The 58509-nt window shown below is 42.0% G+C and overlaps 1 protein-coding gene and 1 long non-coding RNA gene across 4 annotated transcripts in view; one reads left to right on the forward strand and one right to left on the reverse strand.

Moving 5' to 3' along the window:
- Nucleotides 1-1559, reverse strand: part of CTDSPL (CTD small phosphatase like) — a 49302-nt gene extending 47743 nt beyond the window's left edge. For all 3 annotated transcript variants that reach the window (XM_075827776.1, XM_075827777.1, XM_075827775.1), the window contains exon 1: nt 1230-1559. In XM_075827776.1, the coding sequence (XP_075683891.1) occupies nt 1230-1305 (76 nt within the window). In that variant the 5' untranslated portion in view covers nt 1306-1559. The remainder of the gene's footprint in view (nt 1-1229) is intronic.
- Nucleotides 1560-12767: 11208 nt separating this feature from the next.
- On the forward strand, nt 12768-49956 carry LOC142653077 (uncharacterized). Its single transcript, XR_012848042.1, has 3 exons — nt 12768-12975; nt 27240-27419; nt 49843-49956. It is a non-coding gene; the product is annotated as an uncharacterized LOC142653077 (long non-coding RNA).
- Nucleotides 49957-58509: the final 8553 nt, after the last annotated feature.

Raw genomic sequence — 58509 nt, forward strand, 5'->3', positions numbered from 1 at the left:
CAATTATCCCCCATCCTTGGGCACAGTACCGAGCCTCCAGACTGGCACCACGCCCAGAAGGCCAACTACGTCGCCAACCACAAAGATCGGAGCCACGGCCGAAAGTCAAAACCACCTTCTAGGCACCATACAGAACCTTCTAATGCCACAATACAGGACGCCATGTTCTCAGCCCGGGTACCCGCCATAACCCCAACCAGTCACCGGAAGAGAAGATCCGTTACCCAAATCAACCATGCCCCCAAGAACCCCCACCTTAGTATTATGTCCCCACTTCACAGCAAACTAGACCCCATCTCTGGGCACAGGGTACACGTTCTGCCCAGTCTACCAGATTGGAATTGCACCAGTCATTGGGCACCATAGAGAATCCAACCATCGTATCAGTCCATGACCGGTAGGTGCCGCCTCCTCCTGGGCACGCTCAGAGTTACTCACCCTAAGGATCTCAGCCTTGTCCTGGACGACCAGTTCTGTACGCCCGCTCCATGTACAGTAAAACCCCCTCCTCTATTACTGGATATGTCACAGTTACCGAAGAAAATCCAACCTTATGTAGGACCCCAATCATCTGGGCACCCACTGGATTGGCCTACCAGGGCACCTCACCCCTCTCCTGTGCATAATATAAACTCTCCTCTGGATGTTATCCTGGCACAAGTCCTCTATTCTGGGCATCAAATCTTTCCCCCGACACAGGCTAGCGCCCGATCATTAGTGGCATCACCCAACATTACCCAGAATCCCAGAGCTTCAACTAGGCACATTATACCTTGTTCCAGCTCTGGCCTGTCCCCCACCCTCAGGTACCTCACCCTGGCACTGCCCCTTCCCAGGAAACGACACCCCCCTGGGCACCTCACACTGGCACTGCCCCTTACACAGGAACCTCACCCTGGCACTGCCCCTTCCCAGGAAACGACACCCCCCTGGGCACCTCACACTGCCCCTTACACAGGAACCTCACCCTGGCACTGCCCCTTCCCAGGCAACGACACCTCCCTGGGCACCTCACCCTGGCACTGCCCCCTTAGACAGGCACCTGCTCCTGCCCTCTGACACCTCACATTGGCACTGCCTCCTTCCCTGGACACCTCATCCTGCCCCGACACTGCCACCTCACTGGGCACCTCACCCTGGGACTGCCCCACTACACAGGCACATCACTGTGGCAATCCCCTCCTCCCCCGGGCACCGTCCCCCTCTCAGCAGCCTCCACGGGCACTCACCCTTCTCCTGGGCGCAGGACAGGATGGCCTCCTCCTTCGGGTTGCTGAGCTGGGTGATGATGGACGTGTTGTCCATGGACTCGACCGAGCTCTTGCTCTCCTCTCTATCGTCCGCTGCTATTACCCGGCCGCCAGCTCCCCGCTCGGCTCGCTTAGACTACCACGGGTGTCCGCGGCCGGGTCGGCTCCCTGGCTCGGCTTTCTCCTCCTCAGCATGAAGTCAAGGCGGGGGAGAAGGGGCCGCTAACCCGGGGTTGACGGAGTCCGCGGCGGGTCCCTGTTTTCCCTCAGGAGGGGGCGGTATGACAGCTTGTGCTCCTCCCCTTCTTTCTCTACTGACCTTCCCAACATGGCAGCGGCCGACGGACGCGCACCTCTCCGACATAAACAAGGGGCGTGGCCTGAAATTAACTAGTTCACAGTCAAAAATCTGCTAGTGATAACAACTTATTCCTTTAGCTTCCGGCATTGAAGTAGTTAAATTTATTGTAATGGGCGTAGCGACACGCAGGGGGCGCGGTCAAATGGCAGGGCGGGAAACGCTGCTTTCTAATTGGCGGATATAGGTGTTCATGACAGGCGGCGTGAGAAATGGGAGGAGCTTGCGGTATTTATAAAAGGCACTGCGCACTCGCTCTACACTAGTGTAACGAGGAGTGGATGGGTGTGAGGAGAAGGCGCAAAAAATATCTGATGTCTTGATGGCGTTCACACTTGGAGGGTTTTTACATGAAAATATTTTACAAAACTGTAATCATTAGTTATAACTCCTAGTGTAATGTGTGTGGCCAGTAGACTAATGCCTCACGCAACATGGAGAGCTGAGCGCAATGTGGACGTAAATGTGGGAGATACGATCCGTATTTTGCGTCTTTTTTAGCTTTATATATTCACCGTCATTCAATACGATCAAATATATGTTAAAACTGGGGCAAAGGACAAGTGAAGTAGTTGCCCACGGCAACCAATCAGATTGCGCCTCATTTTTCAGAGGCCTTTTGGAGAATGAAAGCATCGACCTGATTGGTTGCCGCGGGCAATTCCACTATCCCTTGGCAGCAGTTTTGATGGATCACCTCCAGTTTGTTTCCTAGGACCGTTGTTACCATGGAAACCCCAGAGCAAGCAAAATATTGAATCCGTCTTTGTCCTACGTTTGAATTATACGCTGGGAAAGGCTCCTGATGTGTACGATAAACTGAGGTGACGACGGATGCTTAATAGGGGCGTCCATCACCATAAACTAATATGGGATTCATTTCATTGATACGTTATGACCTTTTCGTGACGTATACGTTAAACAGACACCAATATAGCCTAGAAAAGCCTGGAGAAAAGGATAATAATCATCTATAAATACATAGGGGGAAGTTATCAACCATTCTACGACAATTTTCTGCCGTAAAAAAGGCACAAAAAAAACTGGCGTAAATTATAGCGGAAATCTCACGTTGTTGGGTGTAGTAATGTACAGGACTGTACCGGGCCCCCCAAATCCGACTGCCGCCATCAGACTACCCCCTCTACTGCACAAAAAAACTATCCTCACCTCAGTGCTCTTCCTCTCCCCCCGGGTCCCCTTAGGGCATGGCCACACGTAGCGGAATTGCTCTGGAAATCCGCAGCGGAGCCGTTTCTCCATTGCCTTCCACAGCTTTTTAGTAGTGTTCGTTTACACTTTGCGGACAATTCTGCTGCGGAGCATTGGCTGCGGTGTGGAATTTGGTGCCCGCAGCATACAATAGTTGTTGTAGACGTGTAGCGGACTGGTTACGGACTCATTGCGGAAGTTCTCCATTGACTTCAATGGAGATTCTAAATTCCGCAATGAAGTCCGCAGATATTATGCACATGTTATGTAGATGTTATGTGTGCTGCGGAGCGTATTGTTTTTTTTAACATGATATTTCTTCATTCTGGCTGGACCTATGTATTTCTAGGTCTACAGCCAGACTGAGGAAGTCAATGGGGCTCCCGTAATTATCTATCTATCTATCTATCTATCTATCTATCTATCTATCTATCTATCTCGTATCTATCTATCTATCTCGTATCTATCTATCTATCTCGTATCTATCTATCTATCTATCTATCTATCTATCTATCTATCTATCTATCTATCTATCTATCTATCTCTATCTATCTATCTCATATCTATCTATCTCATCTCATCTCATCTCTCTCTCTCTCCTTTCTAAAGACATGAATGAGGCCTCTGACTAATAATACAAAAAGTTAATATAAATCACACAATATTACAATAAAAAAAATAAGCGGCGCCATATGCCGGCACATAACAGATTCTGTATAATTGTCCTCCGCTCAGGATCTTACGCCCCGTGGGGCGGACTTTTTCCTTTAATCAAGAATCATAAATTACAGTTTGAAGCAATTTAATCGTCACCTGCCTGAGCCGCGCTTTCCTGAAATTACATGGATCCGACATGAGGCTAAATGAATCATCACATTAGATAGCGCAATTTATGTGACGAGTCTATAATAATTAATTTCAGAAGTGAAACATCTTGACAGATAATTATTTTGTTGTGATAACGGGGTCGGCAGGCGGCCCGATGTTCAGATTTCAAGCTGAAACTTTAACCATCTTCTAAAGCCTTTCTGATCGCACATACGTGTAATTAATATTATTTCACTGGCTGACAAATTGCGCAGTCATTGAGAACAGTGCCATAACTGTCAGGGGTGCAGAGGTTACGGCCCTGGAGTTTGCGGGTGCCCAAAAAGTTCCTTACTCCCATATGAGGAGACCAGTGAAATAAACAGATTTGCCAAGTCTCCCGAAATGTCGAAACATACTCACTCCTACAATTCTGAACAGCATTTTATAGAATTATATATATTGATCCGGAGTAACATCCTGAATTATATTCCAGAGCTGCACTCACTATTCTGCTGGTGGAGTCACTGTGTACATACATTACATTACTTATCCTGTACTGATCCTGAGTTACATCCTGTATTATACTCCAGAGCTGCAGTCACTATTCTGCTGGTAGAGTCACTGTGTACATACATTACATTACTTATCCTGTACTGATTCTGAGTTACATCCTGTATTATACTCCAGAGCTGCACTCACTATTCTGCTGGTGGAGTCACTGTGTACATACATTACATTACTTATCCTGTACTGATCTTGAGTTACATCCTGTATTATACTCCAGAGCTGCACTCACTATTCTGCTGGTGGAGTCACTGTGTACATACATTACATTACTTATCCTGTACTGATCCTGAGTTACATGCTGTATTATACTCCAGAGCTGCACTCACTATTCTGCTGGTGGAGTCACTGTGTACATACATTACATTACTTATCCTGTACTGATCTTGAGTTACATCCTGTATTATACTCCAGAGCTGCACTCACTATTCTGCTGGTGGAGTCACTGTGTACATGCATTACATTACTTATCCTGTACTGATCCTGAGTTACATCCTGTATTATACTCCAGACCTGCACTCACTATTCTGCTTGTGGAGTCATTGTGTACATACATTACATTACTTATCCTGTACTGATCCTGAGTTACATCCTGTATTATACCCCAGAGCTGCACTCACTATTCTGCTGGTGGAGTCACTGTGTACATACATTACATTACTTATCCTGTACTGATCCTGAGTTACATCCTGTATTATACTCCAGAGCTGCACTCACTATTCTGCTGGTGGAGTCACTGTGTACATACATTACATTACTTATCCTGTACTGATCCTGAGTTACATCCTGTATTATACTCCAGAGCTGCACTCACTATTCTGCTGGTGGAGTCACTGTGTACATACATTACATTACTTATCCTGTACTGATCCGGCGTAACATCCTGAATTATACTCCAGAGCTGCACTCACTATTCTGCTGGTGGAGTCACTGTATACATACATTACTTATCTGATCCTGAGTTATATCCTGTATTATACTCCAGAGCTGCACTCACTATTCTGCTGGTGGAGTCTGTAAAGGATCTGCCAGACACAGCTTCTGTGTCGACGCCCGTGGTTAGTCAGTCTGCACCTGCTCCTAAGTCTGATCGAGTGACCCCTCCTTCTACCAATCAGGCTGGGAGGCTGATGAGTGGGAGAGCCTATCACAGCCTAGCCAGACGGAGCTGAGCTAGCTCCCGCCCTCTGTCTATTTATACCTTCACTTCCTGCTCCTCCTTTGCCTGTGATTCTGTCGGTTTCTTGGCTCTGCTGCTTGTACTTTTGTCCTCTGCTCCATATAGACACTGGCTTACGGACTACTCTCCTGCTCTGCGTTTGGTACCTCGTACACTCCTGATTTGACTCGGCTCGTTCACTACTCTTGTTGCTCACGGTGTTGCCGTGGGCAACTGCCCCGTTCCCCTAGCTTCTGTGTACCTGTAATGTCGGGGTGGGGAGACAGACAGGTGAGCCCTAATCTACCCGCCACTCAGTTCCTGCCTACTTGCAACGACCCGCCCTAGGCAACGGGGTACAACTGGGCGACGGTCCCTACACTCAATAGGTGCACGACAGACAAACAGACAAGGGTACAAAGAAGCCGGGGAAATGGGGAAGTTGCCCACGGGAACACCGTGAGCAACAGCGAGGTGAACGAGCCGAGTCAAACCAGGAGATGAGCGAGGTACAAAAACGCAGAGCAGAAGAGTGGTCAGTAAAGCCAAGGTAAATAACAAGCAGAGGGTCAGTAGTTCAAGAAGCTGCAGCAGGGCCAGGAAACCAGCAGAGAAGAATCACAAGCAAAGGAGGAACAGGAAAGGCAGGTATAAATAGACAGAGGGCGGGAGCTAGCTCCGTCTGGCCAGGCTGTGATAGGCTCTCCCACTCCTAAGCCTGCCATCCTGAGTGGTGGAAGATGGAGTCAGTCTCACAGACATAGAAGCAGGTGCAGACTGATTACCTATGGGCGTTGACACAGAAGCTGTGTCTGGCAGATCCTTTACAGTACCCCCCCTTTTATGAGGGGCCACCGGACCCTTTCTAGGTGGACCTGGTTTATTGGGGAAACGAAGGTGGAACCTCCTGACCAATACCCCAGCGTGAACATCCCGGACGGGTACCCAAGTCCTCTCCTCAGGCCCGTATCCTCTCCAATGGACCAGGTACTGGAGGGAGCCTTGGACCATCCTGCTGTCCACAATATTGGCCACCTCGAATTCTACCCCCTCAAGGGTGAGAACAGGGACTGGAGGTTTCCTCGAGGGAGCCAAGGACGGGGAGCAGCGTTTAAGGAGGGAGGCATGAAACACGTCGTGTACTCGAAAAGACGGGGGCAACTCCAGTCGGAAGGAGACAGGGTTGAGGACTTCAATGACCTTGTACGGCCCTATAAACCGGGGAGCAAACTTCTTGGACGGGACTTTAAGGCGCAAATTTTTTGACGATAGCCACACCAGATCCCCGACCATAAACAAGGGGTTAGCAGAACGTCTTCTATCTGCCTGAGTCTTTTGTATGCTCTGGGACGCCTCTAGGTTATTCTGAACCTGGGCCCAGACTGTGCACAGTTCCCGATGAACGACCTCTACCTCGGGATTGTTGGAACTACCAGGTGAAACGGAGGAGAACCGTGGATTAAACCCAAAATTACAGAAAAATGGGGAGACCCCTGACGAGTTACTGACCCGGTTATTAAGGGAAAATTCGGCGAAGGGAATGAATGAGACCCAATCATATTGACAGTCAGAGATAAAACACCTTAAATATTGTTCTAGAGACTGATTAGTCCTCTCAGTTTGGCCATTAGTTTCAGGATGGAAGGCAGAGGAGAAGGACAGATCAATCTCCAACTTTTTACAGAAGGCTCTCCAAAACAATGAAACAAATTGTACCCCTCTGTCAGAAACAATATTGGAAGGGACCCCATGGAGACGCAGGATGTGTATGACAAACAAGGTAGCTAACGTCTTAGCATTGGGTAGTTTCTTGAGGGGCACAAAGTGGCACATCTTACTGAAGCGGTCTACTACAACCCACACCACCGACTTGCCTTGAGATGGAGGCAAATCGGTGATAAAATCCATGGAGATATGGGTCCAAGGTCTCTGGGGAATGGGCAAAGAACATAGTAAGCCCGCTGGTCGGGACCTGGGAGTCTTGGACCTAGCACAAACTTCACAAGCGGCGACGTAGGCCTTAACGTCTTTAGGCAACCCAGGCCACCAATAGTTTCTGGCAATGAGGTGCTTGGTACCCAGGATGCCTGGATGGCCAGATAGTGCAGAGTCATGATTTTCCCTAAGTACCCTTAGCCGGAATTGCAGGGGAACAAACAGCTTGTTCTCAGGAAGGTTCCCGGGAGCTGAACCTTGATCAGCCGCAATTTCAGAGACTAAATCAGAATCAATAGAGGAAATGATTATACCTGGAGGCAAAACACAAGCAGGATCTTCCTCCGAAGGAGGGCTGGCCATGAAGCTACGCGACAGTGCATCAGCCTTAATATTTTTAGACCCAGCCCTATAGGTGACCAAAAAGTTGAATCTGGTAAAAAATAACGCCCATCGAGCTTGTCTCGGGTTTAGCCTCCGGGCAGATTCTAGGAAAACCAGATTCTTGTGGTCGGTAAGGACCGTTACCTGGTGCCTAGACCCCTCCAGGAAGTGGCGCCACTCTTCAAATGCCCATTTAATGGCTAAGAGTTCGCGGTTGCCAATATCATAGTTACTCTCAGTGGGCGAAAACTTCCTGGAGAAGTAGGCACAGGGACAGAGATGGGTGAGGGACCTGGTACCCTGGGACAAGACAGCCCCCACTCCCACCTCGGACGCGTCAACCTCCACGATAAATGGCTCCATTTGGTTGGGCTGAACCAGCACAGGGGCCGAGATAAAGCACTTCTTAAGGACCTCAAAAGCCTGGACAGCCTCAGGAGGGCAGTGGAGGAGATCAGCACCTTTGCGAGTGAGATCCGTAAGAGGCTTAGTGATGACCGAGAAGTTAGCAATAAATCTCCTGTAATAATTAGCGAACCCCAGGAAGCACTGTAACGTCTTCAGGGAGGCAGGTTCAACCCATTCCGCTACAGCCTGGACCTTGGCGGGGTCCATGCGGAATTCATGAGGAGTGAGGATTTGACCCAAAAATGGTATCTCCTGCACCCCAAACATACATTTTTCGGTCTTAGCAAATAGTTTGTTTTCCCGAAGGGCCTGGAGCACCTTCCTGACGTGCTCAATGTGGGAGCACCAGTCCTTGGAAAACACAAGTATGTCATCAAGGTACACTGCAAGAAATACCCCCAGGTAGTCTCTTAAAATCTCATTTATGAAATTCTGGAAGACCGCGGGAGCATTACACAACCCAAAGGGCATGACGAGGTATTCGAAATGACCTTCGTGCGTGTTAAACGCAGTCTTCCACTCATCCCCCTCTTTGATGCGGATAAGGTTATAAGCCCCCCGTAGATCAAACTTAGAGAACCATTGGGCCCCCTGAACCTGATTGAAGAGATCAGGAATCAAAGGAAGGGGATACTGGTTCCTTACAGTGACCTTATTCAAGTTTCGGTAGTCAATGCATGGCCTAAGACCACCATCCTTCTTCCCTACGAAGAAGAAGCCAGCACCTACCGGAGAAGTAGAGGGGCGAATGTAACCCTTGGCCAGGCATTCCTGGATATACTCCCTCATGGCTTCACGTTCGGGACAAGAGAGATTAAATATCCTACCCTTAGGGAGCTTAGCTCCTGGTACCAAATCAATTGCGCAATCGTATTCTCTATGATGAGGTAACACTTCGGAGGCCTCCTTATAGAAAACATCAGCAAAGTCCTGAACAAACTCAGGTAGCGTGTTCACCTCCTCAGGGGGAGAAATAGAATTAACAGAAAAACATGACGTCATGCATTCATTACCCCATTTGGTAAGATCCCCAGTATTCCAGTCAAACGTAGGATTATGTAACTGCAACCAGGGAAGGCCTAAAACCAAATCGGACGATAATCCCTGCATCACCAGTACAGAGCACTGCTCCAAATGCATGGAGCCAACAAGGAGTTCAAAAACAGGGGTATGCTGTGTAAAATAACCATTAGCAAGAGGAGTGGAGTCGATACCCACTACCGGGACAGGTTTAGGCAAATCAATCAATGGCATAGCTAGAGACATAGCAAATTCCACAGACATAATATTAGCAGAAGACCCTGAATCCACGAAGGCACTGCCGGTAGCAGACCTACCACCAAAAGAGACCTGAAAGGGAAGCAAGATTTTATTACGTTTCATATTTACGGGAAATACCTGTGCACCCAAGTGACCTCCCCGATGGTCACTTAGGCGCGGAAGTTCCTCCGACTGCTTATTCTTACGCCTACGACATTTGTTCACTTGATGCTTGTTATCCCCACAGTAGAAGCAGAGACCATTCTTCCTGCGGAACTCTCTTCGTTGTTGGGGGGACACGGAGGCCCCGAGTTGCAGAGGTACCTCCGAGTCTTCCGTGGAAGAACGAAGCAACGGAACCTCGGGAGGTATCATGGGGGAGTCAGAGGAGAAAACACAAAAACGTTCAAGTCGTCGTTCCCTGAGACGTCGGTCAAGTCGTACCGCTAAAGCCATAACCTGATCTAGGGAGTCAGAAGAGGGATAGCTAACTAGCAGGTCTTTCAGGGCGTTCGACAGACCCAATCTAAACTGGCACCTTAAGGCAGGGTCATTTCACCGAGAAGCTACACACCACTTCCTAAAGTCAGAACAATACTCCTCAACGGGTCTCTCACCCTGACGTAAGGTCACCAGCTGACTCTCGGCAAAGGCAGTCTTGTCAGTCTCGTCATAAATGAGCCCGAGAGCAGAAAAGAAAAGATCAACGGAGGAAAGTTCAGGGGTGTCAGGAGCCAAGGAGAAGGCCCATTCTTGGGGCCTGTCCTGGAGCCGGGACATAATTATACCCACCCGCTGGCTCTCAGAACCAGAAGAGTGGGGCTTTAAGCGAAAATAGAGCCTACAACTCTCCCGAAAGGAGAAAAAAGTCTCCCAGTCCCCTGAGAACCGGTCAGGCAACTTGAGGTGGGGTTCAAGAGGTGAGGGGCACTACCAGGGTAGCATCAGGCTGGTTGTCCCTCTGAGCCAGGGCCTGGACCTGTAGGGAGAGGCCCTGCATTTGCTGAGCCAGGGTCTCAAGGGGGTCCATAGTAGTGTCAGGGACCAGGGTAGACTAGGTATATGGGCTTGTGATTATGTAATGTCGGGGTGGGGAGACAGACAGGTGAGCCCTAATCTACCCGCCACTCAGTTCCTGCCTACTTGCAACGACCCGCCCTAGGCGACGGGCTACAACTGGGTGACGGTCTCTACACTCAATAGGTGCACGACAGAAAAACAGACAAGGGTACAAAGAAGCCGGGGAAATGGGGAAGTTGCCCACGGGAACACCGTGAGCAACAGCGAGGTGAACGAGCCGAGTCAAACCAGGAGATGAGCGAGGTACAAAAACGCAGAGCAGAAGAGTGGTCAGTAAAGCCAAGGTAAATAACAAGCAGAGGGTCAGTAGTTCAAGAAGCTGCAGCAGGGCCAGGAAACCAGCAGAGAAGAATCACAAGCAAAGGAGGAACAGGAAAGGCAGGTATAAATAGACAGAGGGCGGGAGCTAGCTCCGTCTGGCCAGTATGTGATAGGCTCTCCTACTCCTAAGCCTGCCATCCTGAGTGGTGGAAGATGGAGTCAGTCTCACAGACAAAGAAGCAGGTGCAGACTGATTACCTATGGGCGTTGACACAGAAGCTGTGTCTGGCAGATCCTTTACAGTACCCTTGTCTGTTTGTCTGTCGTGCACATAGTGAGCGTAGGGACCGTCGCCCAGTTGTACGCCGTCGCCTAGGACGGGCCGTTGCAAGTAGGCAGGGACTGAGTGGCAGGTAGATTAGGGCTCACCTGTCTGTCTCCCTACCCCGGCAATACATAGTCACTGTGTACATACATTACATTACTTATCCTGTACTGATCCTAAATTACATCCTGTATTATACTCCAGAGCTGCACTCACTATTCTGCTGGTGGAGTCACTGTGTACATACATTACATTACTTATCCTGTACTGATCCTAAGTTACATCCTGTATTATACTCCAGAGCTGCACTCACTATTCTGCTGATGGAATCACTGTGTACATACATTACATTACTTATCCTGTACTTATCCGGCGTAACATCCTGAATTATACTCCAAAGCTGCACTCACTATTCTGCTGGTGGAGTCACTGTGTACATACATTACATTACTTATCCTGTACTGATCCTGAGTTACATCCTGTATTATACTCCGGAGCTGCACTCACTATTCTGCTGGTGGAGTCACTGTGTACATACATTACATTACTTATCCTGTACTGATCCGGCGTAACATCCTGAATTATACTCCAGAGCTGCACTCACTATTCTGCTGGTGGAGTCACTGTATACATACATTACATTACTTATCCTGTACTGATCCTGAGTTACATCCTGTATTATACTGCAGAGCTGCACTCACTATTCTGCTGGTGGAGTCACTGTGTACATACATTACATTACTTATCTGATCCTGAGTTATATCCTGTATTATACTGCAGAGCTGCACTCACTATTCTGCTGGTGGAGTCACTGTGTACATACATTACATTACTTATCTGATCCTGAGTTATATCCTGTATTATACTCCAGAGCTGCACTCACTATTCTGCTGCTGGAGTCACTGTGTACATACATTATATTACATAAAAAAAATGTAAATAAAGAGTTAATCAAAAAGTTGCACGTATCCCAAAATGGGAAAAACAACATCTCGCCCCTCAAAAAGAACCCTCACAACGCTCAATCGACGTAAAAATAAAAAAGTTCTTGCTCCCATATAATGGCGGCACAATTAGTACTGGTATTTTCTTTGTCAAAAGTAGTAAAACATAAAAAAAACTATAGAAATTTGTTATGTCCGTAATCGTATTGAACCGCAGAATAAAGTTGACATGTCGTTTTTACCACACGGTGAACGTTGTAAACACAATTCCACCCCATAAAGAATTTTTCTCCAGTTTCCCAGTGCATTATATTGTTCAATAAGTGGTTCAGCTAAAAACTACAATTTGTCCTGCAAAATCCAACCCTTATCTAACTGTATGACGGAAAAATAAAGAAGTTATGGCTTTTGGAATGTTGGAGGAAAAAATGAAAATGAAATGCAGAAAAATGGCCATGGTGGCAAAGGGTGAAGATCTATTGCCCTACTGTTATGTGTTGTTATTGCGGCTGTGTTCTTATTCGCTCCACTGGGTGGCGCTTGTGCAGTAATGAAATAGGCTACTGTCTGGCAATATATGGTAGAATATTTGGTTGAGAAAGAGGTTGGTTGATCTGGTCACCGAAGACGTCGTGAACTTATTGCATCCTGTTTCATTTATTGACTATTTTACAAGGTAAGGCGAGGTGCTTGGCTTGACACGGTCTAATGATGTGATGTCCGTAGTGAGCATGACCACGGTATTGTGAGGTTGCGTCCACAGGGCCGTGCCATATTTGGATGCGGCGGTGCCCTAATTGGCTGTTAGGATCACATGACGTCATATTCTTAATAACGTCACATCACTCCACAGCGTTCTAAACAGTGTCCCAAATTCTACACCAGTCAAGAAGGTTTTCTGTTCTAATACAAGACATCCAAAGTCTTCAACCCCCAATATCATATCCAGTAATGGTGTGGTCATCAACAATCGAGAGAAATGAGCAGACATGACTATCATAGGATAACTTCATTCACCGCTAAAAGTAACAGCCATAGTGCAGAGATCATAAAAGACATTTAAAAATGGGCTCTGCTTAATATCTTTATATTCTAAATGTCAGTCCTGATAAATCCTCAAAATAGTGCACAGATGCTCTTATGCTCAGTGTTGCCATATGCCCCATGTATGAAATGCCAAGAACAGTGGGGAAAGGGAGGTGAAGACCAACATTAGCTCTGCATCCTATGTAATAACATATAACTGCTGTAATACCGCCCTCTATGTACAAGAATATCACTACTATAATACTGCCCCCTATATACAAGAATATAACTACTATAATACTGCCCCTATATGCAAGAATATAACTACTATAATACTGCTCCCTATATACAAGAATATAACTACTATAATACTGCCCCCTATATACAAGAATATAACTACTATAATACTGCCCCCTATATACAAGAATATAACTACTATAATACTGCCCCCTATATACAAGAATATAACTACTGTAATACTGCCCCCTATATACAAGAATATAACTACTATAATACTGCACCTATTTACAAGACTATAACTACTATATACTGCCCCCTATATACAAGAATATAACTACTATAATACTGCTCCTATATACAAGAATATAACTACTATAATACTGCCCCCTACATACAAGAATATAACTACTATAATACTGCCTCTATATACAAGAATATAACTACTATAATACTGCTCCTATATACAAGAATATAACTACTATAATACTGCTCCTATATACAAGAATATAACTACTATGATACTGCCCCCTATATACAAGAATATAACTACTATAATACTGCTCCCTATATACAAGAATATAACTACTATAATACTGCTCCTATATACAAGAATATAACTACTATAATACTGCCCCCTACATACAAGAATATAACTACTATAATACTGCCTCTATATACAAGAATATAACTACTATAATACTGCTCCTATATACAAGAATATAACTACTATAATACTGCTCCTATATACAAGAATATAACTACTATAATACTGCCTCCTATATACAAGAATATAACTACTATAATACTGCCCCTATATACAAGAATATAACTACTATAATACTGCCTCCTATATACAAGAATATAACTACTATAATACTGTCCCTATATACAAGAATATAACTACTATAATACTGCCACCAATATACAAGAATATAACTACTATAATACTGCCCGTATATACAAGAATATAACTACTATAATACTGCCCCTATATACAAGAATATAACTACTATAATACTGCCGCTATATACAAGAATATAACTACTATAATACTGCCCCTATATACAAGAATATAACTACTATAATACTGCTCCTATATACAAGAACATAACTACTATAATACTGCCCCCTATATACAAGAATATAACTACTATAATACTGCCCCTATATACAAGAATATAACTACTATAATACTGCCCCCTATATACAAGAATATAACTACTATAATACTGCCCCCTATATGCAAGACTATAACTACTATAATACTGCCTCCTATATACAAGAATATAACTACTATAATACTGACCCCTATATACAATAATATAACTACTATAATACTGCTCCTATATACAAGAATATAACTACTATAATACTGCCCCTATATACAAGAATATAAGTACTATAATGCTGCCCACTATGTACAAGAATATAACTACTATAATACTGCCCCTATATACAAGAATATAACTACTATAATACTGCCCCTATGTACAAGAATATAACTACTATAATACTGCCTCCTATATACAAGAATATAACTAATACAATACTGCTTCTATATACAAGAATATAACTACTATAATACTGCACTCTATATCTCTATATATAGTACTAACTACTATAATACTGCCCCCTATGTACAAGAATATAACTACTGTAATACTCCTATATACAAGAATATAACTACTATAATACTGCCCCCTATATACAAGAATATAGCTATAACTACTATAACACTGCCCACTATATACAAGAATATAACTACTATAATACTGCCCCTATATACAAGAATATAACTACTATAATACTGCCCCATATATACAAGAATATAACTACTATAATACTGCCCCCTATATACAAGAATATAACTACTATAATACTGCCTCTATATACAAGAATATAACTACTATAATACTGCCCCTATATACAATAATATAACTACTATAATACTGCTCCTATTGTAATGATGGGGGTAGGGAAACAGACAAATGAGCCCTAATCTACCCGCCACTCAGTCCCTGCCTACTTGCAACGACCCGCCCTAGGCGACGGGGTACAACTGGGCGACGGTCCCTACGCTCAGTAAGTGCACGACAGACAAGCAGGCAAGGGTACAAAAAGCTAAGGGAAATGGGGAGTTGCCCACGGCAACACCATGAGCAACAAGAGTGGTGAACTAGCCGAGTCAAACCAGGAGTGTACGAGGTAACAAACGCAGAGCAGGAGAGTAGTCAGTAAGCCAGTGTCAGTATGAAGCAGGGTCAAATAGTTTTAGAAGCTGCAGCAGGGCCAGGAAACCAAACGAGAAGAATCACAAGCAAGGAGGAACAGGAAAGGCAGGTATAAATAGACAGAGGGCGGGAGCTAGCTCCGTCTGGCCAGGCTGTGATAGGCTCTCCCACTCCTAAGCCTGCCATCCTGAGTGGTGGAAGATGGAGTCAGTCTCACAGACACAGAAGCAGGTGCAGACTGATTACCTATGGGCGTTGACACAGAAGCTGTGCCTGGCAGATCCTTTACAGTATATACAAGAATATAACTACTATAATACTGCTCCTATATACAAGAATATAACTACTATAATACCACCCCCTATGTACAAGAATATAACTACTATAATACTGCTCCTATATACAAGAATATAACTACTATAATACTGCCCCTATATACAAGAATATAACTACTATAATACTGCTCCCTATATACAAGAATATAACTACTATAATACTGCCCCTATATACAAGAATATAACTACTATAATACTGCCCCTATATACAAGAATATAACTACTATAATACTGCCCCCTATATACAAGAATATAACTACTATATTACTGCCCCTATATACAAGAATATAACTACTATAAGGGGGATTCACACGAGCGTGTATTCGGTCCGTGCGGGCCGCGTGGTTTTCACGCGGCACGCATGGACCAATACAAGTCTATGGGGCAGTACAGACAGTCCGTGCTTTTTGCGCAGCGTTTGTCTGCTGCGCAAAAAGCGCGACAGGTTCAATAACTCTGCGTATTTCGCACATCACGCACCCATTGAAGTCAATGGGTGCGTGAAAACCACGCAGGTTGCACGGAAGCACTTCCGTGCGAACCGACTGAAACAGCGCACCAGCTGTCAAAAGGATGAATGTAAACAGAAAAGCACCACGTGCTTTTCTGTTTCCGAACATCCAAACGGAGTGTCTTTGCGATGAGCGAAGCCGGACAAGCGAACCGAAATTCACCGGGTTCGGCCGAACTCGTTTTGGCCGAACCCGGCAAAAAATTATCGGTACGCGACGTCAGGAGATAGTCACTGTCCATGGTGCTGAAAGAGTTAAACTGTTTCAGCACCATGGACAGTGACTTCCGATCCCAATATACATGAACCTGTAGAAAAAAAAAACGAAGTTATGACTTACCGATAACTCCCGGCGTCTTCCTCCAGTCTGACCTCCCGGGATGACAATTCAGTCCAGGTGACAGCTCCAGCCAATCACAGGCCAAGCACAGGCTGTAGCGGTCACATGGACTGGCGCGTCATCCAGGGAGGTGGGGCCCGATGTCGAGAGGCACGTCACCAAGGACGCGTCACCAAGGACGCGTCACCAAGGACGCGTCACCAAGCCAACGGCCGGGAAGTTCTCGGTAAGTACGAACTTTTTCTTTTTTTTCAACAGGTTTTTCGATAGGATGTGTTCGGCATTCACTGTCGAGGGTGCTGAAAGAGTTAGCTCTTTCAGCACCTTGGACAGTGACGGCCGTCGACTAGCCTCATCTCTATCGCAATAATATATCTGCTATAATACTGCCCCTATATACAAGAATATAACTACTATAATACCGCCCCTATATACAAGAATATAACTACTATAATACTGCCCCTATATACAAGAATATAACTACTATAATACTGCCCCATATATACAAGAATATAAGTACTATAATACTGCCCCTATATACAAGAATATAACTACTATAATACTGCTCCCTATGTACAAGAATATAACTAATATAATACTGCCCCCTATATACAAGAATATAACTACTATAATACTGCCCCTATATACAAGAATATAACTACAATACTACTGCCCCCTATATACAAGAATATAACTACTATAATACTGCTCCTGTATACAAGAATATAACTACTATAATACTTCCCCCTATATACAAGAATATAACTACTATAATATTGCTCCCTATGTACAAGAATATAACTACTATAATACTGCCCCCTATGTACAAGAATATAACTACTATAATACTGCCCTCTATATACAAGAATATAACTACTATAATACTGCTCCTATATACAAGACTATAACTACTATAATACTGCCCCTATATACAAGAATATAACTACTATAATACTGCCCCTATATACAAGAATATAACTACTATAATAATGCCCCCTATATACAAGAATATAACTACTATAATAATGCCCCCTATATACAAGAATATAACTACTATAATACTGCCCCCTATGTACAAGAATATAACTACTATAATACAGCCGCTATATACAAGAATATAACTACTATAATACTGCTCCTATATACAAGAATATAACTACTATAATACTGCCCCTATATACAACAATATAACTACTATAATACTGCCTCCTATATGCAAGAATATAACTACTATAATACTGCCCCTATATACAAGAATATAACTACTATAATACTGTCCCCAATATACAAGAATATAACTACTATAATACTGCCCCCTATATACAAGAATATAACTACTATAATACTGTCCCCTATATACAAGAATATAACCACTATAATACTGCCTCCTATATACAAGAATATAACTACTATAATACTGCTCCTATATATAAGAATATAACTAGTATAATACTGCCCATATATACAAGAATATAACTACTATAATACTGCTCCTATATACAAGAATATAACTACTATAATACTGTCCCCTATATACAAGAATATAACTACTATACTACTGCCCCTATATACAAGAATATAACTACTATAATACTGCTCCTATATGCAAGAATATAACTACTATAATACTGTCCCCTATATACAAGAATATAACTACTATAATACTGCTCTCTATGGACAACAATATGGATCTGAACAGGAATTATAGGGGTTTTTCACGTTCTGACAACTGATGACTTATCCACCGGATCGGTCATAAGTATATGATCGCTGCGGGTCTGACACCCGGACCCCGCACATATCAGCTGATCAGGCTGCCTCCGGGCATCGGTTGTTTGGCTCTGATCACTGAATAGCGGCCATTCGGCAGAACTGCGGCTCTGCTCCTATCCACTTGAGTATCGCAGCTCAGCCGCTATTTTGTGATCGGAGCTTTCTGCTTCTGGCAATATCATCTGATGCCCGGTGGCAGCCGCAGCAGCTGATAGGTACGGTGTCCGGGTGTCGGACCTGCACCGATCATATACTGATGACCTATCCGGTGGATTGGTCATCAGTTGTCAAAACGTGGAAAACCCCTTTAAAATGTTTATATCCCAATGAGGATACTTTATATCAGACAGAATGAGGACGTTCATGTGTCTCCTATATTTGGGTTATATTGTATTATATTATACTGCTGTAACCTCTTTCTGTTGGACATGTTATAACCTGGAGACTCCTGGGAGTTTCGTTTTGGCTTCCGGCCACGCTGCCGGTTGCATAAGATTTGTCTATATTTTTTTTGGAGGGGTTGTGGCTGTTGCTATTACATTGGTGACTGGATTTTTGCCCGGAATGATGTGACAACAACATAATTCAAAATGTATCAACATTTAAGTCGCTGTAATTCAGACACCGCGGCTGCAGCAGCTCCACACGTTCATCATTATTTACTTGGCTTTAAAATCAGCAAATCTCTAGAACTGAAATAGCTATATAGGTATATAGGAAATATATCTGATATCTCTATACATTTGTCATTGTATATATTACAGGGACCATATTCAGGTAATTCTTGTTCTCGAAACAATATATTGTCAGTCATAAGATTCACTGCGTAGCAAGGGCAATACTGCAGCAGCTACGGGGCCAGCATCAAGTGGGGGCCCCAGCTTGGGTTGTCCTCAGTCACATTCCCCATTGTCAGTGAATCTACTGTATATAGGGTACCCCCTCTACCTATAACAACAGTAAAAGCACCCCTATTAACAGTGCCAGGATTCCTCTTTTGACAGTCAGACTGCCCCCCTATAAACAGTGCCTCTCAGAGAGTGTCCCCACAGAGAGTGCTTAAATCAGCAATGACAGAGTTCCCCTATAAACAGTGCCAGTCAGAAAGTGCCCTTTTAGCAATGCTAGAATTACCTTATAAACAGTGCCTGTCAGAGAATGCCCCCCACAAATATCACCAGCCAGAGAGTGCCCACATTAGCAATGACAGAGTTCTCCTATAAACAGTGCCAGAAAGAAAGTGTCCCATTAGCAATGCTAGAATTACCCTATAAACAGTGCCTGTCAGAGAATGCCCCTACAAACAGTGCCAGTCAGAGCGTTCCCCTTTAAAAACAGTGCCAGCCAGAGAGTGCCAAATTAGCAATGAAAGAGTGCCCCTATAAACAGTGCCATACAAAAAGTACCCCCAAAAACAATACTAGAGTTACCTTATAAACAGTTCCTGTCAGAGAGTGCCCCCATAAAAAGCACCAGCCAAAGAATGCCACCATTAGACATGACAGAGTACCCTATAAATAGTGCCAGAGAGTGCCCCCAATAGCAATACCAGAGTGTCCCTCCAAAATGCGTCAGACAGAGAGTGCTACTATTAACAATGCCAGGCTGAGAGAGGAGCGTGGCCTGGACGCTGGTGGGAGCAGACGTTCAGTAGGAAACCTCCGCCAGCGCCTGACACAATTGACCGCCATCCTCCCTTGAGCCGTCTATTTCCTACGGGGTGGATACACACATTGGTGATCCCCGGCTGTGTTGCTACCCTCTGATGGCTTTCTGGCACCATTCGGTGGCCCTATAGTGACGGGACCTATAACTATGTATAGGTACATACACTATAGCCTTCATACATCTACTGTGCTTTTCTTTTTGGTAGTACCCATGTCATGATTCTTGCGTTCTCAATAAATTTTACCTTTAAAAAAGAAAACAATGCCAGGCTGAGAGTGCCCCCATAAGTGACTGACCACTACTACCAAATTCTACTTTGCAGTGGACTCATCTGCCCTGCCAATCCGGGAGGGTCAGCAAACGAGCTCTATAGGCAGTGCCAATGGGGAAGGGAGATGGACAGGTCTGAGGGTCACTCCACTCTCCGCTCCTATAAGGGTAGGGGCAGTGGGGTATATAAGTGGCATGCCCTTCGACCCCACGTTGTAGGTAGCGGTGACATGAATTAACTCCAGGAGAAGGGCTCCCTTTTGCAATGGGGTCCCCTGTTCTGTATGCCCCACTAGTGAACTGGTGTAGCCTAAAGCTCTTGGGCCCCAATGTAATATGTTTACCGGGGCCCTCTGTTGACATTTATAGTGTTGCTCTCGTCTAATTCAACAGAGGGGCCTCTGGGTACCAGGACCCTCTGCACCCCCCATAGCGCCATTACTAGGCATCGCAGTCTATGAGTGGGATACAGTTAATGTACGTGAATTACTGGCCAGGCTATATTTACCCCGCGCTGCCAGCGGGCATCTATCACATGACATTACATGATAATCCCGGAGCGGCCATGTTTTTATTTTAATGAACAGTGACACGGATCATCCAGACTAATGTGCTCTTCTCACATTGCAAAATCTATTTTAACATTTGTAGGACGACTTGTGAGCGCAAGGTCAACGCAGGAGAGAGAAGGCAAACGTGAGAAATACACACGGGGGAGTAAAGTGCTACATTGTATCAGGGACGTCAACAATGTACAGATAAATGTATAGTTCTCAGTTAATGCAGGAAAATTCCGATAATCTGGCACCTGTTTATCAGCACTATGGCCCAGTATCTGAGGTTAATAGTCCCACCTGATATCATAGTCCGGAATCCACTTGATAATCCGGCATTCATAGAGGGAATTGCCTAGACAAGGCATCAGTGTCTGTGATGAGACAGGAGGCGGATTCCAGACTACCTCAGACTCCAACAGACAACGCAGCTAAACTGGAGTCGCAGATCATAGTGGTGTCCTAATGTAGCAGTGCTGATAACATACCTCCAAAATGTCCCAGATCCAGCGGGACTATCCCGAATTCCGGGCTATGTCCCACTGTCCCGGGAAGCAGGTGCATGTCCTGGTTCCAACTGTATCTGGGGGCATTATACTGTAAGAGGGGGGGCACTATGGGGGCATAATAATGTGTGTGGGGCACTATGGGGGGCATAATACTGTGTGTGTGCAGGGCACTATGGGGGCATAAAACTGTGTGTGTGGCACTATGTGGGCATAATACTGTGTGTGTGGGGGCTGGGGCACTATGGGGGCATAATACTGTGGGGGGGCACTGTGGGGGCACTGCGGGGACATTATACTGTGTGAGGGGGGCACTATGGAGGTTTCATACTGTGTAGGGACACGATGGGAGGCATGATATGGTGTGGGGGGCACAAAATAGTGTAGAGGCACTTTGGGGAATTGATAATGTGTGGGGGCACTAACAATAGCAGCTCTGCTACATCAAAATTTACCATTGTGTTATTGACATAGATGGAAAATGTTCTTCCGTAAATTCATGTTTAATATTCAGAATTTCCTGGCCTTTAGATATTGCTATATATTCTTTATATGAAAGATGTAGGAGAGTTGAATTTGTCCTATGGCTCAATGCAGAATTGCAGGTAAACTTGCATTATTATCTTATCAGATGCACAAAAGAAACCGACATGCCTAATTCAGCTCTGCTACATAAAAAAAACCTGTAACTAGGTGTAAGTCTGAGCCTTATCCATAAATACAGACACCCAATATCGACATATTTGTGTACCGTACATTGCAATCCTTATATTGCAGATGTATTAGAGCTGAGTTTTTATTTTGGCCTTCTGTATTATCTGGAGCTTTACACAGGACTGCAGGTAAACCTTATCTATTACTGGGTGCACAAATTCGGCTCTGCTGCATCATAAATGACCGTTGTGTCATTTATGTAGGTAGAAGATGGGTTGAAGTGCCTTTTAAATTCATGCTTCATACTCATAATTACCAGTCATCTGATACATTCTTATATGATAGATGTAGCAGAGCTGAGTTTGTCATCTGGCACTATATGTTAATCTGGGCGCAAATGTCATAATTAGTCCTAACAGTTATTGTCTTTGCATTGATCCAATTTTGGGCTTCGTGCTCTGCGGCCGGCTCTCATCTGACTGCAGATTTATGTGATAATTTGCATTCTATATATAATGGCGCACAATGGCGGCTCCGATAAGAAAAGAATGCGAGAGCAGTCGTAGGAGTTTCTTTGTGTTGCCAAGGCAAACAACATGCAGCGCGGGGATGGAGCCGCATTTACCGGCGGCTTTTCTGATGTGCAGCCATTTATTTCTCCATCAGACAATACCGGGGCAGAATCACAAGAAGGAGGAAAACCCTCAACATTCACACGGTGACAGCACAATCTCTGCTGGAGCCGCAGCTTTCATCTCCGCCACGTACAAAATGCACAAAAACACATTCCAGGCTTATCGTGAAGGTTACCAGCCGTGGTCGCGGTCAATTCTGATACGGGCGCGGAATATTTTTAATAATTTACCCATATAAACTATGCTGGGTGTTGTTTTGTGGAGTTCTTAAAGGGCACTTGCTTCTAAAACCCCTGAGTCCGATTTGCCATTCTACAATGTGGGAAAGCTGGGTGACAACCAATATGGCTACCGCTGCATCGTCTACCCAGGGTAATAGCTCCGTCTACTCCACCCCTTATCACTCTATAACTAGACACATTAAGTCAGAAGTCTGGGAAAGTTGTGTGAACTGGAGTCACAGCCATTGTGGTTGTCAACCAGCTTTCTAAGACTACCGAATGTCAAATCTGTGCAGTTGTTTGGGATTACGGGTGTAGTCCTGCATACAAAGGTATAACTTGAAGCTCCTTTGCCGTTGCAAAATCTATACCAGGGCCCGCCATTGTAGTACTAGGTCTTCTTATGTAGCAGAGTGGCCATTGGGCCCCATCAGGCTCCAAGGCCCCAGTGCGACTGCAACCCTATGGTTATACCCCTGCCTGTATTACTACACAGACCTGCCATTCAATGGTCTGGGAAAGATGGGTGACAAAATTGTTGAACGCTGCAGTAGTAGTCATATTGGTGGTCACTCAGCTTTCCCAAACTCCTGATTGGCCAATCTACTTCTATCTATGACACATTTTCCCATTGTGCGCTTCTATCTGTGCGTTTTGATCTGAAACTTTACCATATAATTCGTACATATATACCTAGAGGAGGCCAAATAGCAGAGGCAGCCATATAGATGTGCCCAAACAGTAGTGTCACCCACATAGCAGTGCCGAAACAGTGGATATATATATATATACATATATATATATATATATATATATATAGCAGTGCGCATAGGTCATAGACTAGTGTTAGTGACCATACCAAATAAGCATCTTAGCCACAACTTCAAGGTCAGACTGCTTCTTTAATGTCTATCTTCACCTCTAAACACCAGTTTATATATTTAAAGTCACTGTGTACATACTTTACATTACTTATCCTGTACTGATCCTGAGTTACATCCTGTATTATACTCCAGAGCTGCACTCACTATTCTGCTGGTGGAGTCACTGTGTACATACTTTACATTACTTATCCTGTACTGATCCTGAGTTACATCCTGTATTATACTCCAGAGCTGCACTCACTATTCTGCTGGTGAAGTCACTGTGTACATACTTTACATTACTTATCCTGTACTGATCCTGAGTTACAGCCTGTATTATACTCCAGAGCTGCACTCACTATTCTGCTGGTGGAGTCACTGTGTACATACATTACTTATCCTGTACTGATCCTGAGTTATATCCTGTATTATACTCCAGAGCTGCACTCACTATTCTGCTGGTGGAGACACTGTACATACATTACTTATCCTGTACTGATCCGGAGTTACATCCTGTATTATACTCCAGAGCTGCACTCACTATTCTGCTGGTGGAGTCACTGTGTACATACATTACATTACTTATCCTGTACTGATCCTGAGTTATATCCTGTATTATACTCCAGAGCTGCACTCACTATTCTGCTGGTGGAGTCACTGTGTACATACATTACATTACTTATCCTGTACTGATCCTGAGTTATATCCTGTATTATACTCCAGAGCTGCACTCACTATTCTGCTGGTGGAGTCACTGTGTACATACATTACATTACTTATCCTGTACTGATCCTGAGTTATATCCTGTATTATACTCCAGAGCTGCACTCACTATTCTGCTGGTGGAGTCACTGTGTACATACATGACATTACTTATCCTGTACTGATCCTGAGTTATACCCTGTATTATACTCCAGAGCTGCACTCACTATTCTGCTGGTGGAGTCACTGTACATACATTACATTACTTATCCTGTACTGATCCTGAGTTGCATCCTGTATTATACTCCAGAGCTGCACTCACTATTCTGCTGGTGGAGTCACTGTGTACATACTTTACATTACTTATCCTGTACTGATCCTAAGATACATCCTGTATTATACTCCAGAGCTGCACTCACTATTCTGCTGGTGGAGTCATTGTGTACATACATTACATTAGTTATCCTGTACTGATCCTGAGTTATATCCTGTATTATACTCCAGAGCTGCACTCCCTATTCTGCTGGTGTAGTCACTGTGTACATACATTACTTATCCTGTACTGATCCTGAGTTACATCCTGTATTATACTCCAGAGCTGCACTCACTATTCTGCTGGTGGAGTCACTGTGTACATACATTACATTACTTATCCTGTACTGATCCTGAGTTATATCCTGTATTATACTCCAGAGCTGCACTCACTATTCTGCTGGTGCAGTCACTGTGTACATACATTACATTACTTATCCTGTACTGATCCTGAGTTACATCCTGTATTATACTCCAGAGCTGTACTCACTATTCTGCTGGTGGAGTCACTGTGTACATACATTACATTACTTATCCTGTACTGATCCTGAGTTACATCCTGTATTATACTTCAGAGCTGCAGTCACTATTCTGCTGGTGCAGTCACTGTGTACATACATTACATTACTTATCCTGTACTGATCCTGAGTTACATCCTGTATTATACTCCAGAGCTGCACTCACTATTCTGCTGGTGGAGTCACTGTGTACATACATTACATTACTTATCCTGTACTGATCCTAAGATACATCCTGTATTATACTCCAGCGCTGCAGTCACTATTCTGCTGGTGGAATCACTGTGTACATACATTACTTCTCCTGTACTGATCCTGAGTTACATCCTGTATTATACTCCAGAGCTGCAGTCACTATTCTGCTGGTGGAGTCACTGTGTACATACATTACATTACTTATCCTGTACTGATCCTGAGTTATACCCTGTATTATACTCCAGAGCTGCACTCACTATTCTGCTGGTGGAGTCACTGTGTACATACATTACATTACTTATCCTGTACTGATCCTAAGATACATCCTGTATTATACTCCAGCGCTGCAGTCACTATTCTGCTGGTGGAATCACTGTGTACATACATTACTTCTCCTGTACTGATCCTGAGTTACATCCTGTATTATACTCCAGAGCTGCAGTCACTATTCTGCTGGTGGAGTCACTGTGTACATACATTACATTACTTATCCTGTACTGATCCTGAGTTACATCCTGTATTATACTCCAGAGCTGCACTCACTATTCTGCTGGTGGAGTCACTGTGTACATACATTACATTACTTATCCTGTACTGATCCTGAGTTATACCCTGTATTATACTCCAGAGCTGTACTCACTATTCTGCTGGTGGAGTCACTGTCTACATACATTACATTACTTATCCTGTATTATTCTACTGGTTGTTATTGGAAACAGTTTGTGAACAGATGCCTCTCACAATCTGGATGGATATGACTGTGTATCCTCAGTGGCAGTGAGATGTTCTGAGTGACAGATGCTGCGCTCGCTGCTTTACATATCTGGCTGTAAGATAAAGTCTTGTATCCAAGTTCTGCCGCTATAAAGCAGATTTTTACACTGTTTCCTGCATGATAGATTTAGGGTTATTATTCCGTTTGCTACACTTTTCCCCTCCCCCTCTGTCACTCCGGTAGCCTAGAACTTACAGTCTTTTCTGTTCCTGCACCTTTTCCCCTTCTCTTACTTGTTTTACCTCCCTGCAGCAGCGTCTTTTGCTTTCTGCTTGGGAGGGTGAAAGAACAAGTCTGTGCGAGAGGCAAGGCAGTCTACTGTATAGCTTCCTGTGAGGGTTTGTCCTCCTTAGGCAACCCCGTTCATATAATTTATGAATGTAGAAGAGGACCAGATCCCCATCTTGGGACCCGCTCAGAGGCCACTTCTCTGGAGGAACCCTCTTGTATATGCGTTACATGGACAGTCCATTGATTTCAACAGGCTCTGTCGAATGCAGCCGGAGAAATGAACACCCACTGACTGATTCCCCTAGGGGTAATGGCAGATCGTAGGATTGCCTGGCAGCGATCGCACCCTTTCACAATCAATGCTGCGGCACTATTTATGCGGAGAGGGATTGTGTCAGGGGTATCTTTGGTGTTCCTTAAATTTCCGAATCATGCACTGCCCCCTAATACCCTGAAATTGTCATAAGAGGGTGTATCAGTTTTTTTCTGGAGTGTTCCTTTAAAATGACTGTACATGTACTGAAGTGGTCACCCAAAGAGGAATACAAAGTGTTGCTAGGCAACTTGAACTTACACACCCGGTAGAATAGACTAACAGGGGGTTATAACTTAGTTGTGCAGATTCATTGGTTCATCAATTTGTTAGATGAGGGGGTTTTATATATATATTAATGTCGTTATTATGTGTCATGACGTCAGTCCTACTCCTGGTTATATGTGTTCCTCCAGGCTATCCTGTCTTCTGACCGAATATTGGGTTTATGATCTCCATCCATCTCGTCTCTCATCATCCTCTTCTTCTTCTACCGGTCAGAAAAGACAACCTTTGATGAGAAGGTTCAGCACCACTGCATATAAATCTGAGACTGCTCAGCCAGGTCCTAGGGACCATGGTCTCAGGAGAGAAAGGTAAGAACTTCTGGACTATGATCCTGTTTGCATCTCTTATAGAGCACGGAGATCTGGCAGGATCACCCCAATTTTTTAATGTTCTTACACAGAAAACATGGCTGGTATCTAAACCGTGGTCTTCCAGAACCTGCTCATCATTGTAGAAGAACCTTCTCTACCAAGACAGGTTATCTACTCTGAGCGAAGGCCAGGGAACTCAAGAAGAATTTCAAAAGCACCATAAATATCTTAAAAAAGGCCAAGTCAACATCATTAACATAGAATCCATAGAATTTTAGGTCTCACAATCCATTAAGTGACTACTTTGAAATGGACCTTTCCCCCAAAAAACTGACAAAAGACGAGTCCCAAATTGTGGCGGCAGAGAACCACCATCGTACCAAGATCTGTAGTCCAGGGCTTCTCAAAGTGTGCGGATCACCTCATTGGCTGGTGGGGCGCAGCTCCCGACTAGTGCCAGTTATAGGTGGACTCACAGAAATACTGCTCGATTTTGGTGCCTAGTTCCTCCTTGCCACCGGTGGTTAGGGACTAAACCTTAGAAGGTGCCAAAATCAAGCCGCTTTACCATCTTTACCACCTCCTCCGCTAGTCGTCCATCCTACCCTCTCAACAACCGCTCAGAAAGAAGAATTTTTCTTTGTGGCACAATGATAGAGACCTGGGTAAGCCAATAAGAGGCACTGCCCGCCCAAACCTTCAGCCAACTGCCCGCCCGAACCTTCAGCCAACTGCCCGCCCGAACCTTCAGCCAACTGCCCGCCCGAACCTTCAGCCAGTCAGGGCTAAGATTTTATTTGGGCTGTGCGCTTTATTCGTTTTCCGCTCTTTGGGGCACTTTGCACTGCATGGTGGTGTTTTTTTGGTGCTACTTGGAGTAATATAGGTGCTGCCTTTGCTTGATGGTGAGTCCACGGAAGCACCATATTTTGGCTGACGAGGCCCTAGTAGGAAAAGCTTGACAAGCCCTGCTGTAAACTGAGGAGTGGTCTCCAAGGAATAAATACATTGTACCGAGATCTTCAGATAGTGGATTGGGGGTCAACAGCCTGATCTTATGGAATATTCTGGTGGGTCTGGTCTCTTGCTGATAAAAGACTTTGGCCAAAGAGTTTCTAAGTCAACCCCCAAAAGGCCCCTTTGTTGAGCATTATACTCCTCAACCCAATCGTGGGGCTTATTTATACAAACCAGTGCAAAGTCGCACGTGAAAAACGGCCATTTTTCACGTCCGAGTTTCATCATGTGGGACCCGTTTTCACGGATCACTCATAGATTTGAATCTATTGAGGGATCCGTGAAAACGGACGAAAATAGGACATGTCCTATTTTTCCACGGACCCTTCCGTTAAAACAACGGCCTTGTGAAGGGCCCCATTGAAATACACGCATCCGTGTCACGTACGTTTTTTTAACGTATACTAAGTTGGTGTGCACAAGCCCTCAGGATGATACCATTGTCCTCCCATTGGCCGGCGGCGTCTGGATTGGAGAGCTCCTATCTCAGTTTATTAGTGTTACCTTAGAAGACTTGAGACCCCATGGAGAGACCCCAATGTACCGGGTAACTTGAGCAGATGTCATGGCCTAGTGGGCTTGGTTTGCCCATAGCGAACATGCTGTATTGTTGACAAATCAAGGTTGCGGTAGCCAAGGGCCCTTAGTGGGTCTCTCGTCTAAGGGCCCACATACACCTGGCGCCATCCCTGCCCAATTCAGTCAAAATGGAAATTTTAAACCATTGTCCTCCTGGTGTGAATAATATATGACGAGGCTTTGTTCTTGGAGGCGCGTGCTCCTGCTTTGGACTTACAATAACATAACCCGATTTCTGCTCTGCATGGTTTAGTATTAACAGATGTTCCACTGTGTAAATATTTCAGCATGTTCTGAGGAGCATCGGGAGGTCATTACAGTAAGAGAAAACTTCAGCGTTTTATTACTTTTCCCTCCTGCAATTATTTATTTAGAGGCAAAGTCCTTTTTTTAAGCTACGTTCACAGGTTAAAGTGAATTTCCGCCCTTCAACATCATAACAAAATTCTGCGCTGATTAATTTAATAAAATATCTTTATAGGGGTCGGAGCTTTTCTAGAACATCGCACCAAATACACTGCGTAGAAATACATTTAAATAGTAAAATTCTGTGTTCCTTCAGCCACCACTAGGGGTGGCTGACTATAATGTGTTATTATTGAGGTCAGTGTATGAACAGTATGCAGTAAACTCCTAAGCTCCCCCTAGTGGTGGCTGCAGGAACACAGAATGATGTCATGTAACTATGCCTATGTAGGAGATTTAAAGCTCTATATCAGGAAAAAAGCAGCTTCGACTTCTCTAAAATTATATATATATATATATATAAAAAAAAGAGTTTAGGATTTATTTAGATGAAAAAAAACAAACAATGGGGGGTCTTCTCATGAAGATAACCCGTTTTTAACTGGTGCTCGTCCGATCAGCTGTTTGCCACAAGTCCTGCTTCTCTGATGCCTGGCGATCATCTGTTTTCCACTGCGTCTGACCAGACATTTCCCCTACAGGAGGATTGTAGTATTACATAGCAGTCAGTCACATGAATGGTTGTCCATGTAATGCAGAATGGGCGCTCTCATGCGCACTACCTCACCGCGGAAATCGACAAGTCTTTTCAATCCTGATCACTGCGTCGTCGACTCTCCACTCCGTTCCTATCATCAACTGAGACAGTGCTGCTGGGGTATAGAGACAAAATATGGCTCTGTTCACATCTGCATTATTGCATGATATGAACAGCTACTTTGTACGATAATAACGATCTAGGTAAGTATGAACGTTTTTACCACTGCTTTCCGCAGCGGGAGATCTGTCAAAAAAAAATGCACCGCAATTTAATGTACTACGGGTTCCATGTCGGACACGCTGCGTGAGTTTTACCCGTGGGAACCTGGCCAAAGGCTAAATGCACACGTTGCAAATTTGGTGCAGAGAATCTGCATCAAAACTGCAGGTATACGCAGGTAGGTCCGTAGGTAAAATCTGATTCTAATGGTGCGGTTTTTACATTTTGGTGCAGTAATAGGTGCCTTTTTATGCTGCGGATCTTGATGCATTTTTTTTATTTTTTTAAAACTAGTCAGATCCAATTCGCAAGCGGAAACGGAAGATAAATTGACGTGCCGCAGATTTAAAAACACGCATCGCAGGTCAATTTACGAGCAGAAAAAAAACTGGAACGTGTAGATGAGATTTCTAGAAATCTCATTTCATTTGCTGGTACAGTTTAATGCTGTGGATTTGCCGCACAAAAATACACGTAGCAAATCTGCAGGTAATACGCATCATGTGCATTTGGCCTACCTGATTTTGGAAAATAATATATTATCAGCGCTGTATTTACCCAAAACGGGAAAATGTACTGTGAGAAAAAAAAAATCCCAAAGAAATTTCATAATAAATTTGACCTTTGATAAAAAAATATAATGATAAAAAATATAATACATTTAAAATAAAAACTGCTGAAATAAATACTAAGAAAATAATAGATTCCCTTCAAACCAACCAAGTGCTATCCCCTGCGATTCCCTGAATTAGGGCATGTAATATATCAACATAAACGACTGACGATCTCAGATATGAATATGAATTCTATTTTTAGGATATTTTTGTATGTGATTGCAAAAAAGAAATTACTTTGAACATGGAAAAAAAGTATTGCGAAATTCATGTCACCCGGCAGCCGATAATCCAGGACATCTAATAATCCGGCACTTGTATCCACCACAGAACTGCAGTAATATCACAAGCCGAAGGAAGAGCGGAGACAACCGACGAGGAAAAAACGGAGAGAACCGACGAGAGAAAAGCGGAGAGAACCGACGAGAGAAAAGCGGAGAGAACCGACGAGAGAAAAGCGGAGAGAACCGACGAGAGAAAAGCGGAGAGAACCGACGAGAGAAAAGCGGAGAGAACCGACGAGAGAAAAGCGGAGAGAACCGACGAGAGAAAAGCGGAGAGAACCGACGAGAGAAAAGCGGAGAGAACCGACGAGGAAAAAGCGGAGAGAACCGACGAGAGAAAAGCGGAGCGAACCGACGAGGGAAAAGCGGAGAGAACCGACGAGGGAAAGGCGGAGAGAACCGACGAGGGAAAAGCGGAGAGAACCGACGAGGGAAAAGCGGAGAGAACCGACGAGGGAAAAGCGGAGAGAACCGACGAGGGAAAAGCGGAGAGAACCGACGAGAAAAAAGCGGAGAGAACCGACGAGAAAAAAGCGGAGAGAACCGACGAGAAAAAAGCGGAGAGAACCGACGAGAGAAAAGCGGAGAGAACCGACGAGAGAAAAGCGGAGAGAACCGACGAGGAAAAAGCGGAGAGAACCGACGAGGAAAAAGCGGAGAGAACCGACGAGAGAAAAGCGGAGAGAACCGACGAGAGAAAAGCGGAGGGAACCGACGAGGGAAAAGCGGAGAGAACCGACGAGGGAAAAGCGGAGAGAACCGACGAGGGAAAAGCGGAGAGAACCGACGAGGGAAAAGCGGAGAGACCCGACGAGGGAAAAGCGGAGAGAACCGACGAGGGAAAAGCGGAGAGAACCGACGAGAGAATGGGTGCGTGAAGCGCGAACAACGCACAAATATAGGACATGTCGTGAGTTTTACGCTGCGTGAAACTCACGGACAGTCTGCACGGCCCCATAGAGTAACATAGGTCTGTGCGAGGCGCGTTGCACGGATGTATATCACGTTCGTCTAAATATGCCCTGAGGCTCATTGCATTTTTTGCTGCAGAAAATACACATCAAAACGCAGGCTATTCGCAGGTAAAAACCGTTTTTCATGTTTTGATGCGTAAATCTGTGCGTTTTTCCTTAGTACTCGGCAAATACAATTCGCGAGCTGAAAACCAAAATAAATTGACACGCTGTGGATTTTAAAATACGCCCCGCAGGTCAATTTACGTGCCGAAAAAAACCGCAGAGTGTACATGAGAATTCCTAAAATCTCATGTGCTTTGCTGGTACTGTATTACGCTTCGGATTTGCCGCACGTAACGCATCGTGGTCATTGAGCCTTAGGGTATCAGATTTGGTGCGGACATTTATATTTGTGCTGGTTGAAGGTTTTCTTTTCTACCCTTAGGTCCTGTTCACAGAGCTTATTGGCGCTGATTTTGAATCGGAAACTGTGTCGAAATCAGCGCCACAAAATGCTGAAGGAATTCTGAGGTAGATTTTTTCTGCCTGCAAAAGACTCCATGTGAATAGGGCCCTAAAAGTGAGTTTTATATACATTTCGATGAACATCCAATAATCCGGCAAGTGGTCAAGTCCCATTAATTCCAGATTAAAGGACGTCTGGTTAAACATTATGGTTGGTAAAAACGCTAACGTCCTATAAAACGGAGAAGCACTGGAGTCATCTTGGGGTCAGTCATGAAATATAATTGATCCGGATCCGTCATCGTCAGTCACCGACCGTCCTCCAGAGCAGGAGAATCGCCCAACGAAAACATAATTATGCAGCAATCGCCACCGAGAACGAAATATACATAAATATGGCTTGTTTATTTTACAGGAAAAAATATTTCTTTTTAATACGTCTTGTCATTTTGTCACAGCGCTGAACTGTGAGTCACATCCGGAACATTGGCGCTCGGCATTCGCGTGTAACGGTGTAATTACTATGACAAAGAATATGCGCTAATGGTTATAATGTATCCCTGGGATCAGGAGGAAAGATTACACCAAGACAAAAGGTTATTATTCTGATGGACTCGCTGCAGGAAATTGCGTGCGTAGACGCAGCTCGTCGCCTCCCCTCCCCCTCTACACAGAATATTTGCGCTCGGGACCATGTCAGATTTGAAGAGTAAATGATCTATTATACAGGAGACGACCGTCTGGAGTTACCTGGATGAAATGTGTAAATAACGAAATGATAGAAACAAACAAACAGCCCGAGTATAATGCGACGACCACATTCCAGAACACGATAGAAACAAACAAACAGCCCGAGTATAATGCGACGACCACATTCCAGAACACGGAAAAGCTTAAAGGGATTGTCCAGTTTTCAGAAAACCCATTGTCATACCTGCTATTAGGGAATCCTGAGTTATTAGAGGGGGGTCCTCTGCTCAGGATCCTCTTTTCTTGGGCAGAGTGGAGTGCGGTTACATAGAGCGTCTCTCTCTCTCTCTCTCTCTGGAGGACCCGTCCTGTATACACAGACAACACATTGATATCAGGGTATGTTCACACCGAGTGTTTTCAGACGTTTTTCGGGCCGTAAACGTCCTGAAAAACGGCTGAAAAATCGGAAACCGAACACCTACAAACATCTGCCCATTGATTTCAATAGGAAAAACTGCGTTCTGTTCCGACGGGCCGTTTTTTCGCGACCGTTTTTCAAAAAGAAGTGCATGTCACTTCTTCAGCCGTTTTTTTCATAGACTCTATAAAAAAACAGCTCCCTCCCCACCTTCCAAAAGTCATAACGTCTTTATTTTTCCGGCGATATAGTCCTATGAGGGCTTGATTTTTGCGGGACGAGTTGTAGTTTTTCGTAGCACCATTTATTTTGCCATATAATGTACTAGGAAACGGGAAAATAATTATTTGTGGGGTAGAAAATGAAAAAAACTGCGATTCCTCCATGATTTTTTACGCGCCGTTTTAACGAAATTCACTGTGCAATTAAAACAACATGTTAACTTTATTCTGTGGGTCAATACGACTACGGCTATACCAAATATATATTGCTTTTTCTATAATTTACTACTTTTACAAGTAAAAGTGGCAGACAGTGTATGGGGGGCATGTGTGGCAGACGGTGTATGGGGGGCATGTGTGGCAGACAGTATATGGGGGCATGTGTGGCAGACGGTGTATGGGGAGGCATGTGTGGCAGGCAATGTATGGGGGCATGTGTGGCAGGCAATGTATGGGGGCATCTGTGGCAGGCAGTGTATGGAGGCATCTGTGACAGTGTGTGAGGGTATGTGTTGCAGGCAGTGTATGGGGGCATGTGTGGCAGGCAGTGTATGGGGGTATGTGTTGCAGGCAATGTATGGGGAGCATGTGTGGCAGGCAATGTATGGGGGCATGTGTGGCAGGCAATGTATGGGGGCATGTGTGGCAGGCAATGTATGGGGGCATCTGGCAGGCAATGTATGGGGGCATGTGTGGCAGGCAATGTATGGGGGCATGTGTGGCAGGCAATGTATGGGGGCATCTGTGGCAGGCAGTGTATGGAGGCATCTGTGACAGTGTATGGGGGCATCTGTGGCAGACAGTGTATGGGGGCATCTGTGGCAGACAGTGTATGGGGGCATCTGTGGCAGGCAACTTATGGGGGCATCTGTGGCAGGCAACTTATGGGGGCATCGGTGGCAGGAAGCTTAAGGAGGCATCTAAGTCAGAGTGAGTATGAGGGGCATCTGTGGGGGCTCAATGATGTCATTTAACTCCTGTTAACAGCTAGACAGGCAGGGGGGCAGATACAGATGTGGGCCCACAATGAACTGAAATTAAGCTTTAACTTTGCTGTGCATATTCTGGACAGCAGAATGCCCAGGCCGGCCATTAGTCTCCCAACTCAGTGGGCACACCAAACCTGGGCATAAGAAGAGCGGGGGCCCATTTTGGATCCCCCAAGGTCCCCTAGACCTGAATGAAGGCATTCCTTGAGGACCCACATACACCCTGATGAGGCTGGTTGAACCAATTTCATTAACTCTTGAATAACTTTATGGGAAAAAAGAATTTCCAAACCTAATGTTTGCTTTATTGCATGAAATTCTATGTATCGTGTTCTTGATGAAATGCACAATCCAGCTCTGAGCCTCTAATGTTTCTTAATGTGGCTGCTGAGAGAAGAGTCTAATAATAGGTTTATATTACTCCAAGTATTCTCAGCGGGTTATAGAAACGTTGTATGGCAGCATTACTGGGATCACTCATATTCACTTCAAGCTTAACCCCTTTAAACCTGCACCATATGAAACCTACATGATCACATGGCACTTCCAGAAAGTATAATAATGTACAGAAGATACCCAGGTTATACCAGCATGCCCCACATCACTATATACTAGAAGATGTATAACTTATACCAGCTGTACATATATAATTATATACAGAAGATACCCAGGTTATACCAGCGTGCTCCATATCACTATATACAAGAAGATGTATAACTTATACCAGCTGTACATATATAATTATATACAGAAGATACCCAGGTTATACCAGCATGCTCCATATCACTATATACAGGAAGATGTATAACTTATACCAGCTGTACATATATAATTATATACATAAGATACCCAGGTTATACCAGCATGCTCCATATCACTATATACAAGAAGATGTATAACTTATACCAGCTGTACATATATAATTATATACATAAGATACCCAGGTTATACCAGCATGCTCCATATCACTATATACAAGAAGATGTATAACTTATACCAGCTGTACATATATAATTATATACAGAAGATACCCAGGTTATACCAGCATGCTCCATATCACTATATACAAGATGATGTATAACTTATACCAGCTGTACATATATAATTATATACAGAAGATACCCAGGTTATACCAGCATGCTGCATATCACTATATATATAAGAATATGTATAACTTATACCAGCTGTACATATATAATTCTATACAGAAGATGTCCAGGTTATACCAGCATGCTCCATATCACTGTATACAAGAAGATGTATAACTTATACCAGCTGTACATATATAGTTATATACAGAATATACATAGGTTATACCAGCATGCTCCATATCACTATATACAAGAAGATGTATAACTTATACCAGCTGTACATATATAATTATATACAGAATATACATAGGTTATACCAGCATGCTCCATATCACTATATACAAGAAGATGTATAACTTATACCAGCTGTACATATATAATTATATACAGAAGATACCCAGGTTATACCAGCATGTACCATATCACTATATACAAGAAGATGTATAACTTATACCAGCTGTACATATATAAATATATACAGAAGATACCCAGGTTATACCAGCATGCTCCATATCACTATATACAAGAAGATGTGTAACTTATACCAGCTGTACATATATAATTATATACAGGAGATACCCAGGTTATACCAGCATGCTCCATATCACTATATACAAGAAGATATATAACTTATACCAGCTGTACATATATAATTATATACAGAAGATACCCAGGTTATACCAGCACGGTCCATATCGCTATATACAAGAAAATGTATAACTTATACCAGCCATACATATATAATTATATACTGAATATACCCAGGTTATACCAGCATGCTCCATATCACTATATACAAGAAGATGTATAACATATACCAGCTGTACATATATAATTATATACAGGAGATACCCAGGTTATACCAGCATGCTCAATATCACTATATACAAGAAGATGTATAACTTATACCAGCTGTACATATATAATTATATACAGAATATACATAGGTTATACCAGCGTGCTCCATATCACTATATACAAGAAGATATATAACTTTTACCAGCTGTACATATATAATTATATACAGAAGATACCCAGGTTATACCAGCATGCTCCATATCACTATATACAAGAAGATGTATAACTTATACCAGCTGTACATATATAATTATATACAGGAGATACCCAGGTTATACCAGCATGCTCCATATCACTATATACAGGAAGATGTATAACTTATACCAGCTGTACATATATAATTATATACAGAAGATACCCAGGTTATACCAGCATGCTCCATATCACTATATACAAGAAGATGTATAACTTATAGCAGCTGTACATACATAATTATATACAGGAGATACCCAGGTTATACCAGCATGCTCCATATCACTATATACAAGAAGATATATAACTTATACCAGCTGTACATATATAATTATATACAGAAGATACCCAGGTTATACCAGCATGCTCCATATCACTATATACAAGAAGATGTATAACTTATACCAGCTGTACATATATAATTATATACATAAGATACCCAGGTTATACCAGCATGCTCCATATCACTATATACAAGAAGATGTATAACTTATACCAGCTGTACATATATAATTATATACAGAAGATACCCAGGTTATACCAGCATGCTCCATATCACTATATACAAGATGATGTATAACTTATACCAGCTGTACATATATAATTATATACAGAAGATACCCAGGTTATACCAGCATGCTGCATATCACTATATATATAAGAATATGTATAACTTATACCAGCTGTACATATATAATTCTATACAGAAGATGTCCAGGTTATACCAGCATGCTCCATATCACTGTATACAAGAAGATGTATAACTTATACCAGCTGTACATATATAGTTATATACAGAATATACATAGGTTATACCAGCATGCTCCATATCACTATATACAAGAAGATGTATAACTTATACCAGCTGTACATATATAATTATATACAGAATATACATAGGTTATACCAGCATGCTCCATATCACTATATACAAGAAGATGTATAACTTATACCAGCTGTACATATATAATTATATACAGAAGATACCCAGGTTATACCAGCATGTACCATATCACTATATACAAGAAGATGTATAACTTATACCAGCTGTACATATATAAATATATACAGAAGATACCCAGGTTATACCAGCATGCTCCATATCACTATATACAAGAAGATGTGTAACTTATACCAGCTGTACATATATAATTATATACAGGAGATACCCAGGTTATACCAGCATGCTCCATATCACTATATACAAGAAGATATATAACTTATACCAGCTGTACATATATAATTATATACAGAAGATACCCAGGTTATACCAGCACGGTCCATATCGCTATATACAAGAAAATGTATAACTTATACCAGCCATACATATATAATTATATACTGAATATACCCAGGTTATACCAGCATGCTCCATATCACTATATACAAGAAGATGTATAACATATACCAGCTGTACATATATAATTATATACAGGAGATACCCAGGTTATACCAGCATGCTCAATATCACTATATACAAGAAGATGTATAACTTATACCAGCTGTACATATATAATTATATACAGAATATACATAGGTTATACCAGCGTGCTCCATATCACTATATACAAGAAGATATATAACTTTTACCAGCTGTACATATATAATTATATACAGAAGATACCCAGGTTATACCAGCATGCTCCATATCACTATATACAAGAAGATGTATAACTTATACCAGCTGTACATATATAATTATATACAGGAGATACCCAGGTTATACCAGCATGCTCCATATCACTATATACAGGAAGATGTATAACTTATACCAGCTGTACATATATAATTATATACAGAAGATACCCAGGTTATACCAGCATGCTCCATATCACTATATACAAGAAGATGTATAACTTATAGCAGCTGTACATACATAATTATATACAGGAGATACCCAGGTTATACCAGCATGCTCCATATCACTATATACAAGAAGATATATAACTTATACCAGCTGTACATATATAATTATATACAGAAGATACCCAGGTTATACCAGCATGCTCCATATCACTATATACAGGAAGATGTATAACTTATACCAGCTGTACATATATAATTATATACAGAAGATACCCAGGTTATACCAGCATGCTACATATCACTATATACAAGAAGATGTATAACTTATACCAGCTGTACATATATAATTATATACAGAAGATACCCAGGTTATACCAGCATGCTCCATATCACTATATACAAGAAGATGTATAACTTATACCAGCTGTACATATATAATTATATACAGAAGATACCCAGGTTATACCAGCATGCTCCATATCACTATATACAAGAAGATGTATAACTTATACCAGCTGTACATATATAATTATATACAGAAGATACCCAGGTTATACCAGCATGCTCCATATCACTATATACAAGAAGATGTATAACTTATACCAGCTGCACATATATAATTATATACAGAATATACATAGGTTATACCAGCATGCTCCATATCACTATATACAAGAAGATGTATAACTTATACCAGCTGTACATATATAATTATATACCAGAAGATACAAGAATATAACTACTATAATACTGCTCCCTATATACAAAAATGTAACTACTATAATACTATCCCCTATATACAAGAATATAACTACCATAATACTGCCCCCTATATACAAGAATATGACTACTATAATACTGCTCCCTATATACAAGAATATAACTACTATAATACTGCTCCTATATACAAGAATATAACTACTATAATACTGCTCCTATATACAAGAATATAACTACTATAATACTGGCCCCTATATACAAGAATATAACTACTATAATACTGCCCCCTATATACAAGAATATAACTACTATAATACTGCCCCTATATACAAGAATATAACTACTATAATACTGCCCCTATATACAAGAATATAACTACTATAATACTGCCCCCTATATACAAGAATATAACTACTATAATACTGCCCCCTATGTACAAGAATATAACTACTTTAATACTGCCCCCTATATACAAGAATATAACTACTATAATACTGCTCCTATATACAAGAATATAACTACTATAACACTGCCCCCTATATACAAGAATATAAATACTATAATACTGCCCCCATATACAAGAATATAACTACTATAATACTGCCCCTATATACAAGAATATAACTACTATAATACTGCCCCTATATACAAGAATATAACTACTATAATACTGCCCCTATATACAAGAATATAACTACTATAATACTGTCTCCTATATACAAGAATATAACTACTATAATACTGCCCCCTATATACAAGAATATATCTACTATAATACTGCCCCCTATATACAAGAATATAACTACTATAATACTGCTCCTATATACAAGAATATAACTACTATAATACTGCCCATATATACAAGAATATAACTACTATAATACTGCCCCTATATACAAGAATATAACTACTATAATACTGGCCCCTATATACAAGAATATAACTACTATAATACTGCTCCTATATACAAGAATATAACTACTATAATACTGCTCCTATATACAAGAATATAACTACTATAATACAGCCCCTATGTACAAGAATATAACTACTATAATACTGCCCCTATATACAAGAATATAACTACTATAATACTACCCACTATATACAAGAATATAACTACTATAATACTGCCCCTATATACAAGAATATAACTACTATAATACTGGCCCCTATATACAAGAATATAATTACTATAATACTGCCCCCTATATACAAGAATATAACTACTATAATACTATACCCTATATACAAGAATATAACTGCTATAATACTACCTCATATACAAGAATATAACTACTATAATACTGCCCCTATATACAAGAATATAACTACTATAATATTGCCCCTATATACAAGAATATAACTACTATAATACTGCCCCCTATATGCAAGAATATAACTACTATAATACTGCCCCTATATACAAGAATATAACTACTATAATACTGCCTCCTATATACAAGAATAGAACTACTATAATACTGCCCCTATATACAAGATTATAACTACTATAATACTGCTCCTATATACAATAATATAACTACTATAATACTGCCTCCTATATACAAGAATAGAACTACTATAATACTGCCCCTATATACAAGATTATAACTACTATAATACTGCTCCCTATATACAAGAATACAACTACTATAATGCTGCCACTATATACAAGAATATAACTACTATAATACTGCCCCCTATATACAAGAATATAACTACTATAATACTGCACCTATATACAAGAATATAACTACTATAATACTGCCCCTATATACAAGATTATAACTACTATAATACTGCCCCTATATACAAGAATATAACTACTATAATACTGCCTCCTATATACAAGAATACAACTACTATAATACTGCCCCTATATACAAGAATATAACTACTATAATACTGCCTCCTATATACAAGAATATAACTACTATAATACTGCTCCTATATACAAGAATATAACTGCTATAATACTGCCCCCTATATACAAGAATATAACTACTATAATACTGCCTCCTATATACAAGAATATAACTACTATAATACTGCCCCTATATAAAAGAATATAACTACTATAATACTGCCCCTATATAAAAGAATATAAGTACTATAATACTGCTCCTATATACAAGAATATAACTACTATAATACTGTCTCCTATATACAAGAATATAACTACTATAATACTGCCCCCTATATACAAGAATATAACTACTATAATACTGCGACCTATATACAAGAATATAACTACTATAATACTGCTCCTATATACAAGAATATAACTACTATAATACTGCCTCTATATACAAGAATATAACTACTATAATACTGCCTCCTATATACAAGAATATAACTACTATAATACTGCCCCCTATGTACAAGAATATAACTACTATAATACTGCCCCTATATACAAGAATATAACTACTATAATACTGCTCCTATATACAAGAATATAACTATTATAATACTGCCCCCTATATACAAGAACATAACTACTATAATACTGCCCCCTATGTACAAGAATATAACTACTATAATACTGCCCCTATATACAAGAATATAACTACTATAATACTGCTCCTATATACAAGAATATAACTACTATAATACTGCTCCTATATACAAGAATATAACTACTATAATACTGCTCCTATATACAAGAATATAACTACTATAATACAGCCCCTATGTACAAGAATATAACTACTATAATACTGCCCCTATATACAAGAATATAACTACTATAATACTGCCCCCTATATGCAAGAATATAACTACTATAATACTGCCCCCTATATACAAGAATATAACTACTATAATACTGCCTCCTATATACAAGAATAGAACTACTATAATACTGCCCCTATATACAAGATTATAACTACTATAATACTGCTCCTATATACAAGAATATAACTACTATAATACTGCCTCCTATATACAAGAATAGAACTACATAATACTGCCCCTATATACAAGATTATAACTACTATAATACTGCTCCCTATATACAAGAATACAACTACTATAATACTGCCACTATATACAAGAATATAACTACTATAATACTGCCCCCTATATACAAGAATATAACTACTATAATACTGCACCTATATACAAGAATATAACTACTATAATACTGCCCCTATATACAAGATTATAACTACTATAATACTGCCCCTATATACAAGAATATAACTACTATAATACTGCCTCCTATATACAAGAATACAACTACTATAATACTGCCCCTATATACAAGAATATAACTACTATAATACTGCTCCTATATACAAGAATATAACTACTATAATACTGCTCCTATATACAAGAATATAACTGCTATAATACTGCCCCCTATATACAAGAATATAACTACTATAATACTGTCAGGGATCATTACTATGTATATTGTCTGAAAAATATTATCCTCACATATATGTATATACATTTCAGTTCTTTGTGTAATATACTGATATATATAACAAGTTCTTTGTTCATGTCGGACACACCTATGGAAGACACCGCCCCCTGGAATGCAAAGAGGAGTGTGCAGAAGAATGTATAGCAAAAGTTACAGCAGAAGAGCCAATGGAATTCAAGCAAGTCACACATCTATAGGGAGGGGCATGTGTCTTCTCTGTGTGTGTTTCTTTGTTCTGAATAAAGTTCAGTCCCTCCTGGCTGACATTGAAGCTGTACCTCAGACATTTGTGTGGTGTACTTCTCTCCAGGCATGCCTTCAGCTTTCAATTTACAGAGGTGGTTATTCGGTGTGAAATGCGGACCTGACATTTGGTGCCGAAGCCGGGACCTCACTCGAGGAAAAATCAAAATCCGGACAGTCGACAATCACAGGGTGAAACAGAGGACTCAAAGTTGCCCACTGAAGGAATTTGATCACCTCCGCAATAACACGGTAAGCGAATTGATTTTATAAATCTTCGTCTTATCTGTGTTAGTGGGCAGTCTTGTAGCGATCTGTAGAACCCTTTTGTTGATTTCCTGGATTATCTCAGGCGACAGAGGTGATATTTTCCGCTGTGAGGTTGGAAACCTGTGAGACCCTAGTCGCGCCCGACTAACCATCCTCTGGGTAATTAGGGACTGGATAAAGTTATATAACACGACCAGAGAGCTGCAGACTGTGGAATTTTTAATATTTCCAGCGAGGCCAGAGAGTCTAATTGAATATTTTTGAGAGTCTAATTAAAGATTTTTTATAATTCTAGCGAGATGTAATGATAAATACATTGCAGACTAGAGTTTATACTATTTCGGCGAGACTTAGCGTTGGAGACTGTGAAATTATATTATTTCCTGCCAGACCAAGAGTTGCAGATCGAAAATTGTTATATAAATTACGTGTATAATATAGACTGTTAGAATGGATGGTTTACGGTCCATATTCAAATCATCAGGATCACCCGATCCTATTCATGATTTGGTGAAGTGAATGGAAGTTAGGAATAAGAAAGGTATTGTATGTTATATGTATTAGAAAACAGGACCAGCCAACGCCCGGTAATGGCGTCCGTACCTCATGTTGAGTGTGTCCTCATTGTGGGTGGGAAACCACCCCCCCTTCACAGCTGCGCACTGTGTTTCCAATGGGAGAGGCTGCCCCCCCCTGCCCCTGATGTGGCCACGCCCGGCCCAACCAAATCAGTATGAAATAATCACCTTGTTAATTTTGTCATTTGTAGTGTTTTTTTTCTATTTACAGAAGTTCCAGTCTAGTTCACAGATGAAGCAACACGTCATCATAATATAGAGATGGTGGCCGACAGATTGTATGGTTAAACATTAACGTAGATAATTCCTATACAATGGTGTGATGAATGATTGCAGATACGTATGTTGTTTTGCCGGCATTGAAAGTGTTAAGATTGTGAGAAGCTGTGAGAAGTTGTGAGAAATGAGTGTGTGACCCCCCTCCCTCTCCCCTGTAGTGTGCTGTGTTTGGGAGGAGGAGGGGGGCTGACTGGGTGCAGTCTGCAGGGCTGATGGGACAAAGGGATTTCAATATGCACTGCTGATATATATATATCAGTAATGTCTACAAACCGAAATAAATTTCTTCTCTTTTGCGCATGCGCTGTTGTTTATAAACGTTCCGATATTTATGTGATCAGATTTCATGTGTTTTGATGTTAATTCAGATGTATTAAACTACAGATACTGTGAGACATGGGGGTTTTGAAAATGTATGTGCCCCCACCGTTATACTGTTTATTGGTTTGCAGTAATTAATGTGATCAGAGATAATATTTTCTGTTTTATTGAATAACTAACTACAATTGTTCTATTTTTGATTTCACATAGAAATTATGTCATTGTAAAGATCAAATGTTTGTCAGGAAAAAGTCATTTTTGTTTCAGGCTGTTGCACATTACAGGGGGTTAAACTAGTGCCGCACAGATAGAGTGCCAGACTTTGTTATGTTGAGATGTAGTTTTGAACTCTGCTACATTACTTTCGCAGAGTCCACAAAGGGGGGAAGGGTGAAGGAACTGATCAGGTACAATTTTGGTTTGTTTTGAGTTAATTAATTTGGTTTCAGGAGATCTAAAATGTGTAAGAGACCTCAATGAGTAATCCAGATTAAATGTGTATGAGAGTAACCTACATTTTGAGGTTTGTGTAGATGGTTGTGTAAGAGACCATCCCCCTCCAGCAAATTTACACAGGAGGCAGAGGTGACGTCACTCACACGAGTCTTTATGGATTAAGATGAGGGGGAAGGCAAAACAAAAATTGTCTGGACATTGTTAATTTGATGTAAAGTTTTTAGGAATGTTTTCTTTTTATTTGTTTTTTTTAATTAATCAAGTATTTGCAGAACCTGATAAAAGTGAGATTCTCAAGGTATTCTGGATTATCAGATGAGTGTGGAGAAGTGTATAACATTTGGTTTTATTTTAGAGAATGAAGACGCCACCCCTTTGAGATGTTCTATCTATATGTGACATGGGTTTTTAATGTAAATTTGTAATAAAGAGATATTTTATTATACAGTATGTACAAGCCGGGATACGAAGCACCAGGTAAATCATCCAGAAACCACTCTCACCTTCTTGTTCATCTCAAGGAGCGGAGCTGGAGGTGCTCGCTGAGGCTTGTAACCTGGCAGAAGGTAAGACGGCCGACATTTACACTGACTCTAGGTACGCTTTTGGCATCGCCCACAATTATGGGCCCATTGGTAGTAGGAACTTTATTGGATCATCGGGTAAGCCAATTGAGAGAGCGAGAGAAGACAGACCTGACAACAAGGATATGTGCAGCCAGGTGTCAGTAAATTGGCTTGTCCCTGGATACAATAATGCCACCACTAGGTTTGTAGCAGCCGGCGTGATGTGCGCACGGCATGACATAGGTAAAACAGCAAAGGTACCTGTGAAAAGTGCAGCCCGGCCAGATTAACAGTCCCAGCGACTGCAGAACATACAACTACCGGAGGTAGAAGTGTATGACGCGGTGCTCGTATGTGTAGACCTATTCTCAGGGGGGCCTGAAGCCCGGCCTGTATTTTCCCCACTACAGACGTTGTGTGTAAGTGACAGGGGAACAATGTTATCCCAAGTATTGAACTGGTGTTTGTACAATGATAAGATGTCAGCAGTTCTCTAGACATTGTCCCAAGGTTAGTTTGATTAATAACTGTATTTAAGAAGGGTTGTGGGAATATTAAATATTGAGGTTAAGTTTTATGTAAAGTTCTGGACCAGCCTTAGCATTGGACTATTAGAGTCATGCGTCAGATAAAAGGTACAGAAGTGGAATATTCCCATTAGAAAACATTTTTATTTGTTTATTTTTATTTTTGTTGTGAAAGGGAAATTTTAGAGCAGAGAATTCCGTGCAGTGTATATGTGTATGTATAGATATGTATATAAAGAAGAAGAATCAATTTGTAAGTTTTAGTTACTGACCAGTGTGAACGTTTGATGTAAAGATGCTATTTGTTAATGTTTTTCTTCAATTGAATTATCTGATTAAGATCAATTAATGTTTATGCAATGAAAAAGCTTGTTCTCCACAGGAAGTGTCCAACTGGGAGCGGAAGGCGGGAGAACCAGATTCTAACAGAATGTGGACGGATAAAGGAAGGTGAACGGTGGCACCCAATTCACTCTTGATGGCACTTGTTTTGATGGTGTATGACCTCACATATGCCCCAAGACTGCAAGGATCGATTTGGTAAGATCTAATTGGTATGTCCCAGGTTTTACAGCTGTCGCTGCTAAATTCTGTTAGAGCTGTTTGATTTGCCTACAGAACAGTCCTGGCAGACCGGTGCCAACCTTATCATACCCGCCTCCCACGAAGAGAACCGACCTTGAGAGGCCTTCCCAGGTAGAACGAACCAGATTAGAGTAAGAAAAATAGGTTTAAGACGCTTGTCAGATAAACATGTGGAATCTGTGTATCTTTCTGTGAGGTGGAGATGTTCCAGGCGATCAGCTGAGATCAAGGTACAAATCCTGCTGAAAGGGTATCACCAAGTGCAAATGAAATGTACCCAGTAATCACACATCTTCTAGGTGCCCTGTCCATTGTAACAGAGAAGGTTTTCCATATATATATATATAAAGGTGTTTGATGTTGTTTAAGGGCCTGACATTATTGTATGTACTTAGAACAACGTTTATAATGTATGCGGATGATGTTATCACCAGATTAGTATTTATTTTAACAATTGACAAGAGTTGGGGGTCCCCAGCAAGTGCCAGTAAATATGAACTAAAAGACTTTTAACACGATGAACTCCATCACTGAGATGCGGCAGGCGCAGCCTGAGCCAGTACAACGCGTTTATCATGAACTGACGGCAGTGTCACAACTCTAAGCGGCCGCCCAGACAAGTAACTTGCCAGAGGAAGAGTACAGATGCGGAGGGTTTGATAGTCACAATACAACTCCACTAATCCGCCTACGTGGGATCTCACCCCAGGCTCACAACATGCGGTGCTATGTACAGCCTGATGACGTAAACTAAAGGAGACGGTGTCGGACAGATGAGAAGGACCAAACCAAGTCCTGATGACATCAGCAAAGTAAAGACCAAAGACCTGAGTGAATCCGTCAGCAGGATCAAGTGTTTTGATAAGTAAGTGACCAGGAGGGGGTAATAATAACTCCCCCACTGGACACCAACGTAGTCTGACTCCACAATTGTGTGGGTTACCCTGAGGGTGACAGTCAGTGAAGAGCAGAAGACAGGAGAAGAAGAAGACGACGATGGTGTACAGGACTGGCAATGAACTGATGGGACCCGAGACCTGAGGGTGATAGCATGAGATTGGTGATAGCATTATGTTATTAGCTGAGGCCCTATTGTTTATAATGTCTGAGGTTTATAATTATAATGTGTGTAAATATGCCACGGTACTGCAAATTACAATCTGAGGAGTTTTATGTGAAGGTGTGAGGTGAAGGTCACTGTGCTGCCCATGACCTGTCATATCTGCAGGGGTAAAGTCCCATTAGGACAGTAAGTGACAGTGCGACAATTATTACTGTTAATAAAAATGTAGACCGGATTAATATATATATATATATATTACAACCAGCAGTGGTTTGTAGATTATACCAAGACAACCATCCTGTATCCAGAGGAGAATAGGGAAAGTTAGGACCACTCCGACACCTTGGAAGTCCAGGTACAAAGGGGGGTTACTCATCAGGAGTAGCTCGTCTCAAGCTGGTGAAGAAATCCAAAACCCCTACCCGCCTGGTTCGAGTGGTCAGTGGTAGGTTGCTAGGCAAGACTCAGGGATAGAGTAATAATATTTTTAGGGGGGACTGTCAGGGATCATTACTATGTATATTGTCTGAAAAATATTATCCTCACATATATGTATATACATTTCAGTTCTTTGTGTAATATACTGATATATATAACAAGTTCTTTGTTCATGTCGGACACACCTATGGAAGACACCGCCCCCTGGAATGCAAAGAGGAGTGTGCAGAAGAATGTATAGCAAAAGTTACAGCAGAAGAGCCAATGGAATTCAAGCAAGTCACACATCTATAGGGAGGGGCATGTGTCTTCTCTGTGTGTGTTTCTTTGTTCTGAATAAAGTTCAGTCCCTCCTGGCTGACATTGAAGCTGTACCTCAGACATTTGTGTGGTGTACTTCTCTCCAGGCATGCCTTCAGCTTTCAATTTACAGAGGTGGTTATTCGGTGTGAAATGCGGACCTGACAATACTGCCTCCTATATACAAGAATATAACTACTATAATACTGCCCCTATATAAAAGAATATAACTACTATAATACTGCTCCTATATACAAGAATATAACTACTATAATACTGTCTCCTATATACAAGAATATAACTACTATAATACTGCCCCCTATATACAAGAATATAACTACTATAATACTGCGACCTATATACAAGAATATAACTACTATAATACTGCCTCTATATACAAGAATATAACTACTATAATACTGCCTCCTATATACAAGAATATAACTACTATAATACTGCCCCCTATGTACAAGAATATAACTACTATAATACTGCCCCTATATACAAGAATATAACTACTATAATACTGCTCCTATATACAAGAATATAACTATTATAATACTGCCCCCTATATACAAGAATATAACTACTATAATACTGCCCCCTATATACAAGAATATAACTACTATAATACTGCCCCCTATATACAAGAATATAACTACTGTAATACTGCCCCCTATGTACCATGTACAGTATATCTGGTCAGCTTATTGGATACATTAGAATTATACCTGTAGCCTATAGGATTGTATTTGACGTGTCCCTGGTTCAGCAGATAAGTGTTTGTCAATCATTGTTACATTTTTAGTCATTAACTTTGGAAACTATTTATTTGTAATGACATATTGGCCTCTAATGTTCATTAACTCGAATGTCAAGAAAGACTCGCGGTATAATTGAGTAATTTTAAAGGGAAATTACCACAATATCTACCCTCTATTAAAGATAATATTGGGATAACTGTTGACATCTTGAGATTTGTGGTTTGGTAATATCTGGTAAGCAACACTGCTTTTACCGTTAAAATAGCCTATATTTTATGGCAGTGTTTGATACATCTCTTTTTGAATATTCCACCCAAAGCATTGATCATAGGGGACAAATATTCATGTGACACCTGTGTGTGTTTTTTAGTTCTTTAGAAATTTCTGTAAACAGAATTTATGCTTTTACTGTAGAGAACCAGAATTATATGTCTTTCTATAAAGCGTTTGCACTGTTTTTGTATTTCAGAGAGAAGCTGCACTAAAGCCTTTTCTGTAGAGATCCAGCACTGAAGCTTTTTCAGTAGAGAATCAGCTATAATACTTTTCTGAAGAGAGACTATATTAAAGCTTTTCCTGTGAAGTACTTTTCCAATACCAAAATGTTTTCTGTTCTGAACCAACACTAAAACCTTTTTGTAGAGATCTAGCAATGAAACCTTTCGTCCGGGTTCCCACGGGACGGATATGCTGTGTAAAAATCATGCAGCGTATCCTACCTGGAACCCATAGCCCCTTCCATCCTAAAAATCACACCAAATTGTGGTGCGGTTTTTCAGACAGAATTTCCGCTGCGTAATAAAGCGCCCATACTTATTTCGGCCTCCCTGGATGACGTTGGAGGACATGTGATGCGGCAGCTTGTGATTAGCTGCGGCGGTCACATAGTGTGAAACATTATCCCAGGAGGCCAGACTGCAGGTAAGAGGAGAGCGTAGTATGATTTTTCCAGAGTTGCGATTTTTGCGGAGTAATCGCTGCGATTTTTTCTGGAGAGAGCCAACCTTTTCCTGTAAAGTACTAGCCCAAAATACTATTCTGTAAAGAACCAGCATTAAAGCCTTTTCTGTAAAGAACCAGCACTAAAGTCTTTTCCGTAGAGAACCAGCACTAAAGCCTTTTCTATAGAGAACCAGCACTAAAGCTTTTCCAGTAGAGATCTAGCACTAAAACTTTTTCTGCAAAGAATCTGCAAAACGACTTGTGGTGGAGATCTAGCACTACAGCTTTTTATGTAAAGAACCAAAAATAAAAGTATTTTTCTGTAGAAAATGAGCGTTAAACCATTAAAGGGAACTCACCGTTGTTACTAAGCCAAAGGCGGAAGATGTGAACTCTCTGTATTGGCTTGGGGCTAATCCAGGGAGCGGAGTCTAAGGGACTCCCAGGTATTTCCCTTTAACCTCTTTACAGGGATCTGCACTTCGTTGCTGAGAATCCCCAGGTCACTACCCCCGGAGTAGACTCCGTTAGGAATTGCTGAGGTGTACAGAAAATGGGGACACCGATTTGTGGTAACAAGGCAGGCAGAGGTCAGTGCCGGCTGAGTAGGGTCAATACATAGAGAGACTCGTAGAAGGTCATGGCAGGCGGAAGTCAAATGTAGTCAGGAAACAAGCAAGCCCACCAATGTACGCAACTGGGAAATAATGAACTAAATCGCTCTGGCCCAGAGTGAAGGGTAAGGCCCCATGCATACCGTAGATTTCATCCATCCGTAAAAACGGATCCGTAGTAATTTATAGTCATCCGTAAATTATCAGCATATACGTAACGGTGCCCGTAAATACCGTCCGTAGTGCATCTGTATTTACGGATCCGCAAAAAGAAGAAAACCACAAATGATGTGCAACATCTGAAAAACAGGTGTTGCCTAGCAACGCTTCCGTAATTACAGACGAGTTCTATTTCTTACGGATCATTTTTATGAAACGGACACCTATCCGTAAAAATACGGAAAGGTGTCCGTGGCCCATAGAAATGAATGGGTCCGTAATTACGGTCCATAATTCCGGAAGAAAAATACGGTCGTGTGCAGGGGGCCTAGTTGGGTGATAGGAGGTGGAGCAGGGTTTAACCATTAGTGAGATGAAGCAATAGGGTGTCGAAACAAGCTCAAGAACTTTAAATAAATATAACAGTGATTAAGGATGCCAGACAAGGGTCATCTAGAAAACGGCCGATCCGCCGCCAGGAAGCTAAAGTGTGAGTAACAGCATAATTGGCGCTATTTGTGACAACATTGTAGCTTTTTTTTTATGTAGAGAACCAGAACTAGAGCCTTTACTGCAGAGAACCAGAACTAGAGCCTTTACTGCAGAGAACCAGAACTATAGCCTCTACGCAGAGAACCAAAACTAGAGCCTTTACTGCAGAGAACCAGAACTAGCTAGAGCCTTTACTGCAGAGAACCAGAACTACAGCCTCTACGCAGAGAACCAAAACTAGAGCCTTTACTGCAGAGAACCAGAACCAGAGCCTTTACTGCAGAGAACCAGAACCTTTACTGCAGAGAACCAGAACTAGAGCCTTATTGCAGAGAACCAGAACTAGAGCCTTATTGCAGAGAACCAGAACTAGAGCCTTTACATGCAGACAACCAGCACAGAATACTATTGTTTGTATTACATGGCCTAAAGCCTTTTCTGTAGTGATCCAGCAGTAAAGCTTTTTCTGTTGAGAACCAGCATTAGAGCCTTTTCATTCAATCTAACAATAAGACCCTGTTCACAGAGAGTTTTTTTTGCAGGCAGAAAAAAATCTACCTCAAAATCCCTTCAGGAATTTTGAGGCAGATTTTGCCACGGTGCTCACTCCGTTTTTTTTTTTTGCGCCGATTATGACGGGGTTTCCACGTCAACAAAACTTTTGACCTGCACTTTTTTTTCGGCGGTTTTTCCTCTGTTTTTCGCCTGTGGCCATTGAAGCTAATGCAAGAACCAAGGGCAAAAACCACAGGAAAAAACGCTAAGAAAGCGTTCCTTTTCTGCCTCGATTTCAATGGGAGGGCAGTGGCGGAAACTGCGACAAGAAAGGACACGCTGCTTTTTTTCCCCGTGAGCAGCCAAAAGCTGCCCGGGAAAAAAAACCACTTCTGCATCCCATTAAAGTCAATGGGGTGGGGGGCGATTTCAACCGTTTTTGGTGCTGATTACAATGTAGTTTTCGCGTCAAAATCAGCGCAAAAAAACAGTGTGAACTGACCCTAAAGCTTTTTTTCCTGCAGCGATCCAGCAGTAAAGCCTGTTTACATAGAGAATGAGTTTTCTGAATGGCTTTTACACTAGTTGCCAATTACCAGCGTCTTTAGTCATCATGTGTTAACGGCAATAACCTCTTCTGTAAACACAGACTATTGGAAACGGTAACATCTGAGAATTGTTACACTGTGTCAGGAATGTACCAAGTGTCTACGGATTTAGTGGCTGTCGTTGTTTCCATATCCTACGTATCTCCTGACAATTGTTAACAACCTCAGTGACTTATCACGACTATTACATCCCTCCGCAGATCATCCAGCGGCACCATTAAGAATAAGTAAATCCTATTTAACCTTATTTTTTTTTACGATGAAACCCATTTCTGGAATTGAAAAAGCTGCGCAGAGATCCGAGCAATTGTGTCTTAATAGCTGCTATTGAACATAAATTGCTTGCTGCTGAGTAGTTTCCAGCCAAGCGGCTTTTAATGTGCGTGATACAGGACAGAAACATTACAATATCTATAGAAGGGGGGCGGGGTGCGAGAAAATTCCACCAAGCTTGTAAACAAGCGACTGTAGAAACATGTAGAAAATTCTACATAAAGATGCAGGAGCTGCACTCACTATTCTGCTGGTGGAGTCTCTGTGTACATACATTACATTACTTATCCTGTACTGATCCTGAGTTATATCCTGTATTATACTCCAGAGCTGCACTCACTATTCTGCTAGTGGAGTCACTGTGTACATACATTATATTACTTATCCTGTACTGATCCTGAGTTACATCCTGTATTATACTCCAGAGCTGCACTCACTATTCTGCTGGTGGAGTCACTGTGTACATACATTACATTACTCTGTTCTGATCCTGAGTTATATCCTGTATTATACTCCAGAGCTGCACTCACTATTCTGCTGGTGGAGTCACTGTGTACATACATTACATTACTTATCCTGTACTGATCCTGAGTTATATCCTGTATTATACTCCGGAGCTGCACTCACTATTCTGCTGGTGGAGTCACTGTGTACATACATTACATTACTTATCCTGTACTGATCCTGAGTTACATCCCGTATTATACTCCAGAGCTGCACTCACTATTCTGCTGGTGGAGTCACTGTGTACATACATTACATTACTTATCCTGTACTGATCCTGAGTTACATCCTGTATTATACTCCAGAGCTGCACTCACTATTCTGCTGGTGGAGTCAATGTGTACATACATTCCATTACTTATCCTATACTGATCCTGAGTTACATCTTGTACTGTATTATACTCCAGTGCTGCACTCACTATTCTGCTGGTGGAGTCACTGTGTACATACATTACATTACTCTGTACTGATCCTGAGTTATAGCCTGTATTATACTCCAGAGCTGCACTCACTATTCTGCTGGTGGTGACACTGTGTACATACATTACATTACTTATCCTGTACAGATCCTAAGTTACATCCTGTATTACACTCCAGAGCTGCACTCACTATTCTGCTGGTGGAGTCACTGTGTACATACATTACTGTAAAGGATCTGCCAGGCACAGCTTCTGTGTCGACGCCCGTGGGTAATCAGTCTGCACCTGCTCCTATGTCTGTGAGACTGACTCCATCTTTCACCACTCAGGATGGCAGGCTTAGGAGTGGGAGAGCCTATCACAGCCTGGCCAGACGGAGCTAGCTCCCGCCCACTGTCTATTTATACCAGCCTTTCCTGTTCCTCCTTTGCCTGTGATTCTGCTCTGCTTGTTTCCTGGCTTTGCTGCTGCTGCTTGAACTACTGATCCTCTGCTTGTTACTGACCTTGTCTTTCAGACCACTCTCCTGCTCAGCGTTTTGTACCTCGTGCACTCCTGGTTTGACTCGGCTCGTTCACCACTCTCGTTGCTCACGGTGTCTCCGTGGGCAGCTGCCCTGTTTCCCTAGCTTCTGTGTACCCTTGTCTGTCGTGCACTTACTGAGCGTAGGGACCGTCGCCCAGTTGTACCCCGTCGCCTAGGACGGGTCGTTGCAGGTAGGCAGGGACTGAGTGGCGGGTAGATTAGGGCTCACCTGTCTCTCTCCCTACCCCGTCATTACAATTACATTACTTATCCTGTACTGATCCTGAGTTACATCCTGTATTATACTCCAGAGCTGCACTCACTATTCTGCTGGTGGAGTTGTCAGGGATCATTACCAATTTAGAGGTGGTTATTCGGTGTGAAATGACAGGGAGAAAGGAGCTTCCCTGATATACGGACCTGACAGAGTCACTGTGTACAAACATTACATTACTTATCCTGTACTGATCCTGAGTTATATCCTGTATTATACTCCAGAGCTGCACTCACTATTCTGCTGGTGGAGTCACTGTGTACATACATTATATTACTTATCCTGTACTGATCCTGAGTTACATCCTGTATTATACTCCAGAGCTGCACTCACTATTCTGCTGGTGGAGTCACTGTGTACATACATTAGATTACTTATCCTGTACTGATCCTGAGTTACATACTGTATTATACTCCAGAGCTGCACTCACTATTCTGCTGGTGGAGTCACTGTGTACATACATTACATTACTTATCCTGTACTGATCCTGAGTTACATCCTGTATTATACTCCAGAGCTGCACTCACTATTCTGCTGGTGGAGTCACTGTGTACATACATTACATTACTTATCCTGTACTGATCCTGAGTTACATCCTGTATTATACTCCAGAGCTGCACTCACTATTCTGCTGGTGGAGTCACTGTGTACATACATTACATTACTTATCCTGTACTGATCCTGAGTTACATCCTGTATTATACTCCAGAGCTACACTCACTATTCTGCTGGTGGAGTCACTGTGTACATACATTACATTACTTATCCTGTACTGATCCTGAGTTACATCCTGTATTATACTCCAGAGCTGCACTCACTGTTCTGCTGGTGGAGTTGTCAGGGATTATTACCAATTTAGAGGTGGCTATTCGGTGTGAAATGACAGGGAGAAAGGAGCTTCCCTGATATACGGACCTGACAGAGTCACTGTGTACAAACATTACATTACTTATCCTGTACTGATCCTGAGTTACAGACTGTATTAGGTCTAGCAAGTATTTGTGCAGCTGATCAAATGTCCACACCATAATAATGGGGCTCATTTTGGTTTTGCTATGGACCCCCCTTCGTAATCTACACCCCTGTGATTATCTCATCCTGTAAAATATTTTTAAAAAATAAAAATACGTACTCCGTCATATAAAGCAGATTTAATTTAATCTAATCGAGATTCAAAAACAAGTGTATGGGGAACGGAGATGAAGCCTAAAGACTCTCGGGTGTTTTGTTGTTTAGTCTGTAACCAACCAGAAGAATTTCTAGCACAAACCCGGCATCACAGAATCCGGTCACATCCAGTCCTGACATTAGCGGAGCACGTGAAGCATGAAGGAAATGCGGAGCGTCTCGTTCTACAACTGTTGCTAAGATAAAAATCATTGCAAGGGAAAAATATTGTTCACGCTCCACGAAATAGCGAGACGGTTACAAGTTAGAAACGTGCACTAATACGAAGCCGCGACGCTAAAGATTAGTCTCTCTGTGTAGGAAAATTACATAATATCAAGTGATGTCATAATAACGACATAAGGGCTGTATACTGTAAACGGTGTGTATGTGTAGATGGAAAAGAAACAATGGGGGGGGGTCGGACTTGGTCTTCTAAAAAAAAAAAAATGATGCTGGTCAGAAAACAAGGTTCTTTTTGCCGCGCGTCAATTGGCGATGGTGCGACCGTACCCTTCCATAATCTTCTTCACACAGGTTTGGCTGCTGTGCCGTTTTATGCAAAACACAAATATTAATGGGGAGTTACACCTTTAAAAGGGTGGCCGTCTTCTTCCAAATTGCCGGTCCCATGATTGTGGAGGGTTCCGCTGTTGGGAGCCCCCATGATCAGCAACTATAGATCTAGAATCCACAATGTATATGATCCTGTGGTGCTACATGAAGTATAGCACAGCACCCATTGATATCCATATGGTCCTCCAGAGCAGAAAGCCACCCTTAATGTGGCTCTTGCTAATAGGGGGGTCTACAATGTAGGGTCTCCTATAATAGCTCATAGTAGGGGATAATAAAAAGGGATGTCTAAGGCTGGTTCACACTGGCAGGTTACTGTCACGATACATGGGTATGTGGACCCACTGGGCCGTAGCGGGATAGTAGCTGGCCAACAGAGTACCAAGTCAATATATATATATATATATATATATATATATATATATATAGTCCAAGCACAGGGGTACCTGTAGTGGTTCAGACAGTACAGTAATGGAGGCTCGGCACAGTTGGGACCTTGACAGCAGACATGGTTTAACACAGCAGGCAAAACCGGTGGCACAACACGACTCCAACAGGTTTGAGGCACAGGAACAAATAACACGGGATACAGGCTACAGGTAGCAGGGCACGGGAACAGGATAACACTAAGGGACCATTTGCAAGACTAACATAAGAAGACACAACAACGCTCAGGCAATGAGGGAAGGGGCAGGGCCCTTCTTATAGTCCAGGGTGATCTGGGAGTAATAAGTCAATTCGGAACATGTGTGCACGCTAGCCCTTTAAGGCCGGGAATGAGCTTGTGCGCGCACCCTAGTGGTCATTGCAGGACAGGACGGTCGCATGTGTTTGCATCCTCGGGGAGGAAGACGTCAGCAGGATAAAAGGGGTCTGCGGTCTGTAACTGTTACAGTTACGTTGAAGTATTTGGGTAATGGCTACAACTGCAAAGAAAACTAGACGCCAAAGTTTCCATGTCATTTTTGGCGCTGTACTGCAGCACGATTCGATAAAAACAAATCTAGAAACGAATTGTGGGGGAATCACAACCTCTTCGTTACCCCATGAAATACGTCAATGTTCTGGGTGAAACGTCCAAATCACAACAGAGACGTCAGGACTGTAGTCGGGCCAAGGAGAAGTCGATAAGCAATGGAGGGTGGTGGGGGGGGGGGATTTATTAGGACTTGCATTTCATACACCATTCTTCGAATAGGACAAATCCACAAAGTCACATCTTCGGCTGTTCGTGTGCTACTGAATGAAATCTATGGCATACAGGAGCTGGCATAGATTTACGCTAAAATTGATGCCAGTTTCCAGTGTAAATTATAGTAAATGACTAGGATGGTAAACGCACTTCCACTAAGCTGCAAAAAAATAGGAAACCCCATTAATAAATTTGGCTAATTTTACGCCTCTTCTTAGTTAAGCCCCTTTTTTAGACTCTAGTTAAGGGAGGCAAAGAGAGTATAAAACACACAATAAATTTGGTGCACGCTCCATCAGAAAAAAGGTCCAGGATTCTTTACCTTAAGAGCTGTGAGATTCTTTACCTTAAGAGTTGTGAATCTGTGGAATAGACGACCGCAAGAGCCGCTCACAGCAGGAACAGACGATGGCTTCAAAAAAACGACAATATCATTTCTTACAACAACAAAAAAAATCAGCGCCAAAGTCAATGTATAATAATAATAATAATCTTTATTTATATAGCGCCAACATATTACGCAGCACTTTACAATCAAGAGGGAACATGAAACAAACAATATCAGACATTACATAGTGACAAAGTTCATTTACAATTCAAACCTGAGGAGTGAGGACCCTGATCACAAGAGCTTACAATCTATGAGGACATAAGGGAGACACAAAGTGTAACAGTGTTTGTTCTGTACAATGGTCCGGCCATTTTTATACACATGCGGTGGTAACATAAAGCTGCATGAGCCGGTCACCAGCCAGTATCCGTGTATGACGGACATGAAGAGAAGGAGTGTGAGGGAATCTTATTCTGATGACTAATCTAAAAGGAGGGCCATGGAAAGGAGTCAGATTGGGGAATTTTATAGGCCGGTCTAAATAGATGTGTTTTCAGGGCACGTT

Source organism: Rhinoderma darwinii, chromosome 5 (assembly GCF_050947455.1).
Source record: "Rhinoderma darwinii isolate aRhiDar2 chromosome 5, aRhiDar2.hap1, whole genome shotgun sequence".
NCBI lineage: Eukaryota > Metazoa > Chordata > Amphibia > Anura > Rhinodermatidae > Rhinoderma > Rhinoderma darwinii.